At 42.9% G+C, this 72,089-nt stretch overlaps 4 protein-coding genes, 1 long non-coding RNA gene and 1 other non-coding gene across 6 annotated transcripts in view; 5 read left to right on the top strand and 1 right to left on the bottom strand.

Moving 5' to 3' along the window:
- The first annotated feature begins 6,916 nt into the window (after positions 1–6,916).
- Positions 6,917–9,643, top strand: LOC136354588 (uncharacterized). The gene is made up of 2 exons (XM_066306087.1): positions 6,917–7,790; positions 9,534–9,643. Exons 1-2 carry the CDS (start codon positions 6,917–6,919, stop codon positions 9,641–9,643), a joined length of 984 nt encoding a protein of 327 aa, XP_066162184.1.
- Positions 9,644–13,635: 3,992 nt separating this feature from the next.
- Positions 13,636–18,765, top strand: LOC4352341 (chloroplastic import inner membrane translocase subunit TIM22-2). The gene is made up of 5 exons (XM_015762686.3): positions 13,636–14,043; positions 17,229–17,293; positions 17,379–17,451; positions 17,574–17,627; positions 18,341–18,765. Exons 1-5 carry the CDS (start codon positions 13,758–13,760, stop codon positions 18,568–18,570), a joined length of 708 nt encoding a protein of 235 aa, XP_015618172.1. The 5' UTR covers positions 13,636–13,757; the 3' UTR covers positions 18,571–18,765.
- Positions 18,766–19,411: 646 nt separating this feature from the next.
- On the top strand, positions 19,412–19,514 carry LOC112937522 (U6 spliceosomal RNA). Its single transcript, XR_003240187.1, has one exon. It is a non-coding gene; the product is annotated as a U6 spliceosomal RNA (small nuclear RNA).
- A 6,682-nt stretch (positions 19,515–26,196) lies between these two features.
- On the top strand, positions 26,197–27,105 carry LOC107279677 (uncharacterized). The gene is made up of 2 exons (XR_003239817.2): positions 26,197–26,368; positions 26,459–27,105. It is a non-coding gene; the product is annotated as an uncharacterized lncRNA (long non-coding RNA).
- Positions 27,106–57,356: 30,251 nt separating this feature from the next.
- On the bottom strand, positions 57,357–60,811 carry LOC9272333 (transcription factor MYB83). The gene is made up of 2 exons (XM_015764002.3): positions 60,300–60,811; positions 57,357–58,551 (listed from the first exon to the last, which is right to left on the bottom strand). Exons 1-2 carry the CDS (start codon positions 60,626–60,628, stop codon positions 57,651–57,653), a joined length of 1,230 nt encoding a protein of 409 aa, XP_015619488.1. The 5' UTR covers positions 60,629–60,811; the 3' UTR covers positions 57,357–57,650.
- Positions 60,812–71,601: 10,790 nt separating this feature from the next.
- Positions 71,602–72,089, top strand: part of LOC4352342 (dicarboxylate transporter 1, chloroplastic) — a 3,460-nt gene continuing 2,972 nt past the window's right edge. The window contains exon 1 of the mRNA XM_015765160.3: positions 71,602–72,089. This exon is cut by the window's right edge and continues 639 nt beyond it. Coding sequence (XP_015620646.1) covers positions 71,667–72,089 — 423 coding nt within the window. The 5' untranslated portion in view covers positions 71,602–71,666.

Raw genomic sequence — 72,089 nt, forward strand, 5'->3', positions numbered from 1 at the left:
TCTATTTTTCAGTATTAGCATTCAAACCGCTAACAGATATGTAAAAATATTATACATAAATATTTGATGGTTGCTTCGTTAGTTTTCTAGGGCTTATCGGTCCACAATTAAAGCCAATATATGTAAAGTACAAATCAATAGGCAAAATTTGCCAAAAGATATCGTGACTTTAACGGTGCATATCCTGCAAGTAAAGCTGCGAAATCATGATTTTCGTAGCAAAATTCGCCAAATCAATATGGACTCTCAAGGCTTCAAACACATAGCTAAGTATTGGTTGCTCTGTCATAGATCAGAACTAGCATCCCATGGTATTAAATTTGTGACATGTTTTTCCGAGATATTCCAACATTTATCGATTACAAATTATGTTTGAAATATACATGAATACTCTGATGTTTTCTACTGGATATAAATTAATTCCACTAAATCATGTACTTCCTCCTTAACCCTATGTGGTTTGATCATGAAAATGTTACGTTTTTTTTTTATCGAGAACACCATCCCAACTAGTCCAGATCAAACACACAAGAATCCCACTTGTTTTATCCATCGAGAAACATGTCCAACATGCTTGGAACAGTTCACATCTTTTCAAGAGCACAAACAGGCGCTATCTACACACAAAAAAGGAGTATGTGAAAAATATTTTAGGATTTGCAATCTGCTCATCAGCATGCTGCATGCAGCCCTGCACCGATGTTCGGGAGAGTAGGTCTCCGAAACCATCAACTTCTACATCATGCATCTGGAGAGGGAGAATTTTGTCAATTATGTTTGATATGTCCATGTACTCCATGTGTAGAATATACTTACATGATATGATTGTGATAGTTGATCTTCACGTCGTCATGATTTATTTATTAAATAAAACAAATCCATATGAGCTTACATTACATTTCCAACATATAAATTATTGAGGACTTAAGGCGTCGAAAGATAGCCGAGTATTGGTTCTTATGGTTATCAGCCGCAAATCACAATTACTTCCTCCGTTTCACAATGTAAGACTTTCTAGCATTGCCCACATATATATATATATATATATATATATATATATATATATATATATATATATATATATATATATATATATATATATATATATATATATATATATATATATATATATATATATATATATATATATATATATATATATATATATATATATATATGTTTAGATTCATTAACACATATATGTATGTGGGCAATGCTAGAAAGTCTTACATTGTGAAACGGAGGAAGTACATCTTATGGTATAGCTACATGCTCCTTAAATATATTCCAATATCAATCGGTGACATTTGAAATTATCTTTGAAACATACGTCTAACTTATTTTTTGGGTTTCTCTTCAAAATTAACTCGAGTATATATCATACATTCTCCTTATCCCTATGTGTGATTTGCTAATTAAAAAAAGCACCACAGTATGTTTTTCTCCTAGAGAACACCAACCCAGCTAGTAACTAGTTCCAAATCAAATAGTAGATGATAACCCCCACTTGTGTTATCCATCGAGAAACATGTCCAACTTGCTCGGAAGAAGAACGGTTCACATCTTTTCAACAACACAAAAGGGCAAGGCAACAGTGCAACACTCGCCAAAAACGGTTTTTAATTAAAAAGTAATAAAAAACATTTTTAACCGAAGAGCCGCCACCGAATAGCGCCGTACTCCACCCGGCCGCAGAGAATCCCCGCCGACCCAGTCCCGGGCCCACCTGCAGTCACAGCCACCCCCCTCACTTGGATTTACCAGAAAATTTTACCCCATGGATCATCCGTATTCCCTGATATGCCAAGATACTGTTTGTTTCAGTTTAAGATTATTGTAATCTAGATTATTAAATCAGATTACTCTAAGCTAGATTATAATAAGCTGACATAGAATAAGTTGTGAGTTGTTTGTTTCTTTGGATTATTAGATGCATCTAAGGGTAGTGGGTCTTCAGCCACTCAATAATCTGAAAAAAACCTCCTCTAGAGGAGATTATTGGATTATACTAATCTGGCTATAGATTATAATAATCTAGCATAATAATCTACTTGTTTGTTTCAGTTACTCCTTGTCAGGGTTACAGGTTCGGCATACCCTTTACCCTTCGATATACGTTACATATCGATATAGCATACTCACGCGCACGCGGATATTTCCTGTAAGGAAACCTTTCACGAAATCTACAGATGGGAAGAATCCTACTCGGACAGAACTGGGTCGTTGACGTATCGTATAGGGTCTGATACCTCCGAGTTCTACTTAGAGACCTCTAGATCTGCGATATAAAAGGGACCCCCGGGGAGGGCATAGGACATTGAATCTCAGAGCCAACACAACCCACACAGCCTACGAAGCCGGAGTCTACGAAGAGCCAAGTCATCGAGAGTAAGTCGAACCAACTCGACTACAATCTCGCCGGATCTGATAAGTTCCATCGTTCCCTTTGTAACCTGTGTTTTCCACCATATAATCCCATACCAACTGGATTAGGGCTATTACCTATCAAGGGGCCTGAACTAGTATAATTCTTGTCTTTTGGTTGCTTGATGTCGTACTACGTAGATCCTTGTACCAACGTACCCCAATACCCTCTATACCCGGTCTACGGGTATCACCCGTCGATAGTGGCGCGCCAGGTAGGGACACTTGGTACTCAAGGTTCTACTACTATGTCATCCAGCTTCGTCGACAACAACGTCAACACCAGCCTCAGCCAAGTACTCCCTGCTTCAACAATGCTGGTATGGACTCAAGTTGGCGAAATCGTCTTCCCGGTTTACACCACGACGCTGATCTCAACCGGTCCCCCAATGACCGGAAACGAGAACGCAGTGGCTACGAACCAAGGCGACTCCATGTCGAAAAATCCTCCCGTTGAAACGAAGAACGGAACATCGACAACATCCAAGCTCGAGAAGGATTCTGATACGGTCAAACCTTGTCTTTCCGACATGAACCGCGAGCCGACAAAGATGACTTCCGAAGCCACAAGGTCTTGGTGTCCTATCCACAAAACCAAGAAACACACTCTGCAAGATTGCTGGGTTTTCCTCAACGTCTGTGCTGAAATTCGCGCCTGCAAAGAACGTGGAATTCAGCGCACTTCTCCAACTCGGGATGTCTATTGTCCTATTCACAAGACAAAGAATCACGACCTCTCGAGCTGCAAAGTCTTCCTCGGCGCCATGAAAGCTCCATCTCCTAAGTCATATGCCCCCATCAGGGATAACGGCAAGGAACAAGGAGCAACTCCAACCTCAGATCGATTCGTTGGGGTAATCGATATCGATCCTCACAAACCATCGGTCTTACATCTTCTCGAGGACTATGGGTCATCGATAACGAGCGCACCGCGGGAGGTATTGGCTATCGATGACGTTGGCACGTCAGCGCACGCCAACGCAGAAGCGGCAAATCAATCGACTACACCAGCCCAACACATCAGGGCCGTTCAAGCTATACTGAGGGAAACTCCTTACGATCCCGTTCTGAACGATGACCTCGAGTGTTGGACAGAACGACTACGGGAATCTGTGACTAACCTCAGCAATGCGTTTGAAGAAGCCGCTACCGCAGCACACCAGGAGCAGCCACCAACTGGCGATGCCAATGGTGAAGATCCGTAACAGAGGGAATCCCCTCAACGAGCTACCCCTCCACCTCGCGGCACTGGCGATCTTCGAGATCAAATCAACGGCCGCCGAGAAGCACGACTCACACGAGACAACGTGGATCGCTCTCGGCGTCATGTCTCCTCACGGCGCCATGATAACGGAAATCGAGGAGACCGCTCAAACGAGGACCGGGACCACGACAACCACCACGATCGCAACGATCGCGAACGACGGGGGCCAGACAATACTGGTCATGGCCGCGCCGTAACGACGATGATGATGGAGATCGGTGCCGAGACAACAGCGGGAGACGACGACAGGATTCCCGAGATCCAGGCCGTCATCCTCATAATCGTACGTCGGAACCAAGTGACCCATCGTCATCGTCATCATCAGCGTCCTCCTCATCGTCAGACAGACATCCACGAAAGACACACGACCGCCGACAACCCACCGCCCCCAACGCTGGGTGTAGGGCTTTCGGTCGTTCCCTACGTGATGTCCGATGGCCTGAGAGATTCCGACCCGGAGCAATAGAAAAGTATGATGGGAGCACCGACCCAGAGGAGTTCCTTCAAGTCTACTCCACAGTACTTTATGCTGCCGGAGCAGACGACAACGCGTTAGCGAACTATTTACCAACCGCATTGAAGGGTTCTGCACGTTCATGGCTGATGCATATTCCTCCCTACTCAATCTCTTCGTGGGCAGACCTGTGGCAACAATTCGTCGCCAATTTCCAAGGAACATACAAGCGCCACGCGATCGAAGACGACCTACACGCGTTGACACAAAACTCGGGTGAATCATTGAGGGAATATGTTCGACGTTTCAACGAGTGCAGAAACACAATTCCTGAAATCACCGACGCTTCTGTAATTCGTGCCTTCAAATCCGGTGTCAGAGATCGCTACACTACCTAGGAGTTGGCGACAAGACGCATCACAACCACTCGGAGATTATTCGAGATCGTCGAGCGATGCGCCCACGCGGATGATGCGCTAAGGCGCAAGAACGACATGCCGAAGACCGGGGGGAGTGAAGAAACCAGCCACAGACGCATCTGAGTCAAGCAAGAAGAAAAATCGCAAAAATGGGAAAAGGAAAGCTCAAGCGGAAGTCCTCGCAGCAGAATACGCGAACCCTCCCAAGCGCCCAGACCCACAAGGCAGCGACACAAAGAAATCATGGTGCCCCATACACAAGACGGACAGACATTCTCTAGAAGATTGCCTTGTTTTTAAAAAGTCGCTCGAGAAGCACATGGCATTTGAAAAAGGCAAGCGAGTACGTGTTGTCGAGAAGAACGAAGAGACGGCTCCTAATGAATCGGATTCAGCGTATCCAGACTCCGACCTCCACGTCTCACACATCTTCGGCAGTTCTACAACGTACTCCTCCAAACGAGAATACAAGAAAGTGGAACGTGAAGTCTGCTCCACATGGCAGGGGGCTGCACCCAAGATGAAGTGGTCTGAGCAGAAGATAGAGTTCTCGGAAGAAGACCACCCCAAGACCGCCGTTATCCCAGGACGATATCCAATCATGGTCGAACCCACCATTCGGAACATCAAGGTAGCGCGAGTTCTCATCGACGGGGGCAGCTCAATCAATCTTCTCTTCGCCAGCACTTTGGACGCAACGGGAATTCCGCAAAGCGAGTTGACACCAACTGATCAACCCTTCCATGGAATTACTCCCCAATCATCGTCCAGACCTTTGGGCAAGATTACGTTGCCCGTGACTTTCGGCCAAGCCAACAATTTCCGAACAGAGCAGATTACCTTCGATGTCGTTGAATTCGATACAGCTTGCAACGCCATCATCGGGAGAACTGCACTTGTGAAGTTCATGGCCGCATTTCACTACGTGTATCAAGTGCTCAAGATGCCGGGACCGAAGGGAACAATCACTATTCGGGGGAACGCAAAGCTAGCGGTGCAGTGTGACAAGCGGAGCCTCGACATGGTCGAGCAAACGCCCAGCCCATCCGCCACGACTGAGCCACCCAAGAAAGTGAGCAAGACAAACAAGACGCCGAAGCCGGACGGCGCCATCAAGGTCGTTCCACTCTCCAGTGCCAACCCCGACAAAACCGTTAAGATCGGGGCGACACTAAACGAGAAATAGAAACTCGCGCTCATCACCTTCCTCCGCGATAATGCCGACGTGTTCGCTTGGCAGCCGTCCGACATGCCGGGGGTCCCCAGGAAGGTGATTGAGCACAAACTCATGGTACGACCCGATGCCAAGCTAGTAAAGCAAAGACTGCGGAGATTTGCACCAGACCGAAAACAAGCCATACGAGAAGAGCTTGACAAACTTCTCAAAGCTGGCTTCATCAGAGAAGTACTTCATCCAAAGTGGCTAGCCAATCCAGTCATGGTGCGGAAGGCCAACGGAAAATGGAGAATGTGTGTCGACTTCACCGACCTCAACAAGGCGTGCCCCAAGGATCACTTTCCTCTCCCTCGAATAGATCAACTGGTGGATTCAACAGCCGGTTGCGAGCTATTGAGCTTCCTCAACGCTTACTCTGGCTACCACCAAATCAGCATGGCAAAAGAGGACGAAGAGAAGACAGCATTCATCACGCCGTTCGGAGTATTTTGCTATGTTAAGATGCCGTTCGGACTGATAACCGCCGGGAATACTTTCCAGCGCACGATCCAGGGCGCACTTAGCGACCAGCTTGGCAACAATGTCAAGGCTTACGTCGACGACATCGTTGTCAAAACCAAGACAGGCGACTCATTGATTGACGATCTATGGGAAACGTTCGACAACCTTCGACGATATCGCCTCATGCTCAATCCTGAGAAGTGCACGTTCGGAGTACCGTCGGGCAAGCTACTCGGATTCCTTGTCTCTGGCAGAGGAATAGAAGCAAATCCCGAGAAGATCAAAGCAATTGAGAACATGAAGTCGCCCACAAGACTCAAGGAGGTACAAAAGCTAACCGGATGCATGGCAGCGCTAAGCAGGTTTGTCGCCAGGATGGGAGAACGAGGATAACCTTTCTTCGCCTTGCTGAAGAAACAAGACAAATTTGTATGGACACGGGAAGCCGAAGAGGCATTCATTGCACTCAAGCGCTACCTATCAAACCCCCCTGTACTTGTTGCTCCCCAACCTAATGAAGAATTATTCCTCTATATTGCCGCCACGCCATATTCCGTTAGCACTGTCATTGTTGTCGAGAGAGAGAAGTACAGCGACCAGTTTATTACATCAGCGAAGCTCTCCATGATGCAAAGACAAGATACCCACAGATCCAAAAGCTGCTTTATGCAGTCATTATGACATCAAGGAAGCTGCGCCACTACTTTCAAGCCCACAGTGTCACAGTTGTCTCCTCTTGCCCCCTTGGCGAAGTTGTGAGAAACAAAGACGTTGTCGGCCGCATTGCGAAATGGGTAGTCGAGCTGAGCCAGTTTGATGTCCACTTTGTACCACAAACAGCCATCAAGTCCCAGGTACTCGCCGACTTCGTCGCCGATTGGACTATGCCAGATAACAAATCAGATAACCAAGGCGACAACGAAACATGGACAATGGCGTTCGATGGCGCACTCAACAGCCAAGGAGCAGGGGCAGGATTTATCTTGACGTCTCCCTTCGGAGATCAATTCAAACACGCAATCCACCTCAACTTCAGGGCAACCAATAACACTGCAGAATACGAAGGATTACTCGCCGGGATACGAGCCGCAACTGCACTTGGGGCCAAGCGACTAATCGTCAAAGGGGACTCCGAGCTAGTCGCGAACCAGGTGCACAAAGATTATAAATGCTCTAACCCCGAGTTATCCAAGTATCTCGCAGAAGTCAGGAAGCTAGAGAAAAGGTTCGATGGGATCGAGGTCCGACACATCTACCGCAAGGACAATGTCGAGCCAGACGACCTAGCACGACGCGCGTCCAGACGAGAACCGCTCGAGCCCGGTACTTTTCTCGATATCCTGACGAAGCCATCGGTGGAAAAGGTTAGCGACGAAGATAGCCCGAACACCCCCGACATTGGCTCGGAGGTCACCGAGGCAGAACACGCCGTTGCCGACATCGAAACCACAGACGACTGGCGCATCCCACTAATCAAATTCATTAGCAGCGAGGAGTTGCCCGAGGACGATACAGAGGCCGAGAAAATAACCCGTAAAGCAAAGATCTACTGTATGATCGGCAACGATCTATACAAAAAAGCGCCAAACGGGGTACTTCTCAAATGCGTCTCTACCGACGACGGCAGACACCTCCTCCTCGACATACATGAAGGCATATGTGGGTCACACGCCGCTGGTCGGACATTGGTCGGCAAAGCTTTTCGACAAGGCTTTTTCTGGCCAACCGCCCTTAAAGATGCATGCGACATGGTCCAGCGATGCGAAGCCTGTCAATTCCACAGTAAACACACAAAGATACCCGCACAAGCGCTCCAGACTATCCCTCTGACTTGGCAGTTCTCATGCTGGGGGCTAGATATACTCGGGCCATTCCCACGAGGACAGGGCGGCTACAAATTCCTATTCGTGGCGATCGACAAATTCACAAAATGGATCGAAGCAGTACCCACGGGGGAAATCAAGGCCGACAACGCCATCAAATTCATCAAAGGGATATTCTGCAGATACGGACTACCGCACCGCATCATAACCGACAACGGCTCCCAGTTCATCAGCGCTGATTTCCAGGATTACTGCATCGCCCTGGGGGTCAAAATATGCTTCGCCTCGGTCTCTCACCCTCAAAGCAACGGACAAGTCGAGAGCGCAAACGACATAGTACTACAAGGGATGAAAACCCGCGTCTACGACAGGCTCATGTCACACGACAAAAAGTGGGTTGAAGAACTCCCGTCAGTACTATGGGCCGTACGCACCACACCGACAACGTCCAATAAGGAAACACCCTTCTTCCTCGTGTACGGCTCTGAGGCCATGCTCCCCGGCGAGCTACGACACCAGAGTACACGAGTATAGAAGTACTCCGACGAGAACCAGGAGGAGCAGCGAGACATCGATGTAAATCTTCTCGAGGAGCATCGTGAACGAGTTGCCGTTCGAGCAGCCAGCTATCAACAGGCCCTCCGCCGTTATCACGAGAAGCGTATCCGAGCACGCATACTTTCGATCGACGACTATGTCCTCAGACGAGTTCAAACCCAAGCAGGGCGAAACAAACTCTCACCAAAATGGGAAGGACCTTACATGATCACACAAGTCTTGCGGCCAGGCGCATTCCAAATCGCAGACGGCGACGGTCGCGAATTAGCAAATTCTTGGAACATTGACCAACTATGTAAATTCTATGTATGAGTCAATACCACCGTACCTGTAAGTACCCTTATAGTATCAATAAAGCCTATATCTAGGCCCATATCACAATCAATGTGTTTTCGCCTGATGATCCCTTACTCTGATGACACCTAGCGTTGAAACCTGCCCTTATGTCCCTTTATGCCGTCTCGACAAGGCCTGCGAGGAACCTAAGGGATCTTCGGCTGGGGACGCCCAGAGCCGATAAGGCCTTGTCAGATCCTGTAGAGACGAAAGACCATGTAAGATCTGGTCGTGTAAGAGTTCTCGCCGTGCGTATTAACCAAGCCGTGAAATCGGAAATCAATTTTCCAACTTTACGACTGGGGGCTAGGATCAGAGCTTATTCAACCAAGGCAGGTCAAGGGTCCAAGAGCCTTATCCTCCGAGAAAATTCCCCCGACGACAAGGCTGGGGGCTAGGGAGAGTGTACGACTCAAACGGCTGACTAAAGTCGTTAACTGAGAACACACTGTTACACACGACATCTAGAGTAAGAAACATTTGTTAAAGATAGATTTCTTTATTCACAAAGTACTTCTTACAGTTTTTACATAAATCTCTCGCTGCATTACATCTTTCCCTAAGATATTTGTCGCAGGGTACGAGTACTACCAAGAAGGCCAACGCCAGTTCATAAACTGGAAGATCTTCTCGGCCAATGGCGACATCGACCTCACCAGATGGTCTATCTCCGCCAGAGTTCTCTGAGAACGAGCAAAACCTTCGCGGAGAAATTCGAGGTCCAGGCGCGGGCGGTGATCTCGTAGGCAAGCCAGCACGTGTCCTCCGGCGTATCAGCTCGCTCGACGACACTCATGTTTCAAGGCCTCGTCGATACGCTTGCCGATGCCATCGAGTTGGGCACAAGCCCCGTTCAGCCACGAGATGTACCCGGCCGCCGACTCCTCGGGATCACCGCGGACTACTCGAAGTTCCCTGCATACTCTGGCCATGGAGGTGCAGCAACTCTTCAAGTACGAGTTAAACCACACCTCGCGACCTCGGAGCGTTTCCACAGCCTGCTCTTTCTTCACGGCCAGCATGGTTCTCTCGAGTTCCGCCACTTCAAACTTCGTCTTCCAGTATTGGATACGACGATCTTGGCTTTCAAGGGCATCCTCGAGATCTGCTAAACGTGACAACCACTAAGACAAGCTGGATACCTCTTTTGGAACATGGATGACCTAATCAGGAGGTCACTAAGAGGTGAAGGGGCTACTCACTTGAGGTAGTCGTCGCTATCCCGGCCTCCGCACCAAGGGTTTGATCCACATTGTCAGGCGAGATGTGTGGTTCAAGCTCGAGTACCGGAATTATCGCCAGTGACTCGGGCTGCCCGCGCTGCTGGACATCCTCGTCATCAGCATCTCTACAATGGACAAAAGCTTCCGAGATCAACATACAAAACTAAACAAGGATGGTAATTGCACGCACGAAGGCGGTCAGAGTTCAATTTTTACACATTATCTAACAAATACAAGAAGTCCTACTCTTCAAAAAGGGGGAGAACAGACTCCCCCAGATCACCGACTTCTTCCATCACCTCCTTACGCGTGTTGCTTGCCGCCCCCTGATCCAAGATCTCGCGCAGATCGAGTTCAGGATGCGACAGCCTTACACACGCGAGGACATGACACGCCCCGGTGTAGATCCCGTTCGACGTCTCCTCCGCGATCCTGGCTGCATGCTTGGAGGGGATCTCCCCCATCGCCGTCGCCAGTTCCGCAAGGGAGGAGGTCAGAGAGAACTCATCGGGATTCACTGGGATTGTGGACTCGATGCCGCACTCCCCGGCGAGCTAGTGGAGTCCAGTGTAGGTGACCCGCAACGAGCCCCGGATCTTGGACAGGTTGTTCCCGAGTTCCGACATGCGGTCCTCGAGCCCCTTCCGTTGTCGCTCGTTGCCGGCCACCAGCTCCCTCATTTTCGTGAGGTCTTCATGGGCTTCAGCCAACTTGCGCACCAGTCGATCAGCACGCGCGTTCACCGTCGCCGCCTCCGACCTCGCCTCCGCAATCTCGCGGTCGATGCCGCGAGCACCAGCTTCGAGGAGGCGCCCCATCTCGACTTGGAGCTCCTCCCAGGTGAGGACGGCAGCTGGCAGACCACGACCTCCCGCAGGATCGCTGACGGGGCCGCTAGGCGTCGCTTCCCGGCTCCCGGCTGCGGGCACGACATCTGTCGAGGCCGCGGCAGGTGATGTGCTGGAAGCTCCTCCAGACTTAGCTCGTGCAGCCTTCGCCCGCGCTTCCCTACGAACAACCACGGGTCAAACACCGCTCGAATGAGAAGCACGGAAATTCAGGAATCTATCTACTTACTTCTCGCCGATCATCACAATGCGTTGTCGTCGTGGAGGTGGAGGAGACGCGTCCGAGGCCTGAAAGACAATCAATACAGAGTAAGGAAAAACCCTCCTTGCCGCATGATCTAATGACAAGATTAAATTACCGAGGGGGTCGCTGCCTTGCGACGATGTCCGAGTATAGACGAGAATTTCCTCGGCTTGGTCGGGACATTGCCACCGCTAGTGGTGGCCGCGTCAGACGCCTCCTTGACAACCTTCTCCTTCAGAGATGTCGCCACCTGATGGTTCGCGAGCGGCCCGATGATGTCAGTCAAAGGAAGGGCCTATGCTTAATCAAGTCATAAGGTGATTTCGAAAGGAGGAATGCAAGATGCTTATCGAATACACTTACGTTGATGGCTTCATCGCGTTCCGTCGCCCCCTTTTCACAAAGGGGCACGGGGATGTCACTCGCCGTGGTCGGGCCGCTGATCATCACTTGGCCGACGCGCCGCTCCACGACTTCGCTGCTCAGACCTGTTAATCGAGAACCAACCTTCGATAAGTCAAGCGGAATGCGAACGCAAGCACGTCAAGATGAATGCGAGAAAGATACCCCGAGGAGAAACCTGGGTCGCGTCTTCCGGCCCGGAATAGTTATAGGCTGGATGGGCCCGAGCCTGGAGCGGCTGGATCCGCCTACCGACGAAGTCTGCAACGACTTCATATCCCGACAAGCCCCGTTCTTGGAGATCATCGATGATGTCGATAAACGACTGAAGAGAGGGGGTCAAGGGAGGCTTGGCAGTCCAGGCTGGAATCTTGTCCGGTTGATCCTCGGGAACAACGAAGACAGGGTTCGAGTCCTTGATCTCAAGATAGAACCACCTGTTCCGCCACTTGCTGCGGGAAAAAGGACACTGGAAGGGGACATAACGCGACTTCATGCCATCACGAAGTCGGAACCCGACGCAACCAGACACTCTATTGGGTTCCATCCAACGCAGCTCATAATAGAAGCGGAAGAGATCAAGAATAAGGCTCTACCCCAATGTAGGCCTCACAGAGATGAACAAAGATACTAAGAAAGGCGATGGAATTAGGATTCAAATGAAGAAGAGAAAGACCATAGAACTTCAAGACCAGGAGAAGAAACTCGGAAGGCGGAGGGAGAAAACCGCAGAGAACGTAATCTTCGATCGCAACCATGTGACCCAAGATGGGCTGAGGATTAGTACCTCCTGCTTCTCTCTCCATGCTTCCACGGCCGGGAAGGGCGCCGTCCTCCTGAAGGTTCTTCAACGTCGCGCTGGTGGAAGCCGATTTGCCGAGATCCATTGCTGTTTGGAGATCGCCGGAAAATGGGCCAAAGTTAGTGAACTAGGGTTTCTTGCGGCGGTGGAGAAGGCAAAGAGCGCTGGTAGGCGGTGTGTGTTCAACAGGGTTGGCGGACTTCAAAATGGGCTCCCAAAATTCCTTTAAATAGACACACTACCGACGGTGCGAATTATACTAATCTGGCTATAGAGGAGATTATTGGATTATACTAATCTGGCTATAGATTATAATAATCTAGCATAATAATCTACTTGTTTGTTTCAGTTACTCCTTGTCAGGGTTACGGGTTCGGCATACCCTTTACCCTTCGATATACGTTACATATCGATATGGCATACCCACGCGCACGCGGATATTTCCTGCATATTCTAAGGAAACCTTTCACGAAATCTACAGATGGGAAGAATCCTACTCGGACAGAACTGGGTCGTTGATGTATCGTATAGGGTCTGATACCTCCGAGTTCTACTTGGAAACCTCCAGGTCTGCGATATAAAAGGGACCCCCGGGGAGGGCATAGGACATCGAATCTCAGAGCCAATACAACCCACACAGCCTACGAAGCCGAAGTCTACGAGGAGCCAAGTCATCGAGAGTAAGTCGAACCAACTCGACTACAATCTCGCCAGATCTGACAAGTTCCATCGTTCCCTTTGTAACCTGTATTTTCCACCATATAATCCCATACCAACTGGATTAGGGCTATTACCTATCAAGGGGCTTGAACCAGTATAATTCTTGTCTTTTGGTTGCTTGATGTCGTACTACGTAGATCCTTGTACCAACGTACCCCAATACCCTCTATATCCGGTCTACGGGTATCACCCGTCGATACTCCTAATAATCTAGATTATAATAATCCTATGCTGAACCAAACAGGGCCTAAAAGAATCTATTGGTAAATTTTTTATATATATGTTTGTAGTGGCTCAAAAGCTAATAATAAAAAATATACGTTAAAAATATATTTAAATAACTTTAAAATCAAGTTCAAAAAGTTTAAATTTTGGTTATTATTTGACTTATTAGATCAACCGAGGAGGCTATTTACCACTCCCTGCCACTGCAGCACACCGACACGTGACACGTACACCCTCCCGTGACGCCGCCGCGCGTGTGCTACGGCCACACGCGCGCGCGTACACGCGAGAGAGAGAGAGAGAGAGAGAGAGAGAGAGAGAGAGAGGAGAAGCGGCGATGGCGAGCGGCGGCGGCGACGCGAGGAGGAGGAAGGAGGAAGGGGAGGAGGACGGGTTCTCGTCGGACGGCGGGGACACCACCGACGCTGAGTCGTCGGACGAGAGGGCGGGGGCGGGGGCGGGGAGGAGGGCGGTGCCGGGCGCGAACCCCATCCTGAGCCGCCTCGCGGTGTCGCGGAACCCGAGCCCGCTCGCGGCGGCCACCGCGGCGCCCGGGGTCTGCCTCCTGCGGTTCGCGTGGGAGTCCGCCGCTGGGTCCCTCGTCGGCGCCGTCGTCGGATATGGTAACGACACCCTTGTACCCTTCCCTGTTCCCGTTCCGGTTAGGTTAGGGTTCTTGCGACCTGTGAGACGGGAGTGGTTAGTAGTATTAGATTCCTTCAATTCAATACTCCAATTCGGTGTGATTGCTGTAAGTTGGCTGTGCATTGCACTATTGCGCTTTGCGGGCGTGCGGCCGGAACAATTTGGTATCTGGTGGTATAATAGTGGTGTTATCTGCAATATTGCATGGTTGTGCTCGTAGTCTAGTAGAGATATACTGTATGTACTATGTAATTGTGCCAATCAGACCATCCTTGAAAGAAATTCCTTTAGTTGGATTAGTTTCGCGGTATATGGGTTTTGAGAGGCTTCCAGGAACATTTGGTTCGAGTGGGAGACGTTTAGTTTAGCTTAGGGTCTGTATATAGGAATGTACCAGCGCTGAAATTGTGTTTTTATTAAATTTGATTGATACTAAGTGGTGTACAGGGTGGAATGCATGCATATGTGTTCTTTTTTATAGAGCCCATCTTTTTGGCCCTTGATTTTGCTCGATGTCTATTTCTCACCGGTTGCTTTTACCCCATACTTACAAAACCAGACAAATAACACCCCGGAAGATATTTTTGTTGTTGTTTTGTTTGAAATGAAGGTGGTTCTCCTTGTGCATTCTCTTATTGTACATATTTTGCTGATGTACATATTACTTAATTATGTCCACAACCATAAAACTCATCTAACTGAACATATCAGTTTTGTTCCTTCAACTCCTGCTACAGTACAGTTTCCACCCTGAACTTCAAGTTTAATCTTCATCCCTTATATGTTAAAACCTTTGCAGATTACACCAAAAAATTGTTCTCTTGAGTTATATTGCCATATGACAAGCCTTTTTCAACACATGACATCCACAGCATCTCATTTTGAAAAAGGTCGACATATTTTTTTTTCTTGTAAATCAAGTCAGGTTGGTCCATGCTCTATGCTGTGTTGTTTTACTGGAAGCACCTTTAAAACCATCCTTGGAGAAATGATAAGGTTCCATTTTTCATAGTTGGAGGACATTTCAACAGTACTGCTATTCTTTTTTGGGGTAGGGGAAAGCTGGAGCTTTGTTGACTAAAACTGAATATGAAGTAAAGGGTGATCTACACGATGAAATGATGAGTTGATGACACATTTATTTCCTACTTAACTGCCAGTGCTAACTTATTATCATGGCTTGATGCAACCAAAAGGTTCAATTGCTTGGGCCATGTGCATGCTGGTGTTTGACTGTTTAATTGTCCAAAATAAGTTGCGGTTGCACACACTCTATCCAATCTGTTTCTACTTTCCTCCTAGATGCATATATTTAGTTGGTGATGCTCCCAGCATGTATGTTTCCTTGTTAAGTTTCTTACCATGGATTAAGAATATCAAAGTGGATTAAGGTGCATCAGAAGGTCCTGTTATATGCACTCTACTAAAACCAGCTTGCTACCCATCATGTCAAATCGATCATCTGTTCAACTCAGCCAACATAACTGAATACATCTAACCAAACAAAACCACTTTTGTGCTCTCTTGTTTAGACAATCTTGGGCCACATTGACTTGTGTAAGAAAAACAATGTTTAAAATGTCCTTCCAGCCTTAATTTGCTGGAAAATTTGATTATTTTATCTTAACTAGAAAAGATGCCCGTACGTTGCAACGGGTAAATACTTTTTTCAGTGATACATTAAGAGCTAAGTAATAAATTGAAATATTGGGATCACTATACACTATAATTGAAAATGTTAATAAAAATCTTAACATTGGGATTGCTATAGATTATAATTAAAAAAAAGTTAATGAAAATATTTCTTGGGTTTTTGGCCGAAAGCCTTCCTTCCTTTTCAGCGGCTAGTCCGCTACCTCCCTCCATTTGGTCTGCTTCTCTTCGACCCTACCATCTTAAATTTCCCGAATATGACTACCATCTTCAACCTCTCGAAGATAATCCTGTGCCCCCGAAGATAATCCCGTGCCCGTACGTTTGCCGGAGCAAATCTACCCATCAAATCCGGCCGAATCTTTATTGGTCAACCAAAATTGGTCGAGGGTTTTTGATCCACTCGATCTACTCTTTCCGTTTTCCCCAAAATTAGAGCGTAAAACTCGGGATAAAACTGACTGGGGAAGATTGCCGTCATCATCGGCAAGTGTAGAACATAGATTAAATCTGGCAATTAAAGCCCAATCGTAGGGAAAATCATGGATAAAATGATGAGAGAGGAGTGGGGAATCGATTTTTTCAATCAAATTGGAGGAGAAAACACACGATCGATATGGCGGCGGCGCGGCGCTAAGGTTCACCACAGAAGGCGTGCGGCGAACAGATGGGATTATAAAACCGGATGAGAAAAACAAAAAGCACATGGGAGAAAAAACTGGCGACAAAAAAGATTGACGAAAAAAAGCTAAAAGCACCCAAGAGGCGCACGGTGAACAGATCGGATTAAAAAAGGGACAAAAAACCAAAAGACTTAGCATGTGCGCGTAAAAAAGTCTTTTGCGTGCAAAGAAAAAAGGGAAAAAAAATACCGGTGCCAAAAAAACCAAACGGACTTTTTTTTACTGGGAGATTTTTTTTTCCTTTTTCTACAGGAGTCGGACAAGAGATGTTTTTTTACTGACGACGAAGAAGTTTTTTTTAATCGCTCGTTATGTCGGACTTTCTTTTCTTTCTTTATTTACCTTTTTTGAGTCGGACTTTTTCTTTCTTTCTTTTATACAGAAGACGGGAATTTCTTGTAGAGATATAGATTAAAACCGAAATATAAAATTAAAACCGTTTCAAACACGGATGACGTACCAAAATTCTGGCAAAAACACCTTTAACTTTTATAATAGGTAAAGATTACTTGAATACTGTTTTAACTAGTATAAATTGACATGGCTTCCTTGCATGCTCCATATAAGAATGTTGTGGATAGCCAGAAGGCTTAGATAAACTTTAAGTAAACTCTTAATGCCTTGACCTACAATCACATTCATTACCATTTACCTCTTGGGTTAATGCTTTCAATGGAACTTATATGGAAGTGGATCATAGACTTTCATTGTAAGGTCAACGTTCCTCCTTGTTTCATGTACTCTGTTAGCCATCCTGTTGCCTGTTGTCCTTTGGGCCAAAGCACAAAATATTTTTTTCCAACTCGCCTTTTCTGATAACTTGACAGGAAAAGGTTTGGTCACCACTAAAGGGTTTAAAGGCTCGTTTGCTGATGCTGCATCTTCTGCTAAGGTAATGATTCACATTACACATGTTCATTTTGCAGCAGATGTTTCATTGTTCACAGCTCATGCCATTATTTTGTCTTTTGCTCTAGATATTTGCTGTTCTTGCTGGTGTTCAAAGTTTGGTTGCCTGCACTTTGAGACAACTACGTGGGAAAGATGATGGTCAGTCTTGATATCTATTGTGCTCATTTCTTTCTCTAGGAAACCATGTCCCAATCCTTAGGATGTACTACAATCAAATGTCAAGTACAATCATTAACTTGTGAATCCTTTTATATCTGCAGTTCTCAATGCTGGAATTGCAGGCTGTTGCACTGGCCTTGCCCTGAGTTTTCCAGGTAACGTTACAACACACAATGTAGCTGTGAGTGTGAACTGTTTAAATTTACAACTTGTTCCTGGATGTCCTGGCTAGGACTGGTATTAATATCAACAAGAGCAATTTTCATTATGCTGAGTTATGGAATAGGTGATCTCAAACGGTCCTGACATTGTTCATTAAGAATGCATGCAGCCCTTTTGGGAGTTATTAATCTCTGGCATCCGTTTCAAGTTTGATGATTCAATCTCTACAATTTTTTCATTTTCATGTTCCCTTAGTTTGTTCATATAGGCATTTGTATCTTTATCTCCTATCTTGTTGATAATGCGTCCTAAACTAATTTGGTTTGGATGCACCTGAAATATTTGTTTATTTTCACTACAGTTGTTATTATTTTTGTTCTATATTTCATTTTTCTTGTCTTTTGCTGTATTGGTGTGCACACAGTTTTGCATTTAGAGTTGTCCATTTATGTCTTCATTTTTGCACTGGTAAAATGAAGCACTACAAAATCGACAATTTCTTGTGAGATCATGAGTGTTTCTTATCATTATTGAGAACACACTTTTGTCCTGTGACAAAATAGCTCCTTATTCGCATGATGATAACATTACTATTAACAGTGATATCGGATTATCGGTTCTTCCTATATAGGAAAATGTTAACAAAAAGATCATAGTTTCGTACCTATTCATTAACTGATGGTCCTTTTTCTTCTTTTGGTTCCAGGTGCACCACAAACAATGATTCAGAGCTGCCTGACCTTCGGAACTTTCTCATACATCATAGAGATGCTCAATAAACAGGAACCTGCACTTGCTCGTCCATCTATCACTGGCACGAAGGATCTCAAGGCTGGACACAGAGTTCTTCCTCCCTTCACGCTCCCTCTTCCGCAAGAGGCAATGGAGGGTTTTTCCTCGTTTCAAAACTTTTTGTCGAAGTTCCAAGGGAAGTGAACCAAGTGAATAACCTCAAGAGGGATGGTGGGTAGCTTCACCTCTTTCCTCCGTTGGATTTTGTCCGTGTAAATGCCTCGTCTTGAGTTTCTCTTTTGTTCCACGAGTGTAATGTTCTAGGGAGTGACGGATTATGTGAATGTTGATGTCATTCTTACTCTTTTGAATAACAGCTCTGTGAATCCTTATCGTGCTTCAGCTAGTGTTAATTTGCCACTTGCTTCAAACGGTTTCTTTACTGACTCGTTGAGTACATGATTTGATTATTCGTGGTTTGTTCGCAGTAGATGTTGTCGACACTGTCAGCGAGTTTTTGGGAAAACATTTTGTGAAAGTTGAATTACGGCATAGCCGAAGGAATAACAGAATCGTTTCACACTTTCGTAACAAAGGTCTTCTTATCATGTTTCAGACGATGGAGGCAAGGCTGATCAAAGTGATCAAGCACATAAACGCATTTTTTTACCATGTTTCACTCCATAAGCGTCTGAGATTATCACAAGTCACGTCTAGTAGTTTGATGGTACACTAGTGACAATCAGTTCGTGCAGACAGAGCTCATACTTGACTACTTGAGCGATTACAGGCGAAAGTGTGAAACGCATGTGATGTGGGCTGGGAGGAGGAGAATATATACTAATGGGCCGTATCCTGATTTGGGCTGCGTCGGAAGGTGCAGCCCACGCGCGCCGTACCGCGCGGGTGGCGCTGCTACCCACTTTAGTCCGTTGGATGGGGATCCGATGGTTTGCGCGGTGGCGTTGCGGGGGATGTTTAGTACCACATCGGAAACCGAAAGACGATGGAACCAGCTTATAAACCCGCGCGCTGTAGTCAGCTTGTCTCTTCGGAGACATCCGATAAAATTGGAACGATACAGAGAAGATTAGCATGGCCCCTGCGCAAGGATGACACGCACAAATCGAGAAATGGTCCAAATTTTTTTGCGAATTCTGGCCAGGTCCTTGCGCGTTCGGTATTTTGTTCGTTATTTTCGTTGCACATATGCCCCTGGGCTCTGATTTCTTACATCCAGGTCCTTCAAGCTTTGCACTTTTTCCCTCAAAGTTTCCAGATATCGAATTATGGCCAGGTCCTTGCGTTCTTCATTTTCGTTGCACATATGCCCCTGGGCTCTGATTTCTTACATCCAGGTCCTTCCAGCTTTGCACTTTTTCCCTCAGTTTCCAGATACCTTACAGATACGCCTCTCCTTTTGCACCCTCATCTTTTTGCAACATCCTACAGGCAGGTCCATGTCGGTTCTTGATGCGATCTTCAGGCTTCTTACTGTTGTACACAATTCACTATTTCTTTGCAACAAGATATATACGGCTGTGCCTTTTGTAACCCCTTCTAGTTTTTTTAAACAAGTCCTTGTGGGAATATGGAGTTTTCACTTGTAACTTTCTGGTTTTTCGTTCTCCATGATTGAACAATTTGTTCGTTTATGTTTGCCAGAAGTACTGGCAAATCTCCATTCAAGTGTGCAATCATGTGATTGGGGTGATTTTTCCTCCTAAGTTTTTGTTTATTTCCATCGGAGCATAACGCCATTTTTCCTTGTTGGATACTCTCAATTGAAATCCTCTACTGTTCTTATGGGAGAGTGACTATCCTAGTTCCATTTTATTCTTTATCATTTATCAATTTATAACAAACAACATCTCTAGAACATATTTTACCTGTTTTTTAGAGGCATTTAACTTTTTGCCACTTTTAAGATGTGGCTATTAAGGATTTGCCACTCGTAGCTTAGTGGCAAATCCTTAATTGTTACTGGTAAGTGACAAATAGTTAATTATTACCCTTTTCTATACTAAGATATAAAAAGGAAGAATTTACCCTTCCAATCCAACATGTGTAATCTCTGCCGTCCATCTGCATCTGTATTGCCCTGATCTGATCCCTACCGTCCACCGCGATTTAACCCTCTCCATCTCCACCGCACGAATACTACGCCTCCGTGCGAACACCGCACGAAGATGTTCGCACGAAGACTGCACCTTTGCAGTACTCGCTCCTCCTCTCACCTCCTCCTCCTCGCGTGTATTGCTGCCGTCGGAGTGAGTTCTTCTCTAGCCGCCGCCATACCCACACTCCACCGCTGCCCCCACCGGAGCTGAGGTCTTCCCCAGCTGCCACTGGAGCTGTGGCTGACCCTTTCCGCCACCGCCGGAGCCGTGGTCGTCCCTTCCGCCGCTGCCGAAGCCGAGGTCATCCCCAGCCGTCGACGGAGCTATGACTCCACCACTGCACTTTCCCCACGCTATGATTCTGCCGCCGCGCTACTTGCCGTTGCACGTCCTTGCTCCGTCCGACTCCTCGCTTGTCCCCGCCACCGCTGCGCTACACCGCATCCTGCCCTCGCCGACGTCGTGGTCATTCCTGACGGCAAGGTCCTTCCCCACCACCGACGCACTTCACCGCAGGCGCCGTGGTGGTTCCTGACGGCGAGGTCCTTCCCCACCGCCGATGCAATCCAGCACAACATGCCCCCGCCGACGTCGTGGTGGTTCCCGACAGCGACTTACTTCCCCACCACCACCGCACTCTACCGTAGCCTGCCCCACCAGCGTCGTGGTGGTTCCCCCTTCTACCGGAGTCCCATTTGGGACTGCCCCTGATGGCACCGTGGTGGAATGCCCTTCCGTCGGACCCGCTGTGGAATTCCTCGTTCGTGGGTGCGCAATCGTCGGCCTCAAAGCCACTTCTTTTTAGTACTCATAAAAGGAGAGAAAACCTGAAAAGTAGAATGCAAGTTCTTGCGCCAAATTCATCTGTGTGCTCTTCGTTCTACTTTCGTGCGATTGTGTATTCGCTAGGGAAATTTCACTCCAGGGCACCGGGATCAAGGATCCTTGGTTACACTCAGGAGATCACAGGTTTGTAAGATCGCCAGCAAGAACTAAGCCACCAAAGGGGAGTGAATGGTTGAGGTACTCACAAATCAAAACTTTTAGCGGAATTAAAAGTTACTCTCGAAACGATGAAGGTCGGTCTGACCAAAGTAGATGCACCGGTTTGACCGCACGGAGACCTCCGGTCTGATTGGCGAAGTAGCTTCGGTCTACCCGCACATCGCGCTGATGTCGCTTGTCGTTGCCGCCATTCTAACCGCCTTAAAGCCACCGGTCTGACTGCCGCAATGCTGTCGGTGTGACCGCCGAACCCAAGCATATACAAATTGAAGATATTTCAAAAGTAGATTGAACTTACTTCTACTCATGTTTACAAAGTGCAACAACAACACTCCTCTCACAAATCTCGACTAAACTCAAAATACTAACTTTTTTCTAAACTCAACTTGCACAAAATCGATGCCGGGAAGTCTCAACCCCCTCTCTATTTATACTCGAAGTAAGCAGTCTAAAACCACAAACCCAACTTGTACAAGAAGTCCTAATCTCCTAGGAAACCTTCCCATACAATAAACAAACTTTATAAACTACAATCATACCAAATTTGGACTCCGCATCCATACGCACACAATATCTTCATGGTATACCATATGGAATCTTCACCAACCATGATATCCTGATCGTCTGGACATCATCTTCTTCCAAGTTGACTCCCGATCAATCACTAGTAACACTCTCCCCAGGCATTAAGAGACACCTACATATGAATCAAACAAGATACAATATCTGAGCACAAGTCCTCTCCAACTTGACTTAACATTAGTTCACAACAGCATTACATATGCTGTCGGTGTGACCGCCGAACCCAAGCATATACAAATTGAAGATATTTCAAAAGTAGATTGAACTTACTTCTACTCATGTTTACAAAGTGCAACAACAACACTCCTCTCACAAATCTCGACTAAACTCAAAATACTAACTTTTTTCTAAACTCAACTTGCACAAAATCGATGCCGGGAAGTCTCAACCCCCTCTCTATTTATACTCGAAGTAAGCAGTCTAAAACCACAAACCCAACTTGTACAAGAAGTCCTAATCTCCTAGGAAACCTTCCCATACAATAAACAAACTTTATAAACTACAATCATACCAAATTTGGACTCCGCATCCATACGCACACAATATCTTCATGGTATACCATATGGAATCTTCACCAACCATGATATCCTGATCGTCTGGACATCATCTTCTTCCAAGTTGACTCCCGATCAATCACTAGTAACACTCTCCCCAGGCATTAAGAGACACCTACATATGAATCAAACAAGATACAATATCTGAGCACAAGTCCTCTCCAACTTGACTTAACATTAGTTCACAACAGCATTACATATGCTGTCGGTGTGACCGCCGAACCCAAGCATATACAAATTGAAGATATTTCAAAAGTAGATTGAACTTACTTCTACTCATGTTTACAAAGTGCAACAACAACACTCCTCTCACAAATCTCGACTAAACTCAAAATACTAACTTTTTTCTAAACTCAACTTGCACAAAATCGATGCCGGGAAGTCTCAACCCCCTCTCTATTTATACTCGAAGTAAGCAGTCTAAAACCACAAACCCAACTTGTACAAGAAGTCCTAATCTCCTAGGAAACCTTCCCATACAATAAACAAACTTTATAAACTACAATCATACCAAATTTGGACTCCGCATCCATACGCACACAATATCTTCATGGTATACCATATGGAATCTTCACCAACCATGATATCCTGATCGTCTGGACATCATCTTCTTCCAAGTTGACTCCCGATCAATCACTAGTAACACTCTCCCCAGGCATTAAGAGACACCTACATATGAATCAAACAAGATACAATATCTGAGCACAAGTCCTCTCCAACTTGACTTAACATTAGTTCACAACAGCATTACATATGCATAATATTCATCTAGAATTCATAAACATAAATTAATCACAAGTATAAAAAAACAATCCGAAACCAGAACCGACACAGAGCCGTCCGATCAGACCATCGGGCTGGCCGATTTGACTGCACAACACACGTCGGTCTGACCAGACCCAAACTAACAAAACTCATTGTTCATCGTCAGGTCAATTCATCATCAGAAAATCTTCAAAACCAATTATCTTCAAAATCAATTGTTCATCTCTTCTCTATTATTATAAAAATTGAAAATGTTTCCGCCAATACTTTGTACGTTGTCCGTATTTGAGTTGGTTATTAAATTCGTTCACTTTTGAAAATGCACCAGGAGTCGTATAAGAAATCCTTTTAAAACACTCACAGCTAACTTGGAACGAGTACCGCTAATTGCTTTAGAATTCTTGTCAGGCCCTAAGAAAGCAACGTACAGTATATGACCATAATCCCAACAAAGGTTCTAAATTAGATATCAATACTATCAAAATAGAAATCTCATATACTTTTTAGATAAAAAAAATAACAATAATACGATTAAAATAGCCTTCACCCGTTTCAACGCACGAGCCTTTTTTTCTAATCACAAAATAATAATCAAAGGTCATCTTCGCAAATGGTGATGGATGCACACTCCGCTTTCATGAGAGAGAGAGAGAGAGAGAGAGAGAGAGAGAGAGAGAGAGAGAGAGAGAGAGAGAGAGAGAGCGCGTGTGCCAGCACCAAGAATAACACCACGACGACCAGCGTCAGCAGGCGGTATAGTGTAGTACTCGTACATCACCGGCGACTATGTTGGGCGAGTACCAGTTCCAGGACAAACTCGTGTTGCTGTAATGCTGCCCACACGACCGGGGACGGGAAGATGCCCATGATGCAAAAGGAGCAGTTGTAAGCACTGACAATGGAGGATAGAAGAAGTAACACGTGGGGCTGAACAAACTAGACATAATTTTAACCCTCATTTTATAAGAAACTCAGTGAGGGCTTACATAGTTCTAACGATGCTTGTGGGGGCTTGAGCCCCTCCGTGCCCATAGTAGATCCGCCCTTGGCGTCGGGGTTCGCCTGGCCATCTGGATCGTTCGAGAGGAGGTGGGGAGAGGTCGATGTGTGCAAGCCGGGATGGGTTCGAATGGAACAAGCAAGTCAGAGGGAGCCGATCGAGAGGAGCGATGCTGATTCGCAACTACAGATGACCAAATGAGCCACCCGGCCCGTGCACGACCAGGCCTAGGCCCGATATAAGTTGGGCAAGCACAACCCGCTTAATGACCGGGTCAGGTTGTGCCCGCCCACGGGCACAACCTACGGCCTAGGCACAGTCCTATAAGAATCGGACCATGCTGGGCCGGCACGTAGGCACGACCAACACACTGTGCTCGTCCTTAGAATAGGTTTATTTTGCATTCCTCCTCTTTGGGTTGTGCCCTATATATGGCTTGAATAAGTCTAGATTGCCTCCCTCCTCTTTGGACTGCCTTATACACATCTGAATAAGTCTATTCGCCTCCCTCGTGTGTCGTGCCATGCGAAGCCAGCCCACTGTGCCAAGGTAGCGCCCCCAGGCTCAGCCCAACTGTCAGGCCGGGCCGGCATAGGCTTGACACCAATTAGGCCATGTCGTGCCTGGCCGGACCAAAAGGTCGTGCCATGGGACGGGATGTCGGGCCCTGGACCTTTTGGCCATTATATTCGCAACTGCGTCAAGTCAAGCGGAGCGAGGAATCCTATCTCACACAGACGCACGAGCAAACTAACTCGCACGTGATTTGGATCCACTAGGCCCCACTCTAGCCTACAGCTCTACACTGCAGTAGCACATTTCTTTTTTTCCTTTCTTTCGCGTGATTTTTTTTCACACGTGCTTATCTCCCTCTCCGTCCTTCGTTTTTGCGTGCAATTTTTTTTCTCATGTGATTTTTCCTTTTTCTCACGCGATTTTTTCTCTTTTTTTCGCAAGATAGCTAGGTAAGTTTCAACCTCATTTTATTTTGAAAATTTTTGACTCAAAATTTAAAAACTTCTAACACAAAATTGAAAACTTTCAATTAGAAATTTGAAACTCTTAACTGAAAATTTAAAACTTTTGATCAAGATTTGAAAACTTTCAACTAAGATTTAAAATATTCAACTCATGATTTGAAAACTTTCAGCTTAAACTTTAAAATTTATTAACTTGAAATTTAAATATGAAAGATAAATTTTGAAAATTTTCAACTCATATTTGAAAAGTTTCAACTTGATATTTGAAAACTTTCAATCCGAGAATTGAAAACTTTTAACTCGAGATTTGAAAATTTTCAAGTCAAGATTTAAAAATTTTCAACACAAAACATTTGAAAACCATGTGTTGAAGATTAAAAAAATCGTGAAAGGAAAGAAAAGAAAAAAAAATCGTGAAAAGAAAGAAAAGGAAAAAAATCACTTGGGGGGAGGGGGCCAGCTGGCGCACGCGTTGCCGCGCCAATTTGCCACACCCGAGCGGAGCACCCCGTCGGATCCGTACGTAATACACGCGTCGTCCATCGAGAGCGGTGCTGCAGAGGTGGCGTGCTGCCGCTGGGATGCATCAATTTTTTTTATTTACATTTTGAGGCTTTTCTTTTCATCGTCCGCTCTGTTCCATTCGCCGCCGTCCTCCATTCCGTTCTTCCTCAGCTCCCGTCGGTGGTGCTTGAAAGAGTCCGTTTTGGTGCTGGCCTTCTTCAGGTCGTCAAGTTCGCCTTGGCGCGCGGTGCTTCTCTTCTTCATCGTCAGGTGGTTCCCTGCGCTCTCTTCATGTCGTCAAATTCGTGTCGGTGTCTCGTGCTGCTCTCCAACTTGCTCAGATAGAGATAGTTCGGTGCTGGTTTTCTTCAGGTCGTCAAGTTCATCTTTGTGGTACGTGTTTCTCTTCTTCAGGCCGTCAAGTGTGTCTTAGTGGAAGTTCAAGTTCGTCTTGGTGGTTCTCTGCTCTTTTCCGGTCATCTTGGTGTCTCGGTGCTGCCCTTCAACTTCATTGCCAGGTTCGGTGCTGGTCTTCTTGAGGTCGTTAAGAGTTAAGTTCATCTTGGTTGTGCTCTTTTTCAGTTCCGAGAGTTCTCGGTGGTCGTGTGTCGTGAAGCGTCAGGTCCCATTGTTGGAACTTGGAAGCTCCTTGAAGAAGAACGTGTCCCGGTTTTGAGGTAGAAGAAACAAAAGCTAAGCCTGCAAAACATGGCGGCGAGGGTGAGCTGGGAAATGGCCGCCCGGCGTCGGCGTGTGGCGGAGGATATTGCTCCGCCCTACGCCGTGCTGTTGTTCGTCTTGCTGTTGGCGTGCTGCGTGCGGCGCCGCCGCCTCCTCCTCATGCCGGAGGATTTATTCCGGATCGGTAACCAATTTACTGGTATAATAAAACATCCGGATTAGTTCCACAACTCTTAACTAGTGGATTGATTCTCGGTCTATTATTGTCCATATCATGCGGTCCGGAATAAATCCCGATCTCTCGTTGTATCTATAATAAATTTCTTACTATTCTTGTCACTCCTAGCCAGGATTGAATCATCATGTAACCGAACAAGTCCTAAGGTGGTCGTCTCCTTTTTAGGCGGAGAGGGATGACACATATCTGGTTTTGCCACAAAGTGCCTCAGTTTTGTAAGTTGAGGGATGACACATATTTTTTCGGTTCTGGATAATTTTGTAATTTGGAAACAAGATGAGGGACCTTATGTATACTTTTTACACTTTTATGTCGGGTTTTGTAGGCCTCCTCTCTCTTTTCTGGTCGAAGCCAAATTCAGGGAGATGGGCCTCACAGCCCACGTTCACGTTTATTTTCTTCTCAAATTGTTTTTTTTTATCTATATGTACTAACTTTATTTTCTTCTCAAATCCGGCCTCTACACCAACAAGGCTGTACACAAACACAGGAGGTCCTTCAGTACAAGTTTGAACTTTACCCAAGATCACAACTGAAAGGGAACACTAAGGCTCTAACCCGAAACAAAACAACAACGAAGTGCATCGACCAAAGGACATACACGGCTGCAAACAAGAAAAGCCAGCAAACTATACCCCTCAATTATTTTCCTCATGTTCCAACCCTTAGCAAAGAAGTGCACAACGGTAGTCTCCAACAGTTTGCAACCTTCTTTCATCAAGATGCTTTCTCCCTCTTTTAATAAAACAGACTACTGTCTCATTCAATATATTTTCCTGAAAATGACATTTAATTAACGAAGTTGATTTTTATGCCATTGAGACAATGCCATTTCTAGAGATCCACATCGCCCAACATATAGCTGCAATCCAAATAAAGAGATTTAGTATTTTAGCCTAGATTAATCCAAACCTTTGAACTAAACTCCAAACAAGTTAGCAACCTTATGAGGCGGTTTGAACCAGAAAGGTAATGAAAATGACACATTTGAAACACATCTAACCACATATATGGCAATCAATGAAAAGATGTTGTATCGTTTCATCTTGATTACAAAAGAGCACCCAACATCGTCGCCATTCCATCTCCGTTTTGCTAGGTTATCCTTTGTTAAATACCACTAGAGGATTTTAATTTTTAACGGAATTCTCAGCTTCCAAAAGTGGATTGATGATAAAAATGGGATCTTCAGTTGACTGCTTCTTGTTTCTCTTGTTGCATCTGGCGCTCCATCACATTTGGCTTCTTTTATAGTAACAGAGAAGGGAAGGACCAGAACAGAAAAATGAAAAAAAAAAGCATTGCAATGTTATACTTTGCCATACCTTTTATCTAAAAACTCTGGCTACAAAACATCGCGTGGTTCGCTGATGGGCCGGTCTGTGTTGCTTCAGCGATCAGCACCGCAAGTAAATAAAGAGAGCCGCCGGAATGGCTCAACGACTGATACAACACGAGCTGCATGAATGCACGGCGTAACTAATTTGGAGCCAAATTAGTCATGGGATTAGCTTTCCGGCCGGATAGAACATAGTACAGAAACGAGGGTAAGCCTCACTACACCGGATTAGGTCACCTGTGATGGGTCCTAACCATCACCTTTGAAGGGCCGGTTTGGGCCTAGTCAGAGACTAATGGTCACTGTTGAGTCTCAGTCACCTTTGATGGTGCCCGTTAGAGGTATCAATCACCTCTGATGGGCATGTATTTCATGCCCGTTAGAGGTATCAGTCACCTCTGATGGGCATGTATTTCCGAGCCCGTCACAGGTGATGATGACCACACCGCAGTCCGTGGTTGCAACCCCACAGGTGACTTATCTTTGAGGCTGTGACGGGTGCATTATATTCGGCCTGTCATAGGTATATCATCTTTGACGGGGTATAGTATCAAAGCTGTCACAGATGAGGTCACCTGTGATGGATTTTGTTATGACCCATCAGTGATGAGGTGAAATTCGAAAAAAAAAACAAATTCAGAATATTAGCTAGCCTCAGGATTTACTAGCCACGCCCTCTGAAAAACAGAAACATCACAAATATATGCCAGGCACCCCAAATATCACATATTCCCCATTTTAGCACATATGCATCTTAAAATTTACATCATTCACATATGCAGTTCAAATGCCACATATTTGCACAACACATTCATACCACATTAAAGCCACAAACTTGCACAATTTCTTGCCTTGCACATGAAACCGCAAACTTACCAAAGTTTCTTGTATCCTATTCCTTTTGAACCTCCACAATGACCTGTCATTAAAAAAAAGGAGAAAACAATTGAACGGTACAAAGTAATTCGTAGTAGATCAATGGAACACTGGAGAAATCGTCGGAGCTTCTTGAAGAAGATTGCGTGGCTTGAGCGGTGAAAATGGAAGTAACGGTGTGAAATTTTTTAGGGTGGTGGTTGTTATTTGTAAACATGTGCTTAATAGTCGAAAGGATAACACTAGCAAGTTGCGGACTGAAAGAGATAATTCCACTGTGTTATATAACACATCGGAATTGGGGGAGCATGTGTTAACAGTGAAATTTGGCAAGATAGACTCGGATTTGGAGTTGGATATCGAAACGGAATCAAAGGAGATTGATTTTTGCCAAAACAGACTACGCATCGACTTGAAACAGAGTCGGAATCTGGTTGAGCCGATCTGGTGGGAAGCCGATACAGCCTAACTTGGGCTCGGTTTGGGCCTCAATTGAGATAACTATCATTGCCGTTTAGAGATAGATCTCATCTAAGGCAATTGTATCTATTAATTAGGATATTTATCTTGGTTTGGGCCTCAATTGAGATAACTCTTTTCTTTTACTTTCCAACGAGTTCTTGCTTCAAGTCGGGGTATCGGCTGCGATCTCTCGACAAGTGGTAACTTGTCTTGAAGGCTTGCGCTATCGGGGCTATTATATCATTTTAATGTATCAATCATTTTATTGTGGTCATTTTTATCACATATCTTAGTTAATATAGTCTTAGTATCTCAATTTAGTCATATCAGTTGATTCTCGTTTTAGGGTTTTTGTCGGTATTGGCTTAAATCGTCTTACTAGATTAGATTAGCTAAGGTTCTACCATCCCGAAAAGTTGTTAACTCCTTGATTGTTTTGACTTTATGTTTCTCTGCGTATTTTGTGATGCATCATCCCTAGCCGTGCTTAGAATCATAGAAACTAATCCGGAGTTAATCATAATTAAGGATAGTATCGGAGTTTCAGCCGATCTTACCTAATATACATGACAATGCATGTTTCATGATCTGTTTATGAATATTTGCCACTTATATAGATAGATTGATTTATATAAATGCATCAAGTTAGATTGATCTCTCTTAAACTTTATATCTGGTGATCGATTGTTATTTGGTACGTTTATATAGATTGATTTCTTTATATAAGTCTGTATTAGAGTATTAGTCAATACATTATTTGTTTTTGCTCTAAGTACTGGTCTATTGACTATTTTTTATAATACTGTCTTAAAATGATTGACAAAAACCAAAGAGATGGTATTACAACCGTTAGGGCATATTTAGGGTTTGCACTTTATCTATTCATCTAAAAGCCACAACCGATTTGGTTTAACTGCATCGGCTGGGTCCTGACGATACGTCATCGGCTCTATCGGCCGATCGGCTATCGTTCATCTAATTATGTTTTCTGTTTTATCTTGCTGCTTGCCGATCTCCTGCAAAAGGGCGTGATCGATAGTCACTCGGTTCATCCTTTTTGCGCCCAGGAGCTTGAAACGACGAACCATATCCTCCTACACTGTGTGTTCATACGTCAAGTCTGGCGCCTCGTCCTGTCTTCTGGTTGGCGTTGGCTCGCCCCTTCCCATGGCTGCTCTCTTTAGGTCTGGTGGCCGTCTTCTAGGGCCTGTCTACCAAAGTGTCTTCGCAAGGGCTTTGACACTCTGGTCCTCCTGGTATCCTGGCAGCTGTGGAAGGAGCGGAAAGCCAGTGTTTTTGATTCGTCCCTTTCGCCGGTCTCGGTGGTTCTGGAGTCCATCCTTTAGAAGAATCGTCTTTGGTCTCTTGCTAGTGCCGCTTCATTTGGGGACCTGTTGGGAACATAGGGCAGCAGTTACTCCACCACCTCTCTCCCTCTTTATAGGAGCAGCATTTTCAGCTTGTTTTTCCTCCCTTCGCGGTCCTTTACCTTGCATGCGGCAAGGGTCTATCTGATTTATTGCGTTGTGAAACTAAAACTCTATTTTCTTCTAATATACTGACGCATAGTATTTTTGTGCATTCATGAAAAGAAATCTGTTTTAAGGAGCGATGCAATATTGCAATGGTGTGTCAAGATTATGTTCCGATTAACATTTGATTAGAAGTAATCATCTGAAACCTAATCACATTGGGCATTCAGGCATGCAAATTCTCAAATTTGTTAAGTGTGGGCACTATATATTTTAACTTTCGTTCAATTCATAGCGAACGAAAATCGCGCGCACTTCCGATGGAAAATCCCGTGAGAAAAAAAAATCAACGCTTCTACATTGATACGGTACCATGCAAAAATCGTGCAAAAAATCAGCGTTCCCCAACCTTTGGACGCACAAAAAATCATCGTTTAAATGGGGAAAAAAAGGGCAGGGTTCCACGCCTAGAGAGAGATCAAATAATATGGCAGTAGGGGTAGCTCTTCTAGCGCTTGTTCCTCTCTACCTTTTTGATGAAGTTTCTGGTGCGGTCCAGTGTGATAGCCTGGCCAATTAGGGCAAGTATTATAATGTTTCATATGCTGCCCCTAAATGTGCCATATTGGATTGAGTGATGAGGTAGAGGAGATAAGTGAGGAGAGAAATGGTAAACCACCCCTAAATGAAGAGGCAACCTCCACACAAATTTTAAGAGGGGTGTGAGAGTATAAGAGACATTGGTATTTGTGTACTAGAGGTGACATAGTGTATAGATTGCCTCTTAATTTATGAGTAAATGATGTGGATAAATTTAGATGTGGTAGTCACATCTACCATAACACTTGCCCTTAGGATAAGGTCAGTATAGCTCATGAAGGTGTGTGCATATGTTTAGTACCACCTTATTAGTTTAGTAAGGGTAAAATCAACTTATAAGTGCTCTTCCTTTCAAACATATCACTTCCGGGTTAACCCTTTTACACGAAGCGAGGACGAAAGTGTATTTGATCCAGAATAGGATATGCATATCCCATTCCAAAATGATCTATTAAAAATTATATAAAGAGCTATTAAAAATCAAGCAGACCAGGTACTACTGTCTACTACTATACCAAGCAGACCGATGCAAAAACATACTACTACCACCAAGCAGATCGATGCAGCTACGGAAGGGGATTTGCGTGTCAAACATACGACGACTGCTACCAAGCACCGTGTCATTTTCAATGTCTAGATGGTGTTTGAATCTCCTGAAGATAAAAATTATGTATTTTACGTAAAATAAGGTGATAATAACGTGTGATTAATTGAGTTTTAATTATTACAAACTTAGAAAATAGATTAATCTGATATTTTAGAGCAACTTTCATATAGAAAGTTTTTTATGAAACATACAGTTTAGCAGTTTAAAAAGCGTGCCACAAATATCCAAAATTTCATCCACTTCTTGCAGTGGAAACGAACAGGATTTTCCTTGGAAAAAATACTACTAGCATTACCTAGTTGGGGGGAACCATTTTTCATTGCAAAAAATATGGTGGTAGGGGAGGCTGTTATGGCGCTCGTTCCGCTCTACGCCGAGCTGCTGCTCGGCTACGCGGTGGCGCGCCGGAGCGGCCGGGTCACGCCGGAGCTGCGCGACTTGGCGGTCTGGCTGGTGGGCAACGTCGCCAACCCCTTGTCCATCTTGCACCTCACCGTGAGGGCCGTCTACAGAAATTTAAGGCCTCGGAGCGAAATACAAATCAAAGCTCTAAATTTTAAAAAAATTCATATATCTAATTTAATATAGAGGGCATAATTTCAGTTTTAGTATGTATTATTTCGTGCAATGTTTAAAAATATATCAAATATTAATGCTAAAAGAGTAGGTATCACTGCTGTTCTACCGAAAATCATCATCTGTATAGTGTTGTTTAAATAAAATCTTTAATTGTTCATAATTAATAATGTTGAAGACATATTTTCAGCACCCGAATCATACTTTATCTTTCTAGAAGGCATGATGAGGTGATTGACGAAACAAATCTATTATTTTTTTATCAACAAAAGCAAAGACATGTGTTTGATTCAATCAGGAATCCATTCAATTGTTTGTTCACTCACAATACTGTAACAGTAGTTCGTCAAATTAGTAAATTACCTGATGAAGTGATTAGTGAAGCCGGCAAGCGCCCGCTAGAAGTTGCTTTAGGCTCGGCCTCCACGCTCGCCTCCGGCTGTCCTCCTCGCTGATGGTTGCCACGATTTGCACCACCACCGCCGCCCGCTCGATCGACGCTCTGCCAGCTGCGCGGCGCCTCGCGCCCTCGCCGTCTCGATGCACGCACGCACAATACCTGGGAATTATAGGATGGACTGCTCCTTCATTGACCTGCGACACCTCGATCTAACTGACGCATGCGATCTCCAATCGTTTGACGCTTGCGATGCCTTGGCTTTGCTTCTACCCTAGCTCTCATTAGCTGATCGCCAGGCATGTGGCCCACCCTAGATGGTGGTGTGGGGCCCCCAAAAGTTGGGGGCCCTGTGCGGTCGTCGTTTTCGCACTCCCCCGTCGACGGCCCTGCCCACCATGAGTATCGTCCACCTCTCCGACCTCGACTACCATGTCCTCCAATGCTCAACTCATCCGGTCCACGAGTATCACTCGTCGACATATACTTTTATCGTATATATAAATTACTTTTTGATTTAACTAAATTATCTCATATACATACATAATGCTCTGAGTTAATTACTTTTATTATTATTTTTAGTCAATTCCATTATTTGTATTGATTAAATTTCATTTCTGACAAACCCATCACTGGTGGAGAAGTGGTTTTAAACCACGGTTCACAACCCCTAGTAGTCCTGTTTTGTAACCGGGACTACTAATCCGAGACTAAAGATGCATTTCTTTAGTCCCGAGTGAAATAACGGGAACTAAAGATGGATCTTTAGTCCCGCTTAGTGTTACCACTAATCGGGAGTAGATATTTTTTTTTTCCTTTTTTTCATTAATTTTAACTGCTTGCATATTGATTTCACTCCATCCCCAAATCACGAAAACCCCAAATCACCTCCGAATCATAGATCAAATGCATCACAAATTCTAAAAGAAACATCACACATACATCACATATTCACATCAAAAATTCCCAAAAACAAATTCAACAAAAATATACAAAAACAAATTGTAAATCCGCCCATCCGCCATCGCTCCACCACCGCCCGCCGCCTCCCCAGCCCAGCACGTGCCCCCCAACCCCGCCCCCGCCCCCGCGCGCGTGCCGCTTTCGCTCGCTCCTCGCTGCTGCTTCAAGAAAAGGAGAGGATAAGAGAGAGAGAGAGACAGGAGGAAAGGGAGGAGGAGGAAGTTAAAGATGAGGAGGAGTTTGCGATCGAGGAGGAGAGGATAAGTGTGAGGGATTATATACGACGCGTTAATTTTTAGTCCCAGTTGATAATATCAACCGGGTCTAAAGATAATAGGGGACTTGGCTAGTTCATGTAAGAAATACTGGGAAGCTGCAACCTACGTCTTGGACGAGCAAGTAAGACGGCTCCCAATGGAGGTCAAGTTCATCATCCAAGTTCTTCGAAACGTAAACATACTGGCTGCTCTTGTTGGTATTGTATTGGCTGTTTTCAAATCCACTACTAACCAGAGGTACGTACGTTCGAATGCATGCATTCATGAAGAACATCTATCATAATGAATTAATTAATGATAGGATCTATCACTGTCTGTGCCTCTCTCTGAATTCAATTATAACAATTAGAGCACCCGCAATGGTAAAGTAAGGTGCTATCTATAAAATATGTACATCTCAGCAATAGACTAGATTAATATTAACCATCTCAGTAGTATGTCTATATGGGTATCTATAGCTCTCTAATACATTGCCTCGTTTTTCTCTATAGACTATCTCCAGGTTAGTAGATAGCTTTGCTCTCTCTTTTTATTTAATCTCTTTCAAGTAGGAAAATATGCTGACATGGATCTCTTATAGAGAGCCTATAGATAACCATTGTGGGTGCCCTTAGTCGCTGAAGTTGAATGAGATTAACAATTTTATTATTTTGTTCGGATAAGGCGTTCAGGTTAATTCAAGATTTCAAGTAGTTGAGAGAAACCATATATACGTATGTTTTCCCCTCGCATATGGATTCATCTATGTACGAGTTATTCAGCCGTAGTATCTGACGACTATTGTATCTCCCTCCCCCCCCCCCCCTTTTTTTTTAAAAAGTCTTTTTCACGTATAATTAGCATTAATCAGTTAAGCTGGCGAGATTTGTCGGTCCCCAAATTTTTGTCGTTTGTTGAGGTTGAATTTGTAGACGGTCCACGAAGACCAAAACTCGAGAAGCCAAACCCTATCCCCTCACATAGGCTCGATCAGCCCGGAGGACAGGATTCTCCTGGATTTTACTTATCTTTATGATCATCGATCTATTTTTGGTAGAATTATTCAAACTGAATTTTGAATTTTCATTCAAATTCGGTGAAATTCCGCTGTTTGTCTTCTTCTTCTTCTTCTTTCCTTTTTTAAGCTGGAACCTTGCTCCACAGCAGGGTTCAAAATTTTGGATTTGTTCTATCGGACCTCCCGATGTGATATTATTTCGGCCGAAATTTTTATTTTTTTTCATTTTTTCGTGAATTTAGTAATATTTTGATCAAATTTTATTCAATAATTCATATAATTTCAGACCAAAAATTCGGTATTTCGGCCACCCCGATACAAATGACCAAACCGAAAGATTAAACCCTGCTTCGTAGTGATTCCAAAGGAGGGCAGCCGCACGGACCCTAAATCAATAATAAAACTATAATATGAGTGGTGAGATGGCACTAAATATCAAGTGCCAAAATGAAATATGTGCTGACTGATTTGTACTCCCTTGTGTCTTTTTTACTTGTCTAGTACAACTGAGAGAGTATCAAATGCACATGTTGTTACCATTCTCTTTGTCTAATCATATATCTATAAGAATTAGTAGAAATATAACTAAAATGCCAAATTTAACAAACTCATTTCCACATATCAAATCTTATTATTTTTTTCGATATTTTAGCTGGTAAAGATTTTTGAGGTTTGCATGTATTCTAATACAACACCGAAAAAGAACAGAGGGGTTATGCATTGTAAAAGTTGTGCCTTGAATGGTTTACGCTGTTCTACACGGTACATGTGACATGTTCAAGAGCTTGGGAGTGCAACTCTTGCAGTGTGGATGGCCTCATGGCAATCCAGTAGGTCTGAACAGAATCAAGCAATATTTTCATTGTCATTAATTAAGCAATAGATGCCATTGTTTCCATGAAAAGTAGCTGCACTGGTCTGTCACTGTCATTGTTAAGTTGTCCGTTAGCATAATTCACCTCTCAAGAAAACCCCTACATTTTGATCCTGAATTCATTGCTGACATGTCATTGTCCTGATTGACAGGCTAAATATTATACTAGGCTACTTGGAGTCTTTGATCCACTGGTGGAGAAACCATCTTTCGTCGGTCGGCCAAATTCCACAATAGTCCCGGATGCAATAAAAACCGAGGCTAAAGATGATTTTTAGTCCCGGTTCAAAAGGGTAATGGGCATATTTGATCTTTAGTCCCGGTTGGTCACCATCTTTAGTCCCGGTTCAAATGCTGTCAGGGCCTGTCAGGCCCCCCGGGATCTTTAGTGATCGTAACTTTAGTCCCGGTTGGTAGATCTCGGGGATCTTTAGCCCCGGTTGGTAACACCAACCGGAATTAAAGTCCCACCCCTATATATATATGTCTTCTTCCTCCTCCAGCTGCCCGAGCAAGCTTCAAAATTTCTTCAAAAAAGAGGGTAGGTCATGCCAAAATTTCTAGTGAATTTATTTTGGTAATTACATACAAATCGGAGGTGCCTAAAAAGTTTGCAACTTCATCCTCCAATGTTTTTTTTGTCATATTACATTTGCAGTTATGTTTTGCACACTTTTTTGTCTCTAAAATTTAGTTGTAAGTTGATGAGAGAGAAAATTTGTGTGGGTTAGAAAGAATATATACAAATTTAGTTGATTTGATAAAGAAGGTTTTATAAAATAGTTGAGAAGGAAAACTATAGTGAAAGTTAATCTTGAATACTAGAAAACAAACTAAAATGAAAATTAAAAGAAGTAAAACACATTAAAATTAGTTTAAAACTTTAGAAATAGTAAATAAGAATTATTTGGTGTAATATTTTATGATTTTTGTATGAATAAAGATGTGTCATTATTGTATGACTGTTGAAACAGTTTGTAATTATCTTATAATTATTGTATGACTGTCATTATTGTAAGAATAATTATTTGTGTACGATTTTTTTCGACTCATGTAGATGGATCGGCAATGGATGTACGCTGACCGGCGGTCCAAAGAGTTTATTGACGGCGTGCACTATTTTTTGAGAGTGGCCGAAGCTAATAGGCAAAGGGGTTTTATTTGTTGTCCATGCAATAAGTGTAAGAATCAGAAGGAGTATTCTGCATCCAGGACTATTCATTTCCACTTGTTTGAGTCGGGGTTTATGCCAAGCTATAATTGTTGGACATCCCACGGAGAGCAAGGTATTGAAATGGAAGAAGATGAAGTGGAAGACGACAATATTCCGGACTTTGCTCAGTACGTTGGATTTGAAGGAAATCAAACGGGCGAGGAGGAAAGGGATGCTGATGGTAACGACGTTGCGGATGATCTTGGTCAGATGTTGCAGGATGCCAAGGAGGACTGCGAAAGTGAAAAGGGGGCCCATAAATTGGACAAGATGTTAGAGGACCACAGAACTTCGTTATACCCAGGTTGCGAGCAGGGGCACAAAAAGTTGGATACCACTCTGGAGTTCTTGCAATGGAAGGCAAAAAATGGGGTTAGTGACAAGGCATTTGGCGATTTATTGAAACTCGTCAAGAACATTCTTCCGGAGGGAAACAAATTGCCCCAGACAACGTACGAGGCTAAGAAGATAGTCTGCCCGCTAGGACTGGAAGTTCAGAAGATTCACGCATGTCCGAATGATTGTATCCTATATCGCGGTGAGGAGTATGAGAACCTAGAAGCATGCCCTGTTTGCAAAGCACTACGATACAAGATTAGACGAGACGATCCAGGAGAAGTTGACGGGCAGCTAACAAAGAAGAGAATTCCTGCTAAGGTGATGTGGTATTTCCCTATAATACCACGGCTAAGGTGTTTGTTCAGGAATAAGGGGAATGCTAGAATGATGCGATGGCACGCTGAAGAGCGTCAACAGGACGGGATGCTGAGACACCCCGCCGATGGTTCGCAGTGGCGAAACATCGACAGAAAATTTAAAGAATTTGGAAAGGACGCACGAAACATACGGTTTGATTTGAGTACGGATGGCATGAATCCTTTTGGAGAGATGAGCAGCGGCCATAGCACTTGGCCCGTTACGATGTGTATCTATAACCTTCCCCCCTGGCTATGCATGAAGAGGAAGTACATAATGATGCCGATTATTATTCAAGGCCCCAAGCAACCTGGTAACGACATCGATGTGTACCTAAGACCACTGGTCGAAGATCTTAAACTGTTGTGGAAGAAGGAAGGTGTCCCCGTGTGGGACAACGACAAACAGGAGGAGTTTAACCTACGAGCGCTGCTGTTCGTAACCAGCAACGATTGGCCTGCACTTAGCAACCTATCCGGACAGTCCAACAAGGGGTACAAGGCTTGCACTCACTGTATGGATGAAACAGAAAGTACGTATCTTAAGCACTGTAGGAAGGTTGTTTACATGGGTCATCGTCGATTCCTTGTAGCAAACCATCCGGTACGGAAGAAAGGCAAGCACTTCGAACATAAGGCTAACCACCGTACGAAGCCTAAACATCGCAGCGGGAAAACAGTGTTTGCTATGGTTAAAGATCTTAAAGTAGTGTTCGGAAAGGGGCCTGGAAGCCAGCCTATAGAGAGCGAAGATGGTCACGCGGCGATGTGGAAAAAGAACTCTATATTTTGGGAGTTACCCAATTGGGAATTCTTGGACGTACGCCACGCAATCGACGTGATGCACCTCACTAAGAACCTTTGCGTAAACCTTCTTGGCTTCCTAGGTGTACACGGAAAGTCGAAAGATACACTGGAAGCACGTAATGATCTGAAGCATATGGAAGAACGCGGCGACCTTCAGCCGGAACCAAAGGAGAAAGGAAGCCATTACTTGAGTCCAGCCAGCTACACTCTTAGTATGGCAGAGAAGGAAAGTATGTTTGAATGCTTGGAGAGCATAAAGGTACCGTCTGGATACCCCACGAATATCAAGCGAATAATAAGCACGAAGGAAAAGAAGTTCACAAACCTAAAGTCTCATGACTGTCACGTGTTGATGACACAACTGCTACCAGTTGTAATAAGGGGTATCCTTCCAGACAATGTCCGGGCAACGATAACAAAGATATGTGCATTCATGAACGCAATTTCGCAGAAGGTCATCGATCCGGATAGATTAGAAGCCCTTCAGAATGATGTGGTGCAATGTCTCGTCAGTTTTGAGTTGATATTTCCACCTTCATTTTTCAATATAATGACGCATCTGCTTTGTCACCTTGTGAAAGAGATCAGTATTCTCGGGCCTGTGTACCTACACAACATGTCCTTTCGAGAGGTACATGGGCATTCTGAAGAAGTATGTTCGTAACCGTGCTCGTCCAGAGGCAAGCATCGCCAAGGGTTATGGAACAGAGGAGGTCATCGAATTTTGCGTAGAATTTATCGAAGATCTTCGCTCAATCGGGGTACCTGAATCACGCCATGAAGGAAGACTACGGGGAAAGGGAACTCTCGGAAGGAAAGCAATAATGACGGTAGACAACGATTTATTCCGTAAAGCCCATTTCACGGTTCTGCAACAATCTTCATTGGTAGCTCCTTATGTCGAGGAGCACTTGGCTCTAGTTCGCGCCAGGAACATCGGTAAGTCCGATGCATGGATTACATGGCATCACATTGATACTTTCCCCGCGTGGCTACGACAACATCTCATGGGTAACGAGTCGATCAACCAACAACTTGCCTTCCTGGCGAGGGGACCGTCTGGGTCGATCGCGACATTCCAGGGATATGAGATCAATGGGTATACATTCTACACGAGAGCCCAAGACATGAAGAGCACGAACCAAAACAGCGCTGTTCGTGTCGATGCCATGGGACACGATGGAACAACTGGCACGTATTACGGTGCCATCGAGGACATATGGGAACTTGACTATGGTCCTCTCAAGGTCCCTCTGTTCCGGTACCAATGGGTTAGGTTGACTGGTGGAGGCGTAATGATTGATGACAGTGGGATGACAACGGTTGACCTTAACAAGGTTGGATACTCGGACGAACCTTTTGTCCTTGCCAATGATGTAACGCAAGTCTTTTTCGTGAAGGACATGTCTAGCAAAGGAAAGAAGGGCAGATGGCCTAACGAGCCTAAGTGTCATGTGGTTCTCCCAAGCAAAAGAAAAATCGTCGGAGTTGAGGACAAGACTGACGAGGATTACGATCAGTTGGATGGGCAACCCCCTTTCACGGTGACGATTGACCCTAGCATCCTCCTATCAAATGAAGACACCCCTTACTCACGTAGCGATCACAAGAAGGGAACAATAGTGAGGAGAAAGTACGTGCGGTCAACCGTCACCGCCGATGTATTGCCGTAATTATTGTGTACACGATGTAAACTATTTTGGATGTATTGATTATCCATATAAATCAATTGATGTATGGCATATGTTAATTACGCACGATTATTAGAGGTTTTAACAAGTTTAAATCATGTATATGCTAGTTATATGCGATACTTACAATTTTTAAAAGTTTTAAATCACGCAGGTGGCAATTTCATATGTTAATTAGAGTTTTTAACATTTAATTTACTATCATTCATATGCATGTGGCATTTACATATGCTAATTATAATTGACTAGAGAATTTTTAAAAGTTTCAAATCATGCATGTGGCATTTACATATGTTAATTAGAGTTTTTCACAATTTAATTTACTATCATTCATATGCTAATTATATATGACTATTCGAATTTTTAAAATTTTTAAATCATGCATGTGGTATTTACATATGTTAATTAGAGTTTTTAACAATTAATTTAATATAATTCCTATGCTAAGTATATATGATGATTACAATTTTTATTAATTTTAAATCATGCCGTATGTATATACATATGTTAATTAGAGTTTTTACGAATTTAATAATATCATTCATATGCTAAGTATATATGATTATTAGAATTTTTATTAATTTTAAATCATATATTTGCTTATTACGATTTATCCACTTAATTTATTACAGACAACAGTAATTTTTCGAAGTAATTGTCATTAATCTTTGTACTTTAAATAATTGTAATGCATTATCTTCTATTTTAGAAACACATATGTAATGGAAAATAATATTCAGTGCGCTTATCAGTAGTCCCGGTTCTTAACCCTAACCGGGTTTAAAAAGAATTTGAAAATAGCGGGAAAAGATCTTTAGTCTCGGTTGATGAGAACAACCGGGACTAAACAACCGGGACTAAATCTTTAGTCCCGGTTGTTCTCATCAACCGGGACTAAAGATCTAGGGGTATATATATTCCCGATGCGCGCCCTCGTCTTCTCCACTAACACTTAGAAGTTTTTGCCCGATCAATCTCTCTCGGCTTCTCCTTCGCCGCCACTGCCTAGGGCATCCCCGCGCCGACGCCGCCGCCGTATCTCGCCGTCGTCTCGCGCTCGTCGTCGTCGCCGCCGCCTCCGCCTCCTCCGCCGCCGCCGCATCTCTGGGGTGAGAGCCGCCGCCGTGCAGCGCCCGTTCCGTCATGGCGCCTAGCGGGAAAACTATCTCTTAAAAACCCTAATTGCGAAATCTGTTTCTTTGCTTGTTGTCTAGTGTCTGTGCCATCTCAGATCTCGAATCCCCGATCTATCGTCAAGTTCAATCCCGAATCCAAATCCTTCCCAAATCAATTCCCTCTGCAAAAGTCTATTTTGCCTCCCTCGGGTTCGATGGGCCGAATTCCTCTCGGCCCATCTCTCCCTCCCTCCCCATCTCTCTCTCCCTCTCTCTCTCTCTCTCCCCGCTCTGCCCGTGAGCCGCGCCGAGCCCTCCCTCTCCACTCTCGCTGCCGTTCCCGCCGACGCCGCCAAATCGTCGCCGCGCGCCGTTGCTTCCCGCGCGCACGCGCCATGGTGGCCGACCGGCCAGTCGCCGCCGCCGTCAGATACAACATTAAGCAACACTTGACAGATGATGGGATCAGCCAGGCCTGGGTGGCCGTTTGAAAGCTGTTGGCCGGATGTCAACCTTGATCAATTCAAAAGACTGATACCTTGCACATACTCCGACCGGACGAGACGCACTGTCTCATCCGTGTCGTTTGAGAAGCACTCACTTAGTTGTTTCAGAAAAGAGTTTAAATAAAATCAATTGCAAAAACAACAGCCTTTCCGTTGAAGCCTGCATTAAACACTTATTTCCCACGGCTTGCTGAGTACTCCTGTACTCACCCTTGCTCTATATAAATAATCCCCCCCAGTTGCTGAAGAAGATGAAGCGGATCCCGCTGACGAGGAGTTCTTCCAGGAGCAAGTCGGCTACGATGAGTTTTCGGGTTTCGGCCTAGTTCCCAAGTCGCGCCTGTGATGTTTGGTCCAAGTCTTGGCTTCCGCTTCCCTTTTGTAATGCAGTTGTGAGCTCGGGATCTGTCCGCAGCCCAATATGACTGTACTCCTACTCTATAATAAAGAGACCTCTGTTGCTGTGATATTCTGTCTTCCTGTGATACCAGCACTGTTTCCTGGGACTGGTATCGATTAACAGGTTAATTTGGAGCGTCACGGTCTAGTCCCGCTCGGGGCTAGTTCGGGGCGTGACACGCCGCCTCCCTCGATCTCTCTCTCCGATCCTCGCGCCGCCACACCGCCGCCGCGCAACGCCGCCGCCGTGCAACGCCGCCACCGGGCGTACCGCCCCGACGGCACCGCGCCGCGCGCAGCACGCCGCCGCCGCACCACGCCGATGCTGCGCGCGGCGCCACGCCGCCGCGCCATGCGTCGGCCCGATGCCGCGCGCGGCGCCACGCCGCCGCCGCGCCGCCGCTCCGCTGCCGCCACACCGCCGTCCCACTGCCGCCACACCGAGAACGTGAACGAGCGAACGAACATGAACGAGAACAAGGTGAATGAACGTGAACGAGAACGAGCGAACTAACGTGAACGAGCCAACGAACGTGAATGAGAACGAGCGAACGAACGTGAACGATAACGTGAACGAGCGAACGAACGTGAACGTGAAATGCAATTATAGGCAGATGAATGAACGTGAACGAACAAACGTAGGTGAATGAAACGTGACCTTAACGAGAACGCGAACGTGAACGATATCGTGAACGAAACGTGAACGTCAAATGCAATATATGTTACTTCGCGTTTATCCTAATACATCTTTTTGTATCTTGCAGAAAAGACGTTGTCAGAGTCATCTCTCAAGCCGGAGTGGTAGAGCTAGCCCTCGAAGGAATTCGCGCAGGCAAGTGACGTAATTATATATATGATTGTTATATTTGTAATGCAATTAAGATTATTAGATTTGTAATTAGACTTAGCATATAAGATTGTGTAGTGTTCTAATATACGACAGTTACACTTAGCATACATGACTATTTGAGTTTTAGTATAAGATTATTTAAGTTTTAATACAAGATTATTATATTTGTAATTAGACTTAGTATATAATTATTGACTAGCTAGGGTCCTATAATATATGTCACCTAGACTTAGCATATATCACTATTTGAGTTTTAGTATAAGATTATTAGATTTGTAATTAGACTTAGCATGTAAGATTGTGTAGGGTTCTAATATACGACAGTTACACTTAGCATACATGACTATTTTAGTCTTAGCATATAAGATTATTTGAGTTTTAATATAAGATTATTATATTTGTAATTAGACTTAGTATATAATTATTGACTAGCTAGGGTCCTATAATATACGTCACCTAGACTTAGCATATATCACTATTTGAGTTTTAGTATAAGATTATTAGATTTGTAATTAGACTTAGCATGTAAGATTGTGTAGGGTTCTAATATACGACAGTTACACTTAGCATACATGACTATTTTAGTCTTAGCATATAAAATTATTTGAGTTTTGATATAAGATTATTATATTTGTAATTAGACTTAGTATATAATTATTGACTAGCTAGGGTCCTATAATATACGTCATCTAGACTTAGCATATATCACTATTTGAGTTTTAGTATAAGATTATTAGATTTGTAATTAGACTTAGCATGTAAGATTGTGTAGGGTTCTAATATACGACAGTTACACTTAGCATACATGACTATTTTAGTCTTAGCATATAAGATTATTTGAGTTTTAATATAAGATTGTTAAAACATAAATGTCTCATGACTTAGCAGATGTTTCCTGTATGAACAGATGGCTAATCGCGATGAGGAACAAATATTGTACGATACAATCGCGGAGGGAAGTAGCCAGTACTGGAACGAAGAAGAGGGGAACGAGGATCCAAACCAGTATTTGAACGAGGAAGGGAACGTGGAGAGGGATGCAGAGGGGAACCAGGAGGGGCACGTGGAAAGGGATGTGGAGGGGAACCAGGAGGAGAAGGCTAGTGGAAGTCAACCCTCCGTTGGACAGAAGAGGGCACGCGGGTAACGAGGTACCACGAAGAAGCTTGAGGGTCGGCACATCATAACGGAAGTGGAAGAAGATGGACGACCTAGTGCCCCGGCAGAAGCCGCCAAGAACTATGTATGTCACAGTGGTTGGGTTGTGCGGGATAACGTGCCTGTCAGTACGGTGTACTGGCAAAGAACAAGGGCACGCAGAGATCATGAGAGCTTTGTCCCAGATTCGAAGAAAGAGATGCTGTGGACCACAATGCTCGAGACATTCACCCTTCCCGCGGGTAGAGAGGACAAAGTGAAAAGGTGGACTCTGAAGAAAATGGCAGAACAGTTTCAGAGCTTCAAGGGAGATCTGTACCAGAAATATATCCTGAAGGGGCAGACACCGAACTTCGACACATTCCCAAAGCTAAGGGATCACTGGGACGAGTTCGTTGCATATAAGACAGGTGAACAAGGGCAGGCGATAATGGAAAGAAACAAAGAAAATGCCGCCAAGAAGAAGTACCATCACCACTTGGGGTCAGGCGGCTATAGCGTTGCGATGCCGAAGTGGGAGGAGATGGAGGCAAGCTTGCTTGAGAGGGGTATCGAACCGGCCACCGCTAATTAGCCGGAACGATCGAAGTTCTGGTACTATGCTCACGGTGGAACGCTCAACCCAGCTGATGGCCCACTGGTCTTCGGCGATCAGATACAAGAGGCTGCGCGTTGACTAGCAGACGCAGTGGAAGCCTCTTCTTAGGGCACGTTCCGACCGGACAGAGAGAGGGACGAGCTGTCACTCGCCCTGCAGACTCCAGAGCATCCAGGACGAACACGAGCGAAAGGGGTGATTCCTTGGAAGATTAGGTTCAAGGAGGACATCCACACGTACAGGAGTCGGATGAGGAGCAAGAGAGATACCAAGGTGAAGATTGCAGATCTAGAGTTCAGGGTATCGAGCTACGAGCGCAGCATGCAAGAGGAGGTGGCAAGGAAGGTTGATGAACGCATGGCCGCACATCGGTCCCATGATCCCCAGCCGACCATTCCTCCTGCAATGGTGAGCCCGTCAGGAAACCGTAGCAGCTGCGCCTCAATGGGGCAGGTAGGATCACAGAGTATGGACGCCATACAAACCCAGGACGAATCCACTTGCCCCGTTGATGACATCATTCAGTGGACACCATGTGAGCTGCATATTCCTTTCAAGAACTTATCAATAAAGGTAAGCTCGTAGTTTATATATTTTAGATTTGGCCATTCCGCTAGTTGCTGCTTATATATGTTGATTACTAATAAATAACCTCTCACCACATGAAGGTGGCGTCGGGCATGGCCATCCCAATGGACCTTTCAGGTACTTACCACTGCAGGCCGATTCCAGCAGGATACTCCAAGGTCGAAGTTGAGTTGGTCGAAGGCGCGTACGAGGACCTCGCGCTGGATTACCCTGGAGGAGACGGTGAGACGCATCTACGAGACACAAGCCATGCCATTATTCTATGGCGCAGGCGGTACATCATCCTCCCTGGGCGACAAGCGGCGTCTCATGCACCATCTCCTCCGGCTCTGCCATCTCCTCCTCAGGCTTCAGCACCGTCTCCACCTCAGGCTCCTACACCGACTCCTCCTCAGGCTCCTGCACCGTCTCCACCTTAGGCTCCTGCACCGACTCCTCCTCATGCTCCAGCACCGTCTCCACCTTAGGCTCCTGCACCGACTCCTCCGCAAGCTCCTCTTCCGGCACCTTCAAAGTCAAGGGCCCCCCAAGCTCCACCGCTTGCCCACACAAGGGCAACGAAGAAGGCGAAAGTTGACGCCGCCAAGAACAAAGACCTAATTAATTAAAGGATGACATTCTCTGGATCAATTTCAAGGGAATCTACGAACTATACCAGCTGGATGCCCTCGACGTCTCTATTATGAGTTGCTGGATTTTGTAAGTATATCGTTCAGTTAGATTTCTTACTACGTCTCCTTTAATTAATTAGGTCCTTGTATATAAGTAGACTATAGAAAATAATATACTCCCTTTTATCATTGTAGAATGGAGATTCAAAGGGCCCGACGGCGGGGGGTTTTCGATACTGGATTCATCGACCCTCGGAAAGTAAACGTCGCAATGCTCGACCAATATCCGCAAGCCACAGAGGACAATCTCGTCCATCTCCTAAAGGCGCAGCATTACAAGACGTTCATACTGTTGCCGTACAACACAGAGTTAGTTTAATTTTACTGTCTTCCTATACCAAATTTCATTCCCGTATGAACTTGCTAAGTGTTTCATATGTAATGCATCCCACGCACATTGTAGATTCCACTGGGTGCTTTTACTCTTCGACCTGTCGGCCTGCACCGTCAATGTATATGACTCAATGGATAAAAAAGAGTCTACGTTTGACAAGGTTTTCGAACTTATAGACAGGTACTGTCATAAGTTCCTCTGTTAATTAAGAAAATCTTGTTATGTTAATTGCTACTACGAATCATAGCTTTAAACTCCATGTAGGGCTTGGTATCGGTTCCGTCATTTGGTCCGCGGCAACTGGAGAGAAAGACTTAGGCGGAAGTTCAAATTTTCTGTGAGTACACATGCTCTACATTTATATTTCTCCGATTCAAATACATACAAGTGTATATTAATTAGATCTCTCGTCGTTTGTCATTTATTTGTAGTGCGCAAAGCAAAAGCAGTTCAAAGCACTTAGGTATTAACATTAACCACTTTACTAACTAGTTCAAAGCAAGTTTGAACTGAATTTGAACTTGTTTTTGTTAGATTTTGATTCTAGGTATATAGCATCCATACATATAATTAGTTAGGTATGTAATCATGGATTGTGAAATAAAGTTAAATTTGAGTTGTTTTGTTGATAGGTATAGGTATGAATCGAATTATTATAACTAGGTATATACTCACAATTTGAAAATTTTGAAAAATTTGAGTGATTTTGTGCATTTGATACCATGGTGCCGGGCACCATGGTGCCCTATATGAGTGTCTATATATATATATATATATATATATATATATATATATATATATATATATATATATATATATATATATATATATATATATATATATATATATATATATATATATATATATATATATATATATATATATATATATATATATATATATATATAGACACACACACACATACATACATATGCATTTGCAAAACATATATATGTATAAATACATATATATTATGCATGTACATATGTATTGAAACATATATAAATATAATATATATATATATATATATATATATATATATATATATATATATGCATATATTATATATGCATATATATGTATTGAAACATATATATGCATGGTTTATATATATATATATATATATATATATAAACCATACAGTAATAGGGCCATACAAAAAAAAAGGTTAGCTCGATCTTTAGTCCCGGTTGATGTTATCAACCGGGACTAAAGATCGATCTTTAGTCCCGATTATTTCACCCGGGACTAAAGATAGCGATCTTTAGTTTCGGATTGGTAGTCCCAGTTTAGAAACCAGGACTAAAGAGAAGTTACGAACCGGGACTACAAAGGGTTTCTCCACCAGTGAATATCGCGTCCTTGTCACTGGGCATAGGAGCGCTGCCTATGATCAGCACGGGTAAGTACAAATTTATACTCGCATTAAAACATTGACATGTGCTCATACATGCATAAATATAAATTGTTCTGCCTATGTATATATCATAGGAGTATATGATACACCAGGTACAGGGGATATACATTATTTTTCCTTTTTAAATTTCCCACTAACAGTAACAGATTGTCTTTTATTTTCCTTTGTAACAAATATGCATGTCTTGGACACTTGTTTTTGGGGCGGGGTCATGCTCATTTTATCTGCAGGTTTGTCCATGGGAAGTCAGGAAAGTATCATAGCTTGTGATCTGTGCGGCTGCATCCTGGGACAGGTTTTGAAGTTTGCTCTTGGACCCATTGCGATGACCATTGCATCCAAAATTGTTGGCCTTCACGGCAACAAACTCCGGGCTGCCATCATACAGGTATCTAATTACAATGTTATTTGTAGTCAGACGTTTAGAGACCAAACGCAACTTTCTCACGACACATTTCCATATTACCTTCCAACTACGCTCTTTAATCTTTTTCTTTTCTTGCTTCGATGATGGAAATCCAACCCTTCTTAATTACCTGCTTGAATATTCAGAAAGCGAGCGCGGTTGATAATGGTTGAAAGTAGCTTTTCTTTACCATGGCAAGACGATTGATAATTGTTAATCTTTTTTTCCCTGAGATTGATAACTTTTAATCTTGATCACTTCCTAGCTTAGATTTACTCAAATAGTTAAGTTCACAATGGTCAGATTTTTAAAAGAACATAATGGCCAGTTTTTTCTGTGTTCAAACATAATGGTCAGAGACTCAGAGTTAATCTTAGCTTTACCCAAATTGGAACGTTTCGGACTCTCCTATGTTAGCTCGCCATTGTAATCCTGTTCTACGCAAGGAAAACTGATGATCTCTTGATCTGTGCAAACATTTTGCAGGCTGCTGTACCACAAGCCATTTCATCATTCATATTTGCAAAAGAATACGGGCTGCATCCTGAGATTATTATCACCGCGTAAGATCTTCCAACTGATTTACTAATTAAGTGAGAAAGTATATACTCCCTCTGTTTCTAAATATTTGACGCCGTTGACTTTTTTAAATATGTTTGATCATTCGTCTTATTTAAAAAAATTAAGCAATTATTAATTTTTTTTCATATCATTTGATTCATGGTTAAATATACTTTCACGTATACATATAGTTTTACATATTGCATAATTCTTTTTAATAAGACGAATGGTCAAACATATGCTAAAAAGACAACGGTATCAAACATTTAGAAACGGAGAGAGTCCTCGTTTCGACGTTACCATCCTAACTGCTTAATTAATTCAATCTGCAGGGTGATTATCGGGATGCTTCTCGCTGTGCTGTTCCTACCTCTATACTACGTAATCTTACGGCTTACTACATAAGGCAAAATCTCCTGCCTTTCCTTAAAAAAATTCTTATGGCTTACTCTATCTAGACATTCAGATGACAGCAGGGAGTATAGATACAGAAGGAAAAGAGAGATACCATGTAGTGGGTGAAATGCGTAGACAGTGTATACGTACTGTATGATTGTAATTTGTAAGAAAAATAGAGCTACTTCCTCCGTCCCTAAAAAACGAATCTAATACATGTGACATATTCTAGTACAATGAATTTGGACGGATGTATGTACAGATTCGTAATATTAGGATATGTCACATTCAGTACTAGGTTGATTTTTTATAGGATAGAGGGAGTACGTGTGAAATGTGTGGACAGCGAATAAGTACGGAATGATTGTTGTAACGGTTTGCTTTAAGCGAATATACAGATTTGAATGATTTTTTCCTCAATTTTGATGCAAGCCATTTGCGAGCGCGCGCACACACAGATAGCGTTGGCTCTGTGATGAATTCTCGAATAATACTCCCTAGCTCAGTTTTATGATATAAGTCAAACTGTTTTAAGTTTGTCTAAGTTTATAGTCAAATATAGTAATATTTATAATACTAAATTAGTTTCATCAAATCAATAATTAAATATATTTTTATAATAAATTTGTCTTGGGTTGAAAATGTTACTATTTTTTTTAGAAACTTAGTTAAATTTAAAATAGTAAAAGTCAAAAAGTCAAAACGTTTTATAACCTAAAACGGAGGGAATAATACATTTTGTGTTGTCCATGCAATCGATTAGTGTTAAGTACCAGCAGTACCTGATCAACAATTAAGCTTCAGCTTGAGCGGTTTTCAGCTCTGAACAACTGTTCGTCGTGTTCTGTTCCATCTTTTCTCTATGTCTCTTGCAGGGTTTACATTACCGTCGGTAATCACGCGGTTACCAGTTTTATCGTGGGGTACGGTAAAAAAACCACGGTAACCACCTTAAATTTAAATAAATTTAGAAAATAATTTAAATTTTAAATTAGAAAATAATTTAAATTTTACCGTGGTTACCGTGCCTACCGTCGGGGAAACCCTGGTCTCCGGTGATGAAGGAAAAGGGACTCGATCTGCAATTTTTCAGCCCCATCTGTCACTATCTGAAAACTGAAGCAGCACTGAACTGCATCAGAGAAGGCTGGGCCTAAAGTGGGCTCTGGCCCGCATGAAGGCCTGCTATGAATCTTGCTGTTGGTGGAATGGACTCAATTAGTTAGCGATCCAAGAGAGCGTCCTCCTTGTAATTAAGCCATTTGGGCCATTACTATCAGTTTCAAACCCAATACACACTTGGGCTCAGAAACGAGGTAAGGCTACATTTAGAACAGGAATAATTCTGACCTAAAATTTCAGCTGCATCGCACACAAGTCAGGAAGAAAGATTCATTCTTGCACATTCTGATTCTGGAGTTGGCACCTTTAATTTCTAAGTTTTGTTGCACATGAAACTCTTTCATTATTCCTTCAAAAAAAAACTCTATCAGTATTTTCTCTCAATTGAGTGCCAGGTTGTATGAAAACCAATTCATCTCCTTTATTTTATTCAGAAGAAAGGGAAGAAAACGTTCTTTCAGAAAAAAAAAGGGGAAGAAACTAACGAAGTCAGAAGCAGACTAATTAATTAATTTAATTCCACACTGCAATCAGTGGGAAGTACTGAAGAAAGCTATAGCTTGCTACAAAATAATTAAGTGGTACTATTTTTTGCCTGGTGGATACAACATTAAGCAACACTTGACAAATGATTAACTAAAGTTTCAAGAATTAATCAAGACTGGCTGCACGTGACTAATTTATACAGCTCCAATTTAAGGTTGTTAGTTAGGGCACGATTAATGTCGTAATGAAGGCATACTTAATGTAGTCTCTCCCTGCAAAAAAAATAGGTACTAATTTTAATATTCTAATTACATGCAGGGACTTGCTGCAAAAATAGGATAACAGCATAGGTTATATTGATTCCTGTTTTTCAACGAAATGGTATACCCTTTTTTAGCCAAAAAAAACCTATAGAGTTAATAATGGAAATCCCCTAGAAATTAATTATGATCACTAGCTAGCTGGTATCTCTGCTAGCTAGCTAAGCCACTCTCTAAGCTTAATTAATTAGTTGGTTCAGTACCAGTACTATGCCCCGATGCAAAATAGTTAAGGCATCGCTTGGACTGCAAGGATTTTTCACAGGAAATTTGAACAAAATCTCATAGCAAATATGAACATTTCTCGAGATCAAGACATGCCTAGCTGGCTAATTATTTATTGATTTATGGGATGTCTTCACTATTTCCTATAGTAAAAGGAAGCATGACCAAACTTTAAGCTCTACAAGAAAACCATGATTTCTCAGGTCGAGGTTCCATCTAGAAAGTGACTTTTTGAAAACAAAGATGCATTATGCATGGTCCATAGTCTTTTCGCGAATGAAACAAACAAGAAAGAAAAGCAAATAATCAAAGAAAGAAAGCCCTGGCTACTGGAAAAGTACTAGCTGGTTAATTACAGATGAGATCTAAATTAAAGCATCAGCCCCTGCCCATATAGATCATGAAAAATGAAGTGGGACACACATATGCTACCCTTTTTTTACAAATCATATTATGAGATCAGTGTTGGTTTTCAACAGGTAATTATTTATATTGATTTATATAAAAGAGATAATCTATCATATTCAGACCACAACAGCACTAATTTTCATATTGCTAATGATTGAATTTGACATCTCGATATTATAATCTTGCTAGCATTGTGCAATGTTAGGTTGATCATGTGTGTGGCTGGTTTCATATATATGCATTAAACTCATCCTAGCTAGAAAAGCTTTTAAAAGGATTTCTCATCCAGAATATATATATATAGGTTTTTAGCAGGTCAATGTATGGGCAAATGAAATACTTATGATAAAACTTTTAGGTGTTGAAAGAATACATGAGACTAATATAAGTGCAAAGGTCAATGTGCAAATGAGAATTACAATCCATGCAAAAGAGGATTCTTCTTCCACACAGAAAACAATATGCATCATTGGTTCTGTAAAGGTCACGACAACTAGCCGATTGGATGAATTAATGGGACTAATAAGCTTTAGTTTCACCAGCTCTCTCATCAAAGAGAGAAAGCTAAAAAGGTGCTTAGACTTGCAGGGCGAAGGCTCCCATTTGAGCATATCTTTTTGCAAAAAGCACGCAAGAAATGAAGCAAAGGTGTTGAAGAACATGGAAACTGGGTACCAAATTGAGCATGAGTTAGTTAGGCCTTTTCTTGCACAATTTCTTGAATTAGCACACAAAGGTGGAGTGAAGATCAATTAGTACTAATTAATTAGTATAATTGTGCAATGATATTTAATTACCATGAATTTAATTATAAGAGAGATGATATTATAATGTATCCCTTTTCATCTTATTTGTGTCTAACAATGCAAAAGGCATCAACATGCATTCCAAACCACTGGCTTCTGCTCCATCATGAGTGCTTCACTTGGCAGTTCCTATTCCTTGTGCTAATGATGTGAACAGTACATATACTTCTATTATAGAGTTGTATTGGGATCTTGCTTTGTGCTAACAACCAAAGGTGGTGATGGCCAAATCCTAGGGGGCAAGATTTCATACTTCAACTGTCCAACACTTGCTTGAAGGATTGCAAAGCTATCGGGCCCTTCTATATATCAACAAGCCATGTCTCCATTTCCTTTTTTGACACTTAAAAAGGGATTAATTATTTGTGGTAGAAAAATGCTAGATATTGTTGAAGACAGTTGTATCTAAAGCAGGGATATTTAGATATACCTAATGTGGTATTTAATAAGTCATTTTTGGCATGTCAAAAAATCTATGCAAACTTTGAAGTATCATTCACAAGCTATAGCAAGTTTGGCATATATTAGTTTTACCAAAATATGTGAATTTCAAGGCCAGTGAGTGATTCTATTCATATGTCTACATATAGTATATATGTTCAGGAACTCAAACTCGGGATTTGAAGTGTCATAAATTATTTATTTTATTCAATTTCCACATATTCTTTTAGCTTGGATATACTAAGTTCAAAACATAAAACTTGTTCTATTCAATACAAATATATATGACTGCAAACCTAGCTAGCTAGAAGTTAATCCAATACTGAAAATGCAGATGTGAATCCATCAATGCAGCACACGATTAAAATTTTCATATATATATGCGTGCGTGGTTAGGGATGTTGCATGCATGATTGCAACTGCTACGCTGAACTTGAAAGCTTAAATGAGAAAGCATTGTCCTTAGATTGTTGGCCCAGGTTGGAAAACACTCCTTTTGTTTTCTTCCGTCTTACCATGACCTATATATGGGGACACTCGATCTCTCGGAAAAAATAGCTATCAATGGCAAGCAGTCTGTTGGTAAAGAGTTTTACCGACACTCAACCTGCCACGAGCATCTGCCAGGGGTTCAACAGTCAAGAAAAATATTTACCAACAGACTTCTTATTTATTGGCAGATGGGTGCTGATAATTTTATAGTTTTTTCCGACAGATATTGTATTTCGGTAGATGGGGATCTCCACCATGTCGTCCTCCCGGTGGCTACACCCTCGTCCATGTCCACCTTGTAGCAGCTCCGTTGCACCTCTACCCACTCGCTCGGCTGGCTTGCTTCGCCGCCTCCTCGTGCCAAAACCCTAGAGGCTACGCCTTGCCTAGCAGTGTGGTGAGGGAGACAGGTGTTTTTTCTTGTCACAGGAACCTTATCCTATCCACCCCAATATCTGACACGCCCTAGTGATATAGCAACAGACAGCTCGTCGGTCCAAGATCTTTACCGAGTACCTACAGATAGTCCGTCACTTTCTTTTACTGACAGATTGTTTGACATAGTTATCTTTTTACCGATAGATTGTTTTGCCAGGATATTTACCGGCAGACTGACTTGTACCAATAGTCCATTTTTCCCAACAAACTATTGCCTTCTATTTGGTGTTGCGGTGTAGTGTATATACTGATCACCAGATGATCAATGCTATAGTATGAATATATTTAATAATTACAGCAAATAGAAATTTTACCGTTCACTAATTCAATTTTAGTGTGTCACATCACTAGGGGAGGGGTAAGAATAAAAGCTCTAAAAACTCGCGGCTCAGCTCGAATCAAGCTCATAGTCCTAACGAGGCAAGTCAAGCTGCGCTTTTATCTCTTTAGTTTAGCGAGCTAGCTCACGAGCATCATATCTTCTTTTTATACTTGCTTCTTAACCAATACTTAGTCCTTTATTTATTTTAAAACTATTTGTATTTAGTTTTTTTATTAGTTAATATTTTATTATTATATTATGAATCGGTAAATTTAAAACTATAGAGCCAGTAATATTAATATAAATTAGATAAAATTTATTGACAAACCTAACAATCTTAATGAACCAGTTTGCAAACCGAGGCAAGCTAGCACGTTTATTAAGGTATCGAGCCTAATAAGTCGAGCCTTAATGAATCGAGCTGGCTCATTACCCACACTTACACATCATAGGGTTTGGGTCAACAACATGAGCATATGCTGTTAAAATTAAAACTTAGAGAATAATTATGTCAGGGTTATGGATACCTAATAGTAGTTGACTAAATCTCGGCAGGACCCACCACATACCATGTTTTATACGGAAACAACCTTCGGGTATAGAAGGAGTTCCGGATAAAGAAAGATAAATAGAGTTCTACATGGACAACATAGACGCCACAAAGCCACAAGCCAATACAAGCCAACATACGCCAAGTCAAACTGCCAGATATCGACATCAGAGATAAGTCTAGGAAAACCCCATATGGTACCTACGGGAACCAAAGAGAGGAATCTAGCGCTGTCTCTGACCTCGCCGGATGTGGATTCGAGGAGGAAGGCTACCCTGTTGTTGACTACGAGTCAGAACTTCAGACCACCATGTCGACAACAGATAGATAAGCTACCCCAAATATTGTACTGGTGTGATTATGGTGAATAAGAGCAACGACCGGCTTCGGTCAACAGGAGTAGGGTTATTACCTGACAATTCAGGGGCCCGAACCTGTATAAAAATCCCCGTCTCCATCTTTTTTACTACAATCTCGTATATACCCTGGTATCAACAATCCCCACACTATACAAATATCGGAATCGCGACATCAAACATCGACAAATTATATATGTTATTGTGTCAAATGCAAGAGGACAAGTTGCACGGTTTATTATACATTCAAACTCCGATCAAATTAATTAGTGGTTTGATAAACAATTTTCTACATGCAGTTTGCATAGTGTCAAATAGTCATTCAGACAGGGCTCATTAGTTATACATGTACTCCCTCCATTCCATATAAACCACTTTTCTTAGATGTTCCATAATACTCCATAAGGCATGCATGCATATAGGCAATTAACTATGACCCCTTCTCCATTAAATTATTACTTTTTTAATCCTCCACTCTCATGTTCTTTAATTCTATTGGATGCATGCATTGTATTTATTAGGATGATCCAAACTACAAGATGATAATAATTATTTCTTAGTCTTTGTGTTAGGGGTGGTTATGCCTTATATTTTGGAATGGAGGGAGTATTTATCTCGTGACAGTTTCGCATGAAACAAAGAATTAAATTTTAATTACCAGAACTCTCATAATCTTTATTTTCAATTGGAACCTATATATATTTCTCTAATTTCAAGATAAACCCAATGGAGCCTGCTTTATTAAATTTCTTACAAATTATTTTTATATTTATTAAATTTCAGGAGAAGCTATCAAAGCTAGCTGGAATATCCTATTAAATTGTCTCAATGTGCTAGATGACAGCATGATATTAGGGGTAGAGAAAGAGAGAGATGTGATGGCAAAGATAGTACATGGAGTACTCACTTTCCTGCCTCCCCTTCCTATCTTTCTGGACCCTAGCAGCTAATTGCATCTGCTAACGACCTGTAATTGCAACCAACCTACATATATTTTGACCAGTGACAGTGACTGTTCCTCCTACTTCATTCATGCATGCACATGATACTCATCATCTCTCTCCAACACCACACTGATCACTAGTCACTCAGGCAAGTACTAGCTGCATGCACCTTTCAGACACTTCAATATATTTATTCATAAGCTCATCAATGTGACTTCATGTGCAAGGGAAGCAGTTGGTGCATGAAAGGAAAGAGGAAGCAAAGAAACAAAACAGGGGAAACTTTACCCTGAAGAAAATTTTTATAAAAAGGTGAAGCATTATCTACAGTGTTTAGCCCTAATTCTAAACTAACTTCTAAACATGAACACCCACATAATTAAGGCATCTAACTATATATTTAATTATGATATCGCTATATATGCAAGGCTGTCGATATTCTGATCCGTATCCTAGTATCTTATGGTGCTGCGATCCTACCAAATCAAAATGATACCGATCTCATCTAGTATCTTAATTTTTTATAGTATCTTGATCTTACTATTTATTTCCAGACGATTCTATGAAATCTTAGGTAGTATCTCGATTCTACGATCCATACAATCCTACAAAATATTATTTAAAATAAGGTGGATTGAAAATAATTTGAATAAATACGCTCAAGTTTACATAAAACCAATTAAATTGATCAAAATCAATATTATATGCTTTAATTTATACAACATACTTTATACTTTATATTAAATTATGTACTTTCTAAAATCTGGTAGTATTTCGATCCTGTGATACTACAAATAAAAAAAACGATCTTACCTAGTATCTTGATACTGAGTATATATACAACTCAAGTTCTTTTAGTTATTTGCATGACTACATAACTCTATAATTTTGTGTACAAGGATGAATTTCAAGATATTTATATATATGCAAGATCAAAAGTGGAGTTGGTGTGAGAAATCTTGTACATTTGGAAGAGAGAATATATGTGTCAATGGAAAAAAATACTACCTTCAATGTGTATGTATGTATATATATGTATAATTGTATATATATGCAATGTACTCCTTTGGCAGCTATAGATGGGGCCCCTCCCTCTCAATCATTCAACTTGGAAATCAAGGAAAGGCAAGGATGACACATCTTTCATCAGCTCCTCCAAGTCCCACTCTCCCATGACATTCCTGCTCATGTGCTGCTGCTGCTGCTGCAGCATCTGATGCTGCTGCTGCTGTTGTTGGTGGTGACCCTCCCAATAGATCATGTTGCTGCTGCTGTTCATTAGGCTAATGCAGCAGCTGCTGCTGATGTTGTTGTTATTATCACTGTTGTTCTTGTTGCTGTTGCTGTTGTCTGTGATGTTGCTGCTCAGTGTGGCCGCGGTCGTGTTGCTGCCGGTTTTGTTAGGGTGGTCGTCGTCGTCGTCGAGAATGGTTTGGTGGTCTAGGAGAGGTGGCACTGATGCGCCGCCAAAGAGGATGCTGCTGCTGTGATGGTGATGATCTCCTATTAAGCTTGATCCGTCCATGGTGGCGATCGCGTGGTGGTGGTGGTGGGCGCCGGTTGATCCGTAGTATGCTTGCTTGATGGAGATGGAGTGGTCGTGGAAGAACGGCGGTGGCGGCGAGGTGTCGACGCCGCAGACCTGGTCGGGGAGTGGGAGGAGGCCGCCGTAGCTCCTCCCCGCCGCCGCCGCCGCCATTATCGACGGCCGGCTCTGCATCGACGAGGAAGACGACGACGACGACGACGAGGAATCCACCCACATGCTCTTCATGGCAGCATTAGCTGTCCCGACAACGACGTCGTCCGTGGCGCCGCCGCCGCCGGCGAGGTCGACGACGGCGCCGAGCTTGTGCTCCGGCGGGGAGGCGCAGTCGGTGGTGGTGGCCGGAGACGCCGAGGAGGAGGAGATCTTGAGGCGCTTCTTGATGGTGGAGTTCCAGAAGTTCTTGATCTCGTTGTCGGTGCGCCCCGGTAGCCGGGCAGCGATCTGAGACCACCTGCAATAATTCCATGCGTCGTAGTACGGTAGATTTTTCATCAGTGAGCAAACGAGATGTTTCTGTCAAGAATTATTATCCAAGCTTAGCTATAGCTATGGTTGTAGTACAAAAGATTAATTAAATAAAAAGGTTAATTAGCTGCATGCACATATATGTCAATGCGCCTTAATTAATCTTCTTTTTATGCATGCATGCATGCATGCATAAGCGCATAAGCATGATTAATCTAGTATTTACTTCCAAAAAAAAATAAAGATAAAATATATATGATTTTCTCCGTTTCAAATTACTTGTTGTTTTACTTAAAAAAATTACTTGTCGTTATAACTTTGCAGTAAGTCAAACATTTCTAACCTTCATCATCAATTCTCTAGAAATTTATACAGTTATTACCATAATAAGATTTATTTTCTAAATTCATTATATATGAGAAATATTTTCATAATATATAATTCACATGTTAAACTGTATACGAATTTTTGAAAATTTATGATGAATATTTGACTTTATACAAAGCTAAAATGAAAAGGTTTTTTTAGGTAAAACGAAAAGCATATATATATATATATATATATATATATATATATATATATATATATATATATATATATATATATATATATATAGGTTAGTTTTACATGTGAGAAAGTACGTAGAGGTAATTAGTCGATGTCATAATCTCATTTCTGGTAAGACAAGGATTAATCAATAATTATGGATGATTGGATCCGACAAATTTGCATATGTCTTTCAGGGTTAATTAGAACGTATACAAGTATGAAGTATCCCTTTCGGTGTCTTTTCAGGCAACTTTTAGTTTCTACGTTACATATATATCAGTTTTGTAATTATGCATGGTGTACGACATTTCATGCAAAATTAAGCAGAAGAAAAAAAAGAATTAATCAAGAAATATTTTGATTGATATATCCAGGACTCATGTTGTTCTCATAGCCCTTTGAGACTTGAGACACATGTCTGTATATATATTAATATTCTAATAATCAAATTTTTTTAACTTATGTCACATATTATAAATGTATATGCATGCATGAGTATATGCACGTCAACGTTTTGCTGTACGTGATCTGTAATGCTTCAGCTGTAGAATACGGAAATTGTACGCTCACGGTAGATCTACCTAAGACAGTTGTGAACTAGGACAGTGTACATGGGAAAAAAATATCGTACGACGTATTGTGTCAAATTCACGTAATCTCTTATATACTTTTTTTTTGGAGAAATGCATGTGTAGATCAGAGCACCACAGAGAATTATAAACAAAATCAACACCATCTCAAAAAAAAAAGAGAAACCAGAGGAAAACAATTAATACACACCCAGAGAGAGATTTTTTTTTAAAAAAAGAACAGTATATATATCTTTTAATTGCGAGGGAAATTCATTGAAAGATTATGCTACATTACTTGCTAGCCCTATCAACACAATATAACAACATTCCAAACGAGAAAACAAAACAAATTAAACACACACAGAAAAAGCTAGCACTTTGTGAAAAACAAGAAACAAATTAATGTAGGAAGAAGACAAGCAAACTACTTAAGAAAAACCGATGAGAAACGAACGAACAAAGAAGAACACACAATATGAACCCCCACATTACAAAGACAATGAAGTAATTAATGAATCAATCTCCTAATATATTAAAGCTTAATTAATCATGGTAATTAATTAATTAGGTACTACTTAGTCGTAGGAGCTTATAGTTAACTGATTAGCTGCACCTGTTGCCGAGGATGGCGTGGAGGTTGACGATGAGGTCCTCCTCCTGCGGCGAGAAGGCGCCGCGCTTGAGGTCGGGGCGGAGGTAGTTGATCCACCGGAGGCGGCAGCTCTTGCCGCAGCGCTGCAGCCCGGCGTTCCTCGCCACGTCGCTCCACGACCCCTGCCCGCTCCGCAGCATGTACGCCACCAGCTTCTCGTCCTCCTCCGGCGACCACAGCCCCTTCCGAACCTTCCCCCCCACCACCGCCGCATTGTTCCCTCCCGCCACACCCAGAACGCCGCCGCCCTTCGCCGCCCCTCCCCCGCCGCCGCAATCCGGCTTCCTCATTGCCGATCTTGCTGTGATTTTGATCAAGTATGTAGATAGATATGATGGATATAAGTAGCTAGGGAGAAATGGACATGAGTGTGTGTGAGGTATATATATCAAGTGTGTTGTGTTCTTGTTGTTTGTATGGAGTGATGAGGAGCTAGCAATGGAGAGAGATGAGAGGGAGGAAGAAGGAGAGGAGGAGAGGGGATGATATGATGGTGATGGCGATGGGTGCGTGTGTGTGCTTTGCTTAGAAACTGGACAAGTAGATGGAGAGCAAACAAGAGAGGAAATAAAAGAAGGGTTGTAAAATGCTAGGTTCACACGCATAGGTCATCTAGGCATGTGGCTTCTATATATGTAGCTTAATTATAGGATGCCCCTTTATGTGTAAGCCATTGCGTTTTTATTTCTTTGTTCTCGAATGTGTGATTCGTGGATTTTCTATATGAGAAAGTTAATGTTTTTAGCAAGAGGAATTTTATAGTACTTGACATAGGGAGTCGATACCAAGAGGTATATATTTTCTTGTGGACGAGGAACCAAAATTTACACTATAATTTAGCAATACACCATCCTAAGGAAGCGCTTAAGGCAACTGAGTATATCTGTTGCATTGAAACTAATGCACTAAAAGGTTGTATGTAGTGACATGCTTGGATCAATAAATAAATGTGGCCATTGGTTTGTGTTCATATAAATCATGAGAATAGGCGTCTACGCATAAATTCTACATATTGAAAGCAACTACTTATACATACAAATTATTCGCTGCTACAGTTTGTACGGCTTCAATGTACGTATAATAACCCCACAATTTAGTATATACATCATTGTACTACGGTGTAGCTGGTATGTGTGAACCAACCATTTTCCATGCTCTTTCAAGGAGAGATATGAGAGAGAGATAGAGCTCTAGTCTTCTTGTCTTTGACTCCAGCTCTTGTTGTCCTTTTCCATTTCTCACTTCCCTTGAGCCAGAAGGTTATCATGGCCACCTGAGGGGCAGGGAGATCAGTTGAGGGGACAGAGATATGTGCATATACATACATGCCCCTGTGGGGTTGTTTTGCAATGAAGCATAGACAATAGAGAGAGCTATTAGCTATAGGTCACATAATTGCTTGGAGTTCACATAATCCTGGCCCATCATCTAGCTATAAATCTCTCTCTCTCCTTTAATTTTTCTTCTCTCTCTTTTCATGTCCCTCTCACACAGCTTCCAAATGCCATCAAAAATCATCATCATCATCATTCATCCACACACACAGAGAGAGCTAGCCAGGGGCACATATCAAAACAGTCCCTATTGTATGCTGCATGCAATAACAGATCGATCGATGGATGGAAGCTGCTGCAGTAAGCTGCAAAACTTGCATGCGTGGAAGCCTTTGCATGGAGTGTACGTCTGGCATGCTGGCCCCTCTCTCTATCTCCTCTCTCTCTCCTCTACTCTACTCTCTCTCATGGAGAAAAGAATTTAGTTAAAATCGTTGAAATTAGAAAGCAAAAGATGATAAAGCTATACATGCATGCATATGGATTATGTAGAGCTAGCTTGCAACTTTACAAGTAGGTGTAGATAGTACTAGCTAGTATACATGTATGGTTGTGATTCTCCAAAGATTTTGTTGTCCACTTGTCATGCGTGAGATGGAAGTACACGTACTACAGTGTACAACGTGAATTATGGGGCCCAACGACTGTCAATTGTCACTTAAAAGAAGTATGGTTACAGCTATGATCAAATTGAGGGACTCGTGCCAACAATTTGGTCATAATATATAGTGGAGATGGGCGTGTGTAGTCAGGTTTCGCCATACCGTGCGCAAGGGTTTATTTTACCACCACACGAAGTTACGAAGGTTATCGCATAAAATTTATCTTTAAATTTTCGAATTCAAGATTTTCAACCTCCCTCAGTCGGTCGAGGTAACCGCGCCGTGGTATGCTTTTTAGAAAAAATAAAAAAATTGCAAAAAGGTTGAGGAAACTTGTAAAACATTTTATATAATATTTTGTGTAGGGAGAGATTAAATGAGGGAGAAAGAAAATATTTTTTTCCCTTTGCTGGGATTAAATGGGCTTTGTGATCTTCTTTTCCCTGTTCTCTGTTTCAACTTCAGTTTGACTCGAAAAAAATGAATTTAACTTTGTTTTTTTTCTTTCACACAAGGTTTTCACTAGATATCACTAGAAATTATGTATTACTTGTAAGATTTTTTTTTAATATTTTCATTGCTTCTATAAATTATATTTCAATTCAAACAAATTTCCCCAAACCATTCTGGTAATTACACCTACCATAGCTCTGCGGTAAAAGTGGTAACTATAACTGCAAAGGCCAAAGGAGGAAAACCCTTATAACCGCCAAGAAGAAAAAAAACCCTTGGCGGACCTATGGATACTTAGTTGATTTACATTGTTAAAAAAAATATGATCAGTTCATTTAGTTGATCCAGCTAAAGTGAGTCAAGTGTTACCGGCGATAGGTCCACGCCGGTCTCTAACAATGCTACATGGAGGAAACTAGACTTATATATTTTTTAGTACTAAATTTATACTCCATCTGTCCCAAAATATAATAATTTTTAACCTTTAGAATTTGTCCTAAAATATAACTTCTCTACCGACATTCTCTTCCCAACCAATCATAACCCTTCACAATTCAAATTTTTCTCTACCTCTATTTCTCATCCAATCATAATATTCATCCATTTAATTTTACCTACTTTCTTAATAACCACGTTAATCTCTAAAACTCCTTATATTCTATGATGGAGGAAGTTCTTTTTTTCATTAACAAATCGGCGTGGATGCTTTGGGTGATTAGTTTGGTATTTTGTTCATCATGTTTGATCTATCATCACAAGTTTATTTTTCATGCATTTAACTCCGGTTGAAAATGATTTAAAGGCATGCATGCCTCAAACCGAAGCATTTCTGTTTCCTCGTGAGAGAACACAATTATTCTTATCCAGCAATTTTCCACTAAAAACGGAGGCTTGTCAGTTTATCTGGAAAAACAATGGGACCAGAAATGAGAGTGAAACCCAATATTAGATTGTGACACAATATAGTAAGTGATTAAAAAGGTTTTCAAAGCACGTGATCCACACAGATCGAGTTGTCTAGCCTGGTGAAGCACATGGGTATAATTTTAACTCTTAATTATCATTCAAACAATGATTTATCCTCTGAAATATAGCAGTATCACGCAATATATGTGCGTGTTATGATGTTACTTATATTTATTTTAATTTGCAGATTGGTTATGATCTCTAGACCATTGCAATGCATGATGTTGTCATCAGGCATGTAGCTAATCCTGTCCACAAACATGATTACAATATCACAAGGTATATTATATATATATATATATATATATATACCAGCTAATCGCATTTGATTTTCTATCTTCACCTAAATAATGCTTTCATGTGCACAAGTATCGCAAACACTACATAAATAATAATTTTAATGAAATATTAGACTCCATGAATTGAGGGATCAAAGAGTCTAGACATTTTTCCCCATGTTTCCAGAGTGCATGGACAAAACTGAAGCACATCTTTCAAATTCATTTTTCCTTTTGCATATTTCATTTTAATGGCAAATCGGGTTCAAATGTTCAGTTGTTTACGTTGGGCCTAATGCAACCAGCCCAAATCTATCATTCCTCTTCCCTAATTTCTCAGCCCAGGCCCAAACTCCATGGCCTGGATATGATTTGTCGATCTGATCGAATTAATTCCTCCCTTGTAGATCCAGTCTTTCTTTCTTTTTTTTTCTTTTTTTTTTTGTGCGAGGTCTTGTAGGTCAAATGATTGATCAATGTAAAATAATAGTAAAAAAAAGAACTAAAATTCTTCGAGAAAGTAGTACTCCGTAGATGAAAAGGAGGAGAATAGAAAGAAGCAATAACTAGGCTCTGTACAGAATAATACGATTAGTAAAAAAAAAGAAGAAATCAGAATTAATAATTCTTGTTTCAGCACACCCATAGAAATCAGATTATGTCAGAAGTAATCTGCAGTTTGTTCCATCTTCTTCTTGCTTCTTAATACTATATATGATCTTTCTTACATCTAGCTAGAAGATTTTTGTTGCATATTTTATGATTGGAAATGAGTAGGCATGCATACAAAAGTATCTTCTCATGCTCCCACAGAACATTATTTGCCATCTGAATTCTGAATCAGTTTAACAGTTTTACAAACATTAATTGCAGTTTAGCTACCGTTGTATAGAAAAATTGCCGAAGAACAAATGTACAATGATAAGAAAAGAAAGGTTACTCCTCACGGAGTTTCTAGTAGTGATCGAATTAGCCTCTGCTTGAGATGCAGTGACAAGGTTGTGTGATTTTAACCAGGTCTCTTGTTCAATCTCTAATATGCTCACAATTCATTCTTAAAAATAGTTTGAAAGGACGTCTCTCTTTTTTTTTAATTAGCCTCTGCTTTGTTTTGTCAGCAACAGTGTTTTGATAATTCAATTGGTGTAGAGATATATTGTGTTTAATTTCTGCACTGCATCAATTGTATTTGCTGCTAATGCATAATATCAGATATAGTTGCTCAACAATCAACCTTGCAAGCTTGCGTTTATCCCGTTGTCTGTTTTGGCCAACTGTCTGGATTCTATACCAACACCATTTTCAGGCAGGCCAAGGCTGTGATTAGTTCACGCCAAAATTGAAAGTTTGGTTAAAATTGAAACGATGTGACGGAAAAGTTGAAAGTTTGTGTGTAGCGAAGTTTTGATGTGATGAAAAATTTAGAAGTTTTGAAGAAAAACTTTAAAACTAAACACGGCCCAATTTAGTTAGCACCACAAAATTGATGAAACAAATGCCGAATTGAGCAGGCAAAAAATATACCCTTCCAAAAAGTAGAAATCTATGACTAATATAAATATTTATATTTTTCCGATCGTCACATCTAATTTTCGTCCGTTTTTCGTCCATACACAATCTGATTCGGTTAGCAATAGCCATCGAAAAAAATTGCAAAAAAAAAAAATCGGCGGCCACCGCCACCTCCACCGCCGCCGGAGGGAGAAGAGAGGCGGCGGAGGGAGCGCCGCTGCCGGATCCACCCGCGGTGGCCACCACTGCCGACGGATCCACCCTCGGACGAAGCCGACGTCGTCGACGCCGCCGTTGAGAGGGCGCCGTCGCCATCGAGGCCAACGGGGAGAGGGAGAGGGAGAGGGGGAGGGACGGTCGCCGCCGCCGTCTCCACCGCACCCCGCCGCCGCTGCACCGTGCCGGCGAGACGGGAAGGAGAGCCACCGCCACCACCGCCGCTAGCGTGGGGAAGGGTGCCGCCGCCGCTCGCCGTGGGGGAAGCCGCCGCCGCCGCCACAGCTAGCGTGGGGGAAGGGCGCCGTCTCCGCCGTGCCGGCGAGAAGGGAGGGAGAAGGGAAGGGAAGCGGCGCCGGTGGTGGGAGAGGCGGCTGGCTAGGGGGAGGGGGAGAGGCGGGAGATGGGGAGAGGGAGCGGCGCCGCCTGAGGGGAGGGGAGGAGAAGCGGCGCCGATAGAGAGAGGGGGAGGGGGAGAGGCGGCGTCGGGAGTGGGGGAGGCGGCCGACTCGGCTATGGGGGGTTGGGGGATGGAGGGGGAGGGTTAGGGTTAAGGTTTTCATAAGGCCATGGGCCGACCGGGATGGGACGGAAATAAGTCTATTTTACATCCCTCGGGCCAAAAAAAAAAGAGAAGAGGTTCATTTTTAGTATTTCGTTTTTTCAGAAGCATTACAATTATAGTTATTGAATGTGTTTATTTCTAAGCAAACCTAAAAAGAAGTATTTTCTTTCTTTTTCTAATTAAATAATTGTTAAATGTTGTTTGTATTATTAAAATTAATAATTAAGCTCTGAAAATTCCAATAAAACTTCAAAGAGCGTAACTAATCATGGAGAATTTAATAAAATTAGATTTAACCATGTCATTTTATTTCTCATACTTGCTTTACTTATAAATTTATTTAATTATACACATACCTACTTAAAAATACCAAATATTTCAGCGAATTTGTATTTTAATTAATTGCATGTTTTTCTAATCTGTACGCTTCCCGTTGCAACGCACGGGCAGTTTTGCTAAACCAAACAATACTTTTGGTCAATATACACACTCCGTAATCACCTGGTGTAACGCACGGGCACTTTTGCTAGTTAAGAAAAGAAAATGCATCTTTATCGACCAAATTAAGTAAACAACAATCAATCACGCGCGCGTTCGCGAAAAAAAATGCGTTAGCGAAAAAAAACAATCAATCACAAGCTAGCTCCATCCATGTCGCTGCTCTTCTATTATATACTACATGTTCAGACTTCAGACTTTCAGATCCTAATAACAGCATGCAGAGGTATTATCTTTTCAAGCTGCCCAACAAAAATGGTCAGAGGCAATGCAACTTCGGACTATTCCCATTTCCCCAAGTTAGACATTCAATGGCTTAATTAGGGTGGCCACATCCTTCAGTTAATCTGGTTCAGTGTGCGATTGTGACAAAATTTGTCTGTAGTACGAATTTTTGTAATATGAATGTTCTGGCAGGTTCTTGAGAGGATCGTGGACTAAAGAACAAAATCAATTTATTCTTGGAGTCGAGATTCAGATCTGTCCAGCTAAGCATGTCCATTTGTTAAACAGACCCTTGATGGTAAATTATACAGCAATAACAAGAACACATATTTGCTCCATGCATGCGTATGCAAGACCAATAGACTATCAAATACGGTATCATCTTACAAAATATACTAGTTGTTGTTGTAATAGTAGTAGTAGTTAGGGTTTCCAAAACCGCCGGGGCCAGGTTACCGCGTCCCGGCGGTAAGCACGGTTACCGTACGGTAACCGCGGTAAAAAACTGTACGAAACCGTGCAAAATTTATCAAAAATTAAAATTATTTTTTAAATTTATTTGAATTTAAGGAGGTTACCGTGGTTTTTCTATTACCGTACCCCGTGGTAAGACTGGTAACCACGGTTACCGACAGTAATGTAAACCTTGTAGTAGTAGTACAATTTTGTTAAGCACATTTAGCCATCTGCTACTACTTCCTAAACCAATACAGAATGCCATGTAATCAAACGTATAAAATCTCCAAATTACTAAAAACAATTGCACCAATTTCATCATCAACTCCTGTACGGCCCCTGTAACAAGGGACTATAGCTTCTGGGAAGCAATCAAGCAAAGTCCGAATGTATTCCATTATTAAAGCAGCTCTTTTCCAGTCTCATTTCAGTTTATGAATTCCATCGCTACAAAACAACTGAATCCAAACAACATACTACATACTACCTCCGTCTTATTTTAAATGCAACAATAAGTTTTCGCGCTCAACTTTTATCGTCCATCTTATTTAAATTTTTTTATAATTAGTATATTTGTTGTTATGAAATGATAAAATATAAATAGTACTTTACTCGTGACTTATGTTTTTAATTTTTTTAAAAAAAATTAAATAAGATGAACGATTAAAGTTGGATGTGGAAAACTATGGCTGCATTTAAAATGGAATGGAGGGAGTATTACATTTCTTCAGAAACAGACACGTCTCACTCGCCAACTCTGAAGATTTCCCTCCTCTGCTTTTCTTTTGTTCTGAGAGTTGAGAGGGAGAACGGACGGCCAGGAGGCGTCGGTGCCCAATCCTGTCCCCACAGGGGTGGATCTCCACCGCTCGTCAGTCTCGTCTCAGCCACAATCACAAGGACGCACACATGGCCACTACTGCAATGTCAAGGCTACACGTATGGGGGACCCAACCTCTTGTAGTTTTTTGGCTGGACCCGGTCTGTAGGCTAGGCAGCTGTTGTTTTCTTCTCTCTCAATGTTGAACACTTGGGACATTCTCAATGTTGAATATGATATAACACATTACTGTATAGTATTTCGAATCTAAACAATTATTATTCTAAATTTATAGTATTAGAATATATTACATCATGTTCTAGGTTTTATTTTTTAGATGGAGGAAGTACTTGCTACTTTGATGCTCATACTAGTGAGAAAAGTTTTTAGGCATTGTTTAGATAATGAGATAGGAAAATGATTCCCACCCATCAAAAGGTATCCTAACTATTTATTCTCCCTCTTTCATTTAATTCTAACCCTTCATTCATTTCCTAATCCCAATCCCACCCTTCATTTCTCATTATCCAAACACATCCTTAGTGTTTATGTACTCAATAAAGGCGAGATGGTATTAGTAATCGATGCATGTAATTGGTGGAGAACATGTATATAAAAGGATAGAGTTGTACTACCTCCATATTTTAATGTATGACGCCATTAACTTTTTTCCAACGTTTGATCATTCGTCTTATTCAAAAAAATTTATGTAATTATCATTTATTTTATTATGATTTGATTCATCATCGAATATTCTTTAAGCATGACATAAATATTTTCATATTTACACAAAAATTTTGAATAAAACAAATGGTCAAACGTTGGTCGAAAAGTTAACGGCGTCATACATTAAAATATGGAATTAAAATATGGAGGAAGTAATAAGTAACTGAGCCAGTGACACTGTGAAGCATGGACAACACATAGCGTTCTCTGGTCACTAACTAATTTCTATGTGCATTATCGATAATTAACAGCGGCGACACCACCAGCGAAGCCCTATCTCCGCCGCTGGCGGTAAGATTTGTATTGTCCATGCGATGATGAAAATATCATAGGCATAGCCATGTAATGTAAGAGCTATTGTAATGCACTTATTAATATTGTAGCAAAGTATATAGGAAAATGTTTAAAACCATGTAAAAACAATGTATGAGATGTGGTCACGTGGATTGCCTTTGTTTTTTCCAAGTTTATAACTGGTTGTAGGGAATCCTAATCAAATTTTATACATTAAATTAACATCAAGGGAAATCACATTAAAATTAACATCAAGGGAAATCGTGTTTACCTATTAAAGTGCGATTCCAGTATCCTCCTTTCACGAAATGAAACAAACTTGGTTTTTTTTTCTAGCTGCAGGAAAGTGGTCGTCTTTACATGCATTGTTGGTAATTAACAATGGCGATAATTGCATGTAGAAATAGCATTTTCGCTCTAGTTATTTTATCTGGAAAGTGGAAAGGGTTGTCTAAATTATCTGGTATCACTGTGACCATGTTTCATCCTATCGTATAATATTATTGACTTTGGCATGTTTCATCCTATCGTATAATATTTCGTTCTTAAATTAGAAAAAAAAAGGACTAACTCTCTTGCTACCATAGGTCCTTTTGGCACATCTCCATATATCCAAGATTTCTTGAAGTTGAGTATTCCTAGCTTTACAAATCTATATTTTTTAGATAATGGATTTTCATTAATCCGGCCTCTATATCCACGAAGGATATACGCGGCCAAAAGGATACAAGAGTAATTTAGACTCACATCTCAACAAGAAGGAGAACACAACCAAAAAAGAAAATAAACCCAAACGACCTCAGCACATCCTGGTTCTCTGTCTCCCACCATATTCTCCTGAAACAGCCATATTTGACGAGTGGAAGTCTACTAGTCGCTGCCGCCCCTAGTGCGCCATTGATGCAAACCTCCATTTGTGCCATCTTCATCAGTTTCAGATGAGCTGACGTCACGCGTCGCTTCTAAGCCCACTCTCAACCGTCGTCATTCGTCGTATAGTCGGAACTAGCCAACTAGACACGAACCGACAGGATCGGCTTCCACTTTGCCAGATTCCTAGGCATCTACTATCCAAAGTGCTCAGACCGCCACCGTTTCAAGCCACCGCAACCCCTAGGGCCCTGTGCCGACGGGGGCGCCGCCGTCCTGGGCCGCCGCAGCCCCTAGTGCCGCCGGTGTCAACGGAAGCCGCCGTCGTCCTCCATCGCAACCCCTAGGGCTGCCGGCGCCGACGAGAGCCACTGTAGCCCCTAGGGCCACCAACACCAACGGGAGCCGTCGCCGCCGTCTGCCGCAGCCTCTAGGGCCGCCGGCGCCGATGGAAGCTGCCGCCGTCCTCCACCACATCCTCTAGGGCAGCCGGCGCCGATGGGAACCACCGCCGCCGGCCGCAGCGCCGACGGGAGCCACTGTTGTCCTCCGTCGCAGCCCCAGGGCCATCGACGCCGACGGAAGCCACCGCCTTCTTAGGCCGCCTCCACCGACGGGAGCCGTCGAGCCGCCGCCCCCACCGCCGTCCAAAGAGATTCCGTCGCCGATGCCTTGCCACTTCCTCGCCACCGCCGTCCTAGCCGTCGGTCAGCTCTCGCGATAGGCCAGATCTAGGAGCTGGGGGGAGAGGAAGAGACGAGCTAGAGGGAGAGGAAGCTAGGATCTGGGCAGAGGCCCCGCCGCCGCTGTCCTCGTCGCTGCACGGACGTGCGGGAGCTGGCTCTAGCGGCGGCGAGGCAGTGGAGGGGAGGGAGGAAACCGGCGGTGGCGCGGGATGGGGTCGCCACCTGTGTCGCCCGTGAGAGCGACGCGGGGGCTGAGTCAAAGCGCTCACTTCGAACGGTTCCCTTCACTTCAAAGCTTTACAAATCTATATATATCTAGATTTTGACTATGTTGATAACATTTTAGATAAATAATCTTGTTAATGTTTTAGATGAAATTTACCACTTTAATTAACTTACAAACTTCAACTACCATGGATTTGGATCCGGAGCTATATCAAAACACATCCCCATTGTTTCGCTTACAACATATTTGTAAATGAAAAATAATTTATGAATAAAGTTTTTATATATGTGTTCTTATCTATCTAAAAGCAAAGGCTGAAAAATAAACTTTAATAAAAAAACCCAAGATCAGCTCCAAATTTAAGGTTGAAAATTTAAATTTTAGCTAATAAGATAACGAAAAGACGAGGGTAATAATGTGGGCATGGGAGTGAGTGGACTAGTGCCACTATGGTCCAGGAACACCGGGTGCACGCAGCCGCTGTTCCGATTCCGATACGCCCAATGCCAATGCCATCCTCACCGTCCATCCACTTTAACACCCCCACCTCCTCTCTCCCATCTCCATTTCCGCCCCCCCTCTCGCCGCCGCCGCCGCCGCCATGGCCACCTCCACCTCCGCCGCCACCGCCCCCCTCACCTGCCACCACCTCGGCCTCCGCCTCCGCCCTCGCCTCCCCTCCCTCCCCCTCCGCCCCCTCTCCCCCTCCCCCTCCCTCTCCCTCTCCCGCCCCACCCCACTCACCCCTTCTCCTCCTCCTCGCCACCGCGCCCTTCATGCCTCCGCCTCCGCTGCTCCAGCGGCGCCGCCGTCGCAGCCGCCGAAGCCGGTGCTTCAGGGGGCGGCAATCAAGCCGCTGGTGGCAACCATCGGGACCGGGGTGCTGATATGGCTGGTCCCGCCGCCCGCGGGCGTGGCGCGCAACGCGTGGCAGCTGCTGTCCATCTTCCTCGCCACCATCGTCGGGATCATCACCCAGCCTCTCCCGCTCGGCGCCGTCGCGCTGCTCGGCCTCGGCGCCGCC

This window comes from Oryza sativa, chromosome 12 (assembly GCF_034140825.1).
Source record: "Oryza sativa Japonica Group chromosome 12, ASM3414082v1".
Lineage (NCBI taxonomy): Eukaryota > Viridiplantae > Streptophyta > Magnoliopsida > Poales > Poaceae > Oryza > Oryza sativa.

Bases quoted from the DNA above. Each gene is read 5' to 3' on its own strand.
- LOC136354588 (XM_066306087.1), top strand. From the start codon at position 6,917: ATGACATCAAGGAAGCTGCGCCACTACTTTCAAGCCCACAGTGTCACA. The intron at 7,791-9,533 runs GTATGATCGGCA...TATTTGTCGCAG, and splicing joins CCGTAAAGCAAAGATCTACT to GGTACGAGTACTACCAAGAA.
- LOC9272333 (XM_015764002.3), bottom strand. From the start codon at position 60,628: ATGAGGAAGCCGGATTGCGGCGGCGGGGGAGGGGCGGCGAAGGGCGGC. The intron at 58,552-60,299 runs GTGCAGCTAATC...GAATTATTGCAG, and splicing joins CACGCCATCCTCGGCAACAG to GTGGTCTCAGATCGCTGCCC.
- LOC4352341 (XM_015762686.3), top strand. From the start codon at position 13,758: ATGGCGAGCGGCGGCGGCGACGCGAGGAGGAGGAAGGAGGAAGGGGAG. The intron at 17,452-17,573 runs GTCAGTCTTGAT...TTATATCTGCAG, and splicing joins ACTACGTGGGAAAGATGATG to TTCTCAATGCTGGAATTGCA. The intron at 17,628-18,340 runs GTAACGTTACAA...TTTTGGTTCCAG, and splicing joins CCTTGCCCTGAGTTTTCCAG to GTGCACCACAAACAATGATT.